The sequence below is a fragment of the Lepidochelys kempii genome, chromosome 2 (genome assembly GCF_965140285.1).
Source record: "Lepidochelys kempii isolate rLepKem1 chromosome 2, rLepKem1.hap1, whole genome shotgun sequence".
NCBI lineage: Eukaryota > Metazoa > Chordata > Testudines > Cheloniidae > Lepidochelys > Lepidochelys kempii.
In genome coordinates this window covers 68,074,467-68,131,678 of record NC_136381.1, presented here as the reverse complement: position 1 = coordinate 68,131,678, position 57,212 = coordinate 68,074,467, and the positions used below count along the sequence as shown (strand labels likewise).

The 57,212-nt window shown below is 44.1% G+C and overlaps 1 protein-coding gene across 3 annotated transcripts; it reads right to left on the bottom strand.

Moving 5' to 3' along the window:
- Positions 1 to 809: 809 nt before the first annotated feature.
- On the bottom strand, positions 810 to 29,505 carry LOC140906692 (epidermal retinol dehydrogenase 2). Of its 3 annotated transcripts, none has more exons than XM_073331108.2 (7): positions 29,212 to 29,505; positions 22,236 to 22,579; positions 10,764 to 10,895; positions 9,422 to 9,521; positions 7,732 to 7,876; positions 6,380 to 6,505; positions 810 to 1,535 (listed from the first exon to the last, which is right to left on the bottom strand). In XM_073331108.2, the coding sequence occupies exons 2-7, from the start codon at positions 22,554 to 22,556 to the stop codon at positions 1,442 to 1,444; spliced, it is 918 nt and encodes a 305-aa protein (XP_073187209.2). In that variant the 5' UTR covers positions 22,557 to 22,579; positions 29,212 to 29,505; the 3' UTR covers positions 810 to 1,441. The 3 variants fall into 3 exon arrangements, with proteins under 3 accessions (XP_073187209.2, XP_073187212.2, XP_073187211.2); XM_073331111.2 differs by having other exon boundaries at positions 29,304 to 29,505; XM_073331110.2 differs by lacking the exon at positions 29,212 to 29,505 and adding an exon at positions 28,899 to 29,182.
- Positions 29,506 to 57,212: the final 27,707 nt, after the last annotated feature.

Here is a 57,212-nt window from a genome sequence, read left to right as displayed (position 1 = left end):
GGCTCCGGGGAGTGGCCAGGGATGAGGGGCTTAGGGTATAGGCTGCCCCAGGGCTGCGGTTGGGAGAGAGAGAGAGCACTCTCCTCAGCCCTCTCTCACTGCAGCAGCCTGGGGCCGGGTTGCCTCTTCCTGGTTGCGACAGCTCCGGCGGGGCCCGGCTGGGCTAGGCCAGGGGAAGGGCGCCTCTCCCCACCTGCGCAGCCCTCGATAGCTTGCTGCGCAGCCTGGCAGCTTAAGAGGGAACTTAGGTGTGCAGCATAGATACAGTGTAAGAGAGAAATGAGGAGTGGCAGAGCTACTATAACGAATGGGATTAGTATAAATGATGCAAAGCCCATTCAGAGGAACAAATTATAAGTTATTTAAACTTTTAAATTATTACATGGTTGATAGTTTGTCCTTGTTGATTTTTACAGGTGTAGAAAGATTCCATCCAATTTAACTTCCTCCACCACCATGCTCTGCAAGAATTTCTAACAGAGAAACTCATGTTAAACTATTTATTGCCAGTGGTTTGTGTTTAGTTGCCAGTCATCTCATCTGAAAGGATTTCTGAAGGCTCTTTCACTGCCACTTTTATTCAGCGTGTCTCTGTATCTCTTGTTTCAAGACAGCGTTAAGATTTACAATATTTTAGACATAACTTTAAATTTTTACTTTATGTTTGATAAATGACTCTGTCCTATTAAAAATACGGGCATTTATTTAAAAGTTAATTGTAATCAGACAAGCATGTACAATTGTTATCAGCCCATTTCTGGAAGGGACACATTTATAATCACTGGCTATTAGAATTTTTTCCACAGACATTAAATAGTAAATTGTTTATTACCCTTCAGATGTATTTGATTAGTGAATCAACACCACAGCTATGGAAAATATTTTCAGCGTGTACAACTGCCATTTTACTTAATTTTCTGAATGTGAATTTTAGCGCTCGTAAAAGATGCCAAACAGCTCAGGAAATTGATAGTTAAATACTTCCAATCATCAACCTAACAGTGAAGGCAAAGACAAAGATAAGCTTTCTCAGACAACCCTAACAATATTGTTCTGGAGGGGACTATCTTGAAGGCATGCAAAGTCAACTCAGCTTCCCAGCCCATTACACCCTGTTTCTTAACTGAGAATACCCATATAGGTGCCAACTGTGATTAGTTTGTGTCCCATACTCATTCAATAAGGATAAGAGACTATGAACAGAACTCATTTAGATAAATGAGCTCTGTACAGGCATTACATCGAGAACAGATATTCAGGAAATGAAGGAGAGACAGCTCGTGTTGGAAACTGTTGATTAAAACTGTTAACTAACAAAAGTATGAGGCACAGTTATACAGAAGGCAAGTTCTGTGCCGCTGAAATAGCAGGCCATTTTTTAAACTCTAAACTGGTCCATTAATTTAGACCTGCTAGTATTGGATATTTTCATTCTTTATTTTCAGTCCTTCTTCACTCGACCTCTGAAGTGGTCCATGAACTGGAAGGCCCCGATGTAGTCTCCAATGAGTATTCCCATTTTCACAGGCAAAAGACTAAAGGAAAAAACACAGAGTATTTACATAGTCTTATAAATCACAAAAATGATCCATGTGGCTAAGCCCAAGAACACAAAGCCTTACAGCTTCTAAAGTACAGTACTAACAGTCTTCAGAATATATTTATGGGGTAGCAAGTATTCCCAGTGTACAGAGAGAAACTGAGGCAGCGTTTCCCCAATATCAGAGCAAGGATTAGAACTCAGGAACCCAAGTCACGAAATGGGACATTCCTTTAGAACATACTGCCATATGATAATGTACATAAAGAAACTGAAATGAAAGACACTCCTCAATCTAAGTGGGCCCAATTTCTCAATTTATTTTGGAAACTGTCAGTTTTAGGAATAAATTATTTTTGAACTCAAGACCTCAGAAGCCAAATTTCTCCATGTTAGTATAACCCATCTGTACAACAGAACTTGCAGTTTTGTAGAGGTATTTAACTCACTCAAGTGGTGGCAGCAGCTACAAAAATTATATATATGTAATTGAAGTAGTACAGGATTTCTGTGGAAATAGTTTTTCACTCCTCCCTAAATGTGTCTCACGCATGTTCACCTAGATGATCAGCATCTCTGGAGTGTTTAAGATGGGACTACGAATAGATGTCTAATAGAAAGGCAAGGGCAAATGAAGAGGGATATCAGGGGAGATGGATGGAGAAAAGAAGGTAGGAGGAAAAAATTTTAGGCTGCCCTCCTCCCGCCTCCGAAGCTATCTTTTCATCAGCTGTTTATGCACTTCCTGTTACTTAAAGAATCTCTACTATCAAAATCGAACTGGGAATGGTTACATTTAAAAGAAAAAATAGAAACACTGATTTTAAAGTAGGTATTGGACCTCTAACTGCTGCTGGGAGCGCAACCAGCCTTCAAATAGTCCAGGAACTTTAAAAAAATGCCTAAACAACAAATATATTTTGAAACCACTAAGGAAAAAGGTCTTCATAGCCTACTGTTTTATCCTAGTTTTTCTTTTTCTTTTTTTTTCTTTTTAAGTAGTGGAATAATAATGCATCAAGCTTCCAATAAAATTAATATGCTCCAATAGAAATAAGCCACAATAGAGCATGCATTAAATAGGCTATTGGTATGCTCAGCCATTCAAAACAGCACACACTACCTTTGGCCTTCAACATACTGTGACAGGGTCAGGCCAGATGGCTACAGGAGAGTAACAGAAGGCAGATATATTAGCCCCAGGTTAAGTAGGTCCCTTTTCGCTGGGTAGGGTAACAGGGAAGGTTGCAGAACAATCAGGAACCTTCTGGAGACAATTAAGACAGACAGGCTGATTAGAACACCTGCAGCCAATCAAGAAACTGTTAGAATCAAATAAGGCAGGCTAATCAGGGCATCTGGGTTTAAAAAGGAGCTCACTTCAGTTTGTGGTGTGTGTGTGTGTGTGAGGAGCTGGGAAGCAAGAGGCACTAGGAGCCGAGAGTGAGAACGTGGACTGTTGGAGGACTGAGGAGTACCAGCACTATCAGACACCAGGAGGAAGGTCCTATGGTGAGAATAAAGAAGGTGTTGGGAGGAGGCCATGGGGAAGTAACCTAGGGAGTTGTAGCTGTCGCACAGCTGTTCCAGGAGGCACTCTAGACAGCTGCATTCCACAGCGCCCTGGGCTGGAACCCGGAGTAGAGGGAGGGCCCGGGTTCCCCCCAAACCTCCCAACTCCTGGTCAGACACAGGAGGAGTTGACCTAGACTGTGCATTCAGAAAAACGGCCAAGCTAGGGCTGTCGTGAAGCTCCAAGGCGAACAAATCTGCCAATAAGCACAAGACCCACCAAGGTAGAGCAGGAACTTTGTCACAATACCCAGGGTGTGCAAGCACTTCAGGGCAGAAGCAGCATTTTTGTGTGTTTATGCAATGCAACAGTGATCTTCACTGGGGCTTCTGGATGCTAGCATGATATAATTCACATGACTGGAGTACTGTCATGGATGGATATAAACTGTTCAGGAAGGACAGGCAGGGCAGAAAAGATGGGAGAGTTGCATTGTATGCAAGAGAGCAGTCTGACTGCTCAGAGCTCCAGTATGAAACTGCAGGAAAAACCTGAGAGTTTCTGGATTAAGTTTAGAAGTGTGAGCAACAAAGGTGATGTCGTGGTGGGAGTCTGCTATAGACCACCGGACCAAGGGAATGGAGGTGGACGAGGCTTTCTTTCGGTAACTAACAGAAGTTACTAGATCGCAGGCCCTGGTTCTCAAGGGAGACTTCAAATCACCCTGATATCTGCTGGGAGAGCAATACAGCGGTGCACAGACAATCCAGGGTGTTTTTGGAAAGGGTAGGGGACAATTTCCTGGTGCAAGTGCTGGAGGAACCAACTAGGGGACGAGCTCTTCTTGACCTGCTGCTCACAAACTGGGAAGAATTAGTAGGGGAAGCACAAGTGATTGGGAACCTGGGAGGTAGTGACCATGAGATGGTCGAGTTCAGGATCCTGATACAAGGAAGAAAGGAGAGCAGCAGAATACGGACCCTGGACTTTGGAAAAGCAGACTTTGACTCCCTCCGGGAACTGATGGACAGGATCCCCTGGGAGAATAACATGAGGGGGAAAGGAGTCCAGGAGAGCTGGCTGTATTTTAAAGAATCCTTATTGAGGTTACAGGGACAAGTCATCCCAATGTGTAGAAAGAATAGTAAATATGGCAGGCGACCAGCTTGGCTTAACAGTGAAATCCTTGCTGATCTTAAATACAAAAAAGAAGCTTAGAAGATGTGGAAGATTGAACAAATGACCAGGGAGGAGCATAAAAATATTGCTCAGGCATGCAGGAGTGAAATCAGGAAGGCCAAATCACACTTGGAGTTGCAGCTAGCAAGAAATGTTAAGAGTAACAAGAAGGGTTTTTTCAGGTATGTTAGCAACAAGAAGAAAGATAAGGAAAGTGTGGACCCTTACTGAATGAGGGAGGCAACCTAGTGACAGAGGATGTGGAAAAAGCTAATGTACTCAGTGCTTTTTTTTGCCTCTGTCTTCAGGAACAAGGTCAGCTCCCAGACTACTGCACTGGGCAGCACAGCATGGGGAGGAGGTGACCAGCCCTCTGTGGAGAAAGAAGTGGTTCGGGACTATTTAGAAAATCTGGATGAGCACAAGTCCATGGGGCTGTATGTGCTGCATCCGAGAGTGCTAAATGAGTTGGCGGATGTGATTGCAGAGCCATTGGCCATTATCTTTGAAAATTCATGGTGATCGGGGGAGGTCCTGGACAACTGGAAAAAGGCTAATGTAGTGCCCATCTTTCAAAAAGGGAAGGAAGGAGGAGGATCCTGGGAACTACAGGCCAGTCAACCTCACCTCAGTTCCTGGAAAAATCATGGAGCATGTCCTCAAAGAATCAATTCTGAAGCACTTAGTGGAGAGGAAAGTGATCAGGAACAGTCAGCATGGATTCACCTGACTAATCTAATTGCCTTCTATGATGAGATAACTGGCTCTGTGAATGAGGGGAAAGTAATGGATGTGTTATTCCTTGACTTTAGCAAAGCTTTTGACACGGTCTCCCATAGTATTCTTGACAGCAAGTTAAAGAAGTATGGGCTGGATGAATGGACTATAAGGTGGACAGAAAGCTGGCTAGATTGTCGGGCTCAACGGGTAGTGATCAATGGCTCCATGTCTAGTTGGCAGCCGGTATCTAGCGGAGTGCCCCAAGGGTCGGTCCTGGGGCTGGTTTTGTTCAATATCTTCATAAATGATCTGGAGGATGGTGTGGATTGCACCCTTAGCAAGTTTGCAGATGACACTAAACTGGGAAGAGAGGTAGATATGCTGGAGGGTAAGGATAGGATACAGAGGGACCTAGACAAATTAGAGGATTGGGCCAAAAGAAATTTGATGAGGTTCAACAAGGACAAGTGCAGAGTCCTGCACTTAGGATGGAAGAACCCAATGCACCGCTACAGACTAGGGACCGAATGGCTAGGCAGCAGTTCTGCAGAAAAGGACTTAGGGGTTACAGTGGACGAGAAGCTGGATATGAGTCAGTGTGCCCTTGTTGTTAAGAAGGACAATGGCATTTTGGGCTGTATAAGTAGGGGCATTTCTGGTACAGTAGTCCCTTTCTTTTCAAGGTTCTTCACAAATCCTTCTGAGATTCAGGTGGCTCCTCCCCACCTGTCTGCTATCCCTAACTTTAGAAGTTATGTGCTACAGCCATCTTTGTTGACGGATTCTAGTTTCTGTGCTGTTACAGGGGTTGTTCTGTGTCCCCATTTGTGCCTGCACTGCTTTATTTAACACATCCACTGTAACAGTACTCTTGGCTCCCTTTAGCTTAAGGAGAGAGATTTAGAATCAAACGATGGGCCAAGATTTAAAAAAAAAAAAAAAAAAAGCCTACAGATAAGCTCCTAAATCCATATTTGGCCACCTAACTCGGTGGCCAGATTTTCAAGAATGCTGAGCATCCAGCAACTGCTACTGACCTGCATAAGTGCTCAATAGTATTACAAGGGCAGACCTCTACACAGCCAAGAAGAAAACTCTCTGTTGCAGTTTTGTTCAGTCAACACTAACAGTTTCCCTTTACAGATTATTTAAATATGTATAGCTATGGGAAAGTGTTCCTTACTAGGAACCTTCAGAGTCTGGTATAAGACATGTAGACATGCAAAGTATCCAAGACCACCACCTGAGGAAGCCTTCCTGTAGCAACAACTTATCTAAAACTTAAAAGCAACTTGAAACTCACGAAGGTAAATATCTAAGTAGGCTTAGACTTGACAGCCCAAGTAATCATTTGATATTGTAGCATGTAGAGTCCGTAATCACGCAACTAAACATAATGCATTTGACAGAAGAAATCCCATCCCTACCTTTTCATATAACAAAAAAAGTACAGGCTTCGTGGCATCATCAGAATCTCTTGCTCCCGTTGAATAGCACTCACAATCTTCTCAGCTGCATAGTCCAAATCTAGAATAGGAAGTAGACGTGGCCACCTGGAAAAAGACAACATATGGTTACTAATATGATATTGTCAAAACTTTCCCCTCTGTTTCATCTGGATAACTTCAAATTTAGAACAAGTCAGCTTCAAGTTTAAAGTTGTGCTCCTTACAAAAGGAGGATACCCCATTTTACAAAAGGTTTTGCCTTGTAGGGTATGTCTACACTACCCGCAGGATCGGCAGGCAGCGATCGATCCAGCGGGGATTGATTTATTGAGTCTAGTCTAGATGCAATAAATCGACCCCCGAGCGCTCTCCCGTTGACTTCTGTACTCCAGCTCGGCGAGAGGCACAGGCAGAGTCGACGGGGAAGTGGCAGCAGTCTGAATTATAGTGAAGACACCGCGGTGAGTCGATCTAAGTACGTCGACTTCAGCTACATTATTCACATAGCTGAAGTTGCGTAACTTAGATCGATCCCCCCGCCAGTGTAGACCAGGCCTAACTTAGAAGCTAACATTACAAAATGAAGTTCTGTTCATGGAATTATATAACACCTGACAAATCAGCTCGAAAGTGGTGAACAGCCACTGTCTTGTTTTCACTTGGTATTGGTGCCTGTGAGCTCAATTCTTGCTATCTTCAAATCAAGCAAAGTTTTTATTTAGATAAGCTTATTCTGCTTCTACATTTTCTGTGTTTAACATCCCATGAAAGATTGTACTGACAATGACGAGCTACACTTCTGAAGCTGTCATGAGGAAGTGGAGATTTAGCAGCCAAATAGGAGACAGTTGAGGCTTTTGGCATCTAGGGAGAAGGCATGACATTGTGAGAAAAGAAACACATAGTCTGTGCTCTCTCAAATGAGCAGCAAAGTAGTTAAATGTGTTGACAATTAAAGTGACACCATCACTAGGTTGTAGAGTTAATAATCTGAGTAGCAGTTCACATTTTTTTTCAGAGTTACTGTTTCAGGCTATTTGCAGAATCAAGAAGAGAACACTTCATTGGATTACACTAGATTGAAATTTGGAAAATTCATATTCTTACCATAGGGGCTAGAAATGTAATTAAAGAGTCTTAGATTCTGCAGTCTGGCAATCATTGGGCTTTGTCTATGAGCCCTAAAAATGGCACAAGGGAGAAAAACCTACCTTATAATAGTTTCAGATTATGTCATTTCTACTAATTACCTTTCATAAATCATGTATTTAAATCAAACATTTTTGACGTGCCATATACTAATTACACACAGAACCCACAAATTCACTCACTTGGCTTTACAACCATCAAACATTCCTGTGTTGATGAAGTAAGGACACACAATAGTGGTTTTAATGCCAGTCTTCCCCAGAGCCAGCATTTCTAAACCAACTGCTTCTGCAAAGCCCACTGCTGCAAATTTACTTGCACAATAATCTGTAAGTGAAGAAAGATGAAGAGTTATTTATTGCAGTTAATTATTTTATTAAGAGAAGAATCTCACAACTCTTGCAAACAACATAACTACCTGGTTTTAGTCCAGTGTCTCATGCTGAGCAAACCAAGCACAACTTCTAGTCTGAGAAGAAAGTCTGGCAAAATTATGCTCTAACAAGAGTAGTCTGGGTACTGTTAGAATAATTGCGCCTACAAATTTATCTGAATTGTGAGCTCAACTGCAAAAAGTGAGTGTAAGTTTACGGATTATCACAATAACCTATAACAAATGCTGATGTGAATAGGTATGAAAGGGAGACAGACTAAATTAGTTCATACAAAAAGGCTGAATTATATAATTCAAGGACAGTATTAAGATTATGCTTGGTCAACAAAAAAAGTGTGGGACCAGACATTAATGAACCCAAATCAGTGTGTCAAAAATTAGGCTTACTTGGTGAACAAAATAATGAAGGGGATGAGCTACACTGCTGTTGCTCTCTTTTGGGGTCCTTAAAAGAAAAGACTCCCCACCACCAATCAAAAGCTGTCTGACAGACAGGAAAGGGACAAACTTTACCATCATAGCTGCTACCTCAACTGTCTCCTAGGACAAAGAATCCACCGTGACCGCACTGGGCCTTTGTCATTCTAATCCTGAGACATGTCCTGACCAGACTGGGCCAGAGAGAGAGAGGGATTCAGATGACTCTGTCACCTCCACTGGCTCTGGGTAAACCCCAACTATCATCTGATATGTGAGACTCCTCCCTCCCACACCATGTGTCTTTTCCCTTCCTCACCATATTTCTTTTCTTTCACCTTCTGTGGCTAAGAGTGGCTAAGCCTGCCACACCTACATGTTCTGCAACACTACTGTAAGCCTGTTATCAGAAAGGCAGCTAAAACTAAATGTCCTAAATGTCCAGATGATGGTACAAGTTTGCCAGATCTTAGGGTGGCTAGTAAGACAATGTGCCATGCGTGTATTTTTCCAGCAGTAATGCTTCAAGTAAAAGTCAACATCAAAGACACAGAAGCTGCACTTTATTTTAGCTGTTCTTTTCTCTCCCATTGTGTGTCCTGCTTCATCTTCTAAACAAGAGGATCAGACTTCGTAACAGGAGCAGCTCTAACCATTTCAATTAGCCTCTCTTCCCCCCCAGAAAGGTACAGTACTTATCTTTAATACTATCTAAAATACTCTCAAATGAGGGGGGAGGAGGAAGGGGTGGATATTCCTTCTACAAACGCTGCAGCTAAAGCCACATGATGTTATAATAAAAGCCCTACTTAACACTTTATATTTCAAATGCTGTAACTGTTCTCTTCTTCCCCTCCCCACCCCCCCACCAGTCCTTTAATAAAAGGTGAAAAGAATTTTTAATGGTGCTGAGAACCTAGATCCCATTGAGGTCAGTGGGAGCCATTAAGCGTACAGGTGTTTTGAAAGTCAGACCATTTTATTTAGATGGCTTGTAGCTGAAGTACATAACCAAGAACATACCTTTAGATTCCATTTAGAGTGATCTTGAATACACTAACCTGCTAGCCCATTGACTCCAATCAGTCCTGCTGAGCTTGCAATACTAACCAAGTGTCCATGGTTAGAGGCCATCATGGCTGGAAGGAAGGCTTTGTAAGTCTATGAAACACATTGAAACCCACACTTACAGTTAAACATTACTTAAAGTGATTTAATTGTGCAATTAGTTAGAACATTACTATTGAAAAAGTGCCACCTATTAAGGAGACCTTTTAAGTCTTAATGCTTTCCCCTCATTCTACAGAGGCTAATAAGATAGTTCCTGTCCTAACTAATATGTATTTCCACTTCGTCTACTAACTGAATCCGCCAAGGTGGATCTCTTAAGGATGCTCCAATAAGTTTCCATAGTTTTCTTGATGTTGTAGTCATCCACTAGGGGGAGTCAGAAATCAGATTGCAATCTCGCTGGCAGAAATCAGCTAAAGTCCTGGGAAGCTGTAAATTCCCCACACCCAGGAGCTCAGTACTGCAACATTTTCCGAATAGGCTTCCATCTTAAAAATAGCAGCTGAGAAGGGAAAACTGAACTCCTAATCTTTCTGCTATCACTTGCTGATTTCAGCTACCCATTCTGTGTCATTTCCATGTTTTCCAGCAAACGGAAACAGAGCAGCATGTTTTAATCCACCATTCCTTCTTTATTTATTATAATTCACTTTCAGTTCTTTATTACAATATCGGTTCGTCTCCTTCATAGCGAAATGCAAATCAAATGACTAATTTAAGATAAAAGTCTTCAAATCAATCATGCCAGCGTATGTCAGTTTGACATTTAAGACACCAAGTAAGAGTGCTTTAGAGGATCCACTGTAATATTGCAAGTTCCCAGTGGCAAACAGGTGACAGAATGCAATCAGAACAAGTTCTGACCCAACCCATGGAAGCACATGAACCAGGCTCTTTTCTGCTAATGGTTGATGAAATAGCCAGTTTATGGCAGCTTTGGCAGCCCTGCTCTGAGTCAGTTCATATCAAGGGCTATAGCACCAGACTGCCCACAATAACAGTACTTTTCAGCTTTACATTTCCCAGAAGTCTCTCTTAATATCAGAGAACCAATACTAAGGGGGTCACATACTTTATTGCTTCTTTAGGCAGAAGTGATTGCCCACACAAGGGGATAAACATATCCCTTAACTCTCTCCCACAAGCTTTCTGTGGGCCACCCTCTATTTCTGGAATTCACAAACAAATGTCATTGAGTTGCGTGTAGGGCCTCACAAGCTCACCCAGTTAAACAGCAATTATATAAGCGATTTCCCCCCTCATTTCCAAAACAGACTTAAGTGCCAACATTCTTTCACAGTTCCCTATAAAAAAAGAATATCTGTATATTACCCAGAAGTGTGCCATGGTGTTCACCTCCATGGTTTTCTCCACAAGTGAATCTGGGCAATCAATGAACTTCTTTCCAGTTACAATACCAGCATTGTTGATTAGGATACTAACATCACCAACTTCTTTTTTAACCTAAAGGAAGGCAACCAAATCAAGATGTTATTCCAGGCCAAAAGAAAGAGTATGTTTAGTTATTCGTTTATATTACAGGAAGTTGCAACATTGCTAATTTTATAATGCTAGACAGTGAGAAAGTAGTTCATAAGACCAAAGTCTTTTCACTCTACAACTTTTTCCTTTAGTCAAGTGTTAGAACTCTGCAGACAACAACTTTACAGGTCTGTAATTTAAATGTGACCTGCTAAGGGGAATTATTGGGCTTTATTTAATAAAAAGCCACCCACACTTTATATACCATAAAGGTGGCAGGAAGAACATGATGCCAGGAGAGTTAGTGTAAATGGTCATCACAAAAAGCCAATGAGTTTTGGAGGAAGAGGGGAAGTTTTCAGTCAGACTTCACTGAAGCTAAACAAAATTTGAATATTTTGAATAAAGGAAACCTTTGTCATATTCAATACCTTCAATTAAGGTGTTATGAGCTCACAAACAGACATATTCAACCTCCCCAGAGACAATGAGGCCCTGATAAGCCTCTTAAGGTATGTCAACACAGCAAAGAAAAAGCCATGGCTGACCCGTGACAACAGACTTGGGCTCGCAGGGCTTGGGCTTCCCAAGTCCGGAAATCTACACAGCAGTGAAACAGCCCTGCAGCCTGAGCCTGAGCTGGCTGGCACGGGCCAACTATGAGGTTTTTTTTGTTGTGTAGACCTACCCTTAGGTCTTGCAGATAGTGGGGCATAAGGACTCCCCAACAAACCTTTTAAGGATTGTGTAGGAGGAGATAGGAGAATCCTCTGTGGCTTCTCCAAAGATCACAAGATTTTTCTTGGTCTTCTAAAGATGTTTGTGTAACTAACATTCTTGAAAGGTAATGAGATAGTTATGGCAGTTTCCTGCAATATCTTGGTCAAATCCTTACTGAATTAAGGCCTTGTCAACACTACAAGTTTTGTCAGCAAAAGCTGCCTTTTGCTTACAAAACAGGGGAAGTGTACGCACTACAGAGCTCCTTTTTGCGGTAAAACTCTGCTATTTTGCCGACAAAACTATCTCAACGAGAGGCATAAAGCTTTTTGAGGCAAAAATGAAAGTGACAAAGCGTCAGTGTAGGCACTGCTGCACGTTACCTTGACATAACTGGCTTCCTCCAGTATCCCATAATGCCTGCCATGACCGCTCTGCTCACTGTTTTGATCTCTGCTGCCCTGCAGGCATGAGCTCCTCAACTTTCAAGCTCCAGGAAGTATGGCACAGCTGAGTGTGCTGCTCCATTCAAATCGTTAAAGGTGGAGTGCTCCTGTTCTGCCCTGCACTAGGCACACAGCTGCAGGCCGACTGCTGCTGCAGGGAGCAGGCCCTGGTTGACTGCTGTACTGCTTTGACATTCCTCAGCATGGAGAGCTCACAGAGCTGCTCAGGATGTGGCTCCTGGCAGCTGAAGAGGCTGTGGGAGAACTCGGAGTGAATCACAGAACTATAGGCAGGCAGGCAGAGAGGGGGAAAAGAGAAACTGCTGTGCCAGGCAAAGCTGGGGGCTGATGTGTGTGGGGGTGTCCCCCACCCCCTACCACAGGATAGGTTGGTCAGCCTGCTGTCTGAACTTAAACAGCCAGCATGCTGATACACACTCTCCCGCAACATACACAGGTTTCTGTCTCTCCCCTGCTCACGCCACTCTCCTCTCCCTCCCCCACACTTTAGTTGAAAAAGCAGCTGACAGTCTACTAGGATGCCCATGGAATGACGGGATTGAGAAACCTGCATCATGTGATGCTGTACCTGCCCCATGAGGCATTGTAAACCCTTCCCAAAGCACCCCAGTTTCACAGTGGGATAGCTACCCACAGTGAAGTGCTCTCTGTGTTATTGCAAGAGCTGCTAGAGTGGATGCACTCTGCTGACACAAGGAGCATAGTGTGGACATGCAATAACGGTTTAATTAAAGCGGCACAACTTTTGCCGACAAAACTTTGTACTGTAGACAAGACCTAAGTTTAAGTATTTTAGGAGTTCACTGTATTAAAAAATGCAAATGTTTACGTATTATTGTGGGATTGTATAGAACTTCTTTAGGAGGAAGACAGGATTAATACAATCTTTGGGAAGTACTGTGAGCTTCAAAAGACTGCCTTGAACAATGTAGGGGTGACAATATGTGTGAAGTAGAATTCTTTGGAGAAGAAGGTTGCAAATTCCCACTTCTGTACTCAGCCTTTGAAACTTCCTGGAGGGCCCTGATCACCTATTACATGAAAAAAACAATGAGGAATCCTTGTGGCACCTTAGAGACCAACACATCTATTTGGGCATAAGCTTTCATGGGCTAGAACCCACTTCATCAGATGCATGGAGTGGAAAATACAGGAGCAGGTATAAATACATGAAAAGATGGGAGTTGCCTTACCAAGTGGGAGGTCAGTCTAACTAGACAATTCAATTAACAGTAGGATACCAAGGGAGGAAAAATAACTTGTAGTGGTAATGAGAGTGGCCCATTTCAAACAGTTGACAAGAAGGTGTGAGGAACAGTAGCAGAAGTTAGTATCCTACTGCTAATTGAATGGTCTCGTTAGACGGACCTCCCACTTGATAACGCAACTCCCATCTTTTCATGTATTTATACCTGCTCCTGTATTTTTCACTCTGTGCATCTGATGAAGTGGGTTCTAGCCCACAAAATCTTATGCCCAAATAAATGTTGTTTATTGTTGTCCTTGTTGTTTTTGCTTATACAGATTAACACGGCTTCCCCTCTGAAACCTGTTAGATGAAGACCGCTAAAAAACAAAAAAAAACAAACAGACCCCTAACAAAAAGGAGTAAATGACACTCTTTGGAGTTCTCCTTCTGAGCAAAAGGATTGATGAACTGAGCCCTACAAGAAAACTCCTGGGTGGGGTTTGAAGGACTGGTCACCAGCCAGAGCCCTTGTTGGAGTCAGGAGTGATTTCTGGGTAAGCTTACTAGCATGCATACATGTTCTTTTATTGTTTTGAATAGGCTTTCTCTGAAATGTTTAAGAATAAAGATGCTTGCTTAGAAAGAGCTGTGTGGAAGCCTAACTGTGGCAGTTACCTTGTTTACCATCTCAGAGGAGAAAAGTCAAGTACGCTGGCTTAAGCAGCCTGGCTTTATTGGGGTGGTGAGGAAGGAAGGGGTCACAGTAGAGGCAGGGAGCTGTGCAATCTGGAAATACCCTGGTCAGGAAGGAGAGAGACATGGGTTTCTGCCCAAGAAAGGTGATGGCTGACGAACCAAGAACCTAGTATGGTGCTCTTGCTAGACCATGAGGGGGAATATAGATGTCACCGCCCTGAACTGTGACAGGTAATACAGTCAAATTACTGATGTGGCTGCAACTGTAACTTCATTTTGACTACAAGTTAAAGAGACTCATTCTGTGTTGTGCACTTTCTATTATCCTTATATACACACTTGATAAAATAACGTAGTCACCTGACTGTTGACAGTTTAAGTGCTAAAATACAAGCTGTAAATCACACAAGCTACGCATGCTCAGTTTAGACAGCTTATTTGTACATTAGCAATGTCATGTGTAATTTTTGTGGATCCCTTATTTATAAGTCTAGTGTATTTGCTTTATAATTTTTTTCTTTTATCCTTTCATGTGCTAGAAGTTGCTGCAGGGTAATTGTGTACCTTCAATAAAGAATGTAAAAGGAGGTAAGCATTCTATTTATAAAATAGAATTTAACTTAGTTGATTCTCTGCACAAAAATTAAGAAATTGTTTTAATTTTAGCAAGTCCAATGCTTGATAACTACCATTATAATACTAACTTATGAGAAACTGGCATAATATTTGCCAGGGAGTATGGAGGAGGTGGTAGCTGGTTTTTTTTGTTTGTTTTTTTTTATATAGAAGAAATTGTCAAAGTGTAGTTCTGTATTTATTAGTCACTTCCAGATTGAGCGTGCTCATCTTACAAGTGGAAGATGCCTGTTTAGTTGCCTGTAAACGCAACCTGGCAACTAAAAATACAAATATGAATGTTTTCTACAAAGGGACAGGATAAAGAAAGTTGAATAAAAGGTCTTAGAACAGTTCTTAAAATAAGTAGTACATAGTTTATATCAGTGCTCAGATAATGTAATCTTGAAGTTAAAGCTTATGTTACTGGAGATAGTCAAAAGGAGTACAAAGTACGTTATAGATAGAGATGGGATTACACCCACACATGTACAGTGTCCTTTTCAGGCAATACCCCTCCCAAACTGCTTCCTTGAGAAGAAGTCTGCCAAATTTGGCAGTTCCCTTGGATCCATGGGAGGACAGGGCTATCCACATGGAGATCTTGTATCCCTGTAATAAATCACTGAAATCACTGCAATTGGCTCTATAGATTATGTTAATCAACTCCTATGTAGCACCACTATTTGGCCCAGAATCCTCCTTCAGGAATGGGCAGTGGCCAACACACTTCAGTCCCCCTGAGTCCATTCCAGCTGAGCACCATCCAACACACCAGGCTCTCACATGCTTAGTCATTATTTATACAGCAGCATAGATATGCATGATGCTTTACAAAGCCCAGTCAATGACAAGATTTTAAGATTCTGTTGAAATTGAATAGCCTGATCGTTGGCAGACACTTCAGACAGGCTGCATTTAAAACAAACTATTTTGAACTTATTCAGCCACCTATGGCAAGCTAGTTTGGATTGCTCATGTACAATATTGACCATGAAATTCCATGTGTAATAAATTGCAGATATACAAAGTTGCTTTTTTACAATGGCAGAATCAAGATATCTAAGTTTTAGTTCTGCGTCTGACACTTATTACGTGTAATCCTTTGTAGCAAAGAGGTTCTGCAGCATTGGTGGGGCTAATTTAGCTACATAGCAAAAGTGTATATCCTGCTATATGTACAGTGAGTCTTCTGCATATACTCTGGTCTCAGTCTTTGCTCACGTTACAAGAGCCACTAGAGTCCATGAGAAATGGTGTTCCTATGTTGTCTAGTCAAGTAGTTCCTGATCACATATTTTCAGTTTTCCCTTGAGACTCACAACTATGGTGGGTTTTTTTTAAAACTAGAACCTTTCATGTTAAGAGAATGTAAAGATTACACGGTTATGCATTTAAGAATTCAGGCGGCATATGCAACATCTAGTAAGGGAGTGGAATGGAGAGAAAGATTTACCATGCAAGTCCTCTCCATTATCTTACATTCCTGAGGCTATTAAGGAGATTGAGAAACAGACCTGGTAAACAGATTAGGAAAAAAAAACAAAAGGAGGAGCTGGAAAAGGTTATAAAGCAAAGAGACTCACAAAAGGGACTAGACAGAGGGGACGTTTGAGGAAATGTGTAAATAAAATGGACAAGACAATGCCTCTCTCCACTCTGACCACTTTGCTTTTTGTTTTCTCCCCCACCTGTGTCATTTAGGACTGTAAACTCTTTGAAGCATGCACCACTTCTTCCTCTATTTGCACAATCACTACTATACTGCATACTACTACTATAATACTAAAAACAATTAACAATGGCAGGTGTGTTGAGAATTTCGCAGAGAAGTGTATGTAAGTTTTTGCTATGGCAGCGTGGTGTGGGAGGGAGGAGAAAGAACCTAATTGCTTCTGTATTACAAAATTTTCCTCAGGTATTTGTAGGCAAGGTTAATAATTAGAAGTAACTTGTTAAATGTAGAGTAGGCTTTACTATATTTATCCAATTCCCACCAATCTGAGGATTTGGCCTATTAGTAAGGGTGGGAAAAAGTGCATATACGCACACAGGTGCGGCTGTGATTGCCTCTCTTTTGTTTTTTGCTGTAATAAGACCATTGTCCCAGCCTGAAATCCAGCAGAAGAATCCTGGCACCTAAAAGATGGTATGGGAAGACCTTTTTTGCTAGCTTCTGAATTAATTTGCTTAAACCTGTAGTTTGCTTACACTGGTTTTCAAACTGGTATTGTAACTATTCTAGTTAGGGATCATAAGGTCTGAGGGCTTTCTCTGCAACCACGTTAGGACAGCAGGAGCCATGAGCTAAAAAGCAGAAAAAGTCACATCCTCACATTCCCGCTAAGTTACATTAAAACAATGAAATATCAGGCTGTTAAGAAGGCGTTCCTGTCCTAACAGTACCTACCATCACCAGATAAAGAAACAGATCTTAAGATGTTTAAAAAGATAACTTTGTCTGATTGTATTCTGTCTGGCAAGGAATCACCTATCAAGAGTTGTGATGGTGAAATCTATACTTCTTGAACCAAACTTACCCCACCACCTTAGTAGATTTAAATCTTGCAAAATTAGTTATGCAACAGACAAACAATGAAAGAACTGGACAGAAACCATACAGAGACATGCTGGACAGCAGGAAGTGCTAGAGGGCAGGCACACCCTTTGACACAGCATACAACACTTTGTAGCAGTATAACTACGTCGACCATACCAGTATGGTTAAAGTAGTACAACTTGTATTTTTAGGCAACCCTGTAGAACAGGAAGGTTAGATACTGGGTAACGGGGCAGCAGTTTGAGAAGTCTCTAACATCAAACAATGGCTTCTTTCAAACTGGTCAGACTAAAGCCAACCTGAGCTGAGAAGGAACCAGAATTTACCAATGTACCTTGCCAAACAGCCACAATAATACGTCAGCAGCCCTCCATCAGCTCCCCCCAACCCACTCCCAGCACCTCCCACCCACCAGCAGCCCCACCGATCAGCACTCCCCCCCGATTAGCTGTTTCGTTGGGTGCAGGAGGCTCTGGGAGGGAGTGGGGAGGAACAAGGGCATGACAGGCTCAGGGGAGAGGGCGGGAAGGGGTGGAGTGGAGGCAGGGCCCGTGACAGAGCCAGGGGCACTGTTCCCTCTAAGCTGTGCACGTGCACACAGATCCTAAACACCGCACGCACAAAAATTTGCACAGAAGAAATTTTTTTGCACACAGGGCCTTTAAAAAATTAGAGGGAACACTGGCCAGGGGTTGAGCAGTGAGCACCCAATGGCACACTGGAAAGTTGGTGCCTATAGCTCCAGCCCCAGAGTTGGTGCTTATACAAGGAGCCGCATATTAACGTCTGAAGAGCCGCATGTGGCTTCGGAGCCACAGGTTGGCCACCCTGGACTAAAGGATATTTTAAGGCAAGTAGCAGCTTCCCCACAAAGGAGGTGTCAGTCCCATTTAGTAGGTCACTATTATGTTTTTAACCACACCAAAAGGGCAGGGGTCAGAGTCACAGGTTATGACCCCAACTACTACTTGTGCGAATAGACCAAGTTCTTGGAAAGAGGGTGCTGTGTGTTTGGCCCTGCGCTTGGTTTCTGATTATTTGGTGATCTCTTCCCTGCCCAAGAAGAGTGTCAGATAACAGTCAGAAAGCAAAGAAAAATTGGCAAATTGACCACCTTGTTTACAGATGGCTCTTCTCACGAAAGCTTATGCTCAAATAAATTTGTTAGTCTCTAAGGTGTCACAAGTCCTCCTTTTCTTTTTGAGGATAGACTAACACGGCTGCTACTCTGAAACCTTTAAAAAGTTAACGTCAGTTTGTTTAACCCAGCTGACACAAGCCATCCTTGGTTTGCTTTTTTGTTCTTTTGTGGAGTAGGATGAAGAAAGCCTTGGTCCTTTCTCTCAGGTATAAAAATGGCCACTCCATTTCAGACTCATCCTTTCTGGGTGTGTGGCAAGTAGATGGGGGGAAGCAAAGAGATGAGGTGAGCTGACTTTGCAGGACCTGTTGGTTTCTGGGACGGCTAGACCAAGTAAGGTAATATGTCAACAGCGAATGGTGAAGGACTTATTGATTACAGATCTTACACTGATCAGCATGAGGCTGTGGTCCAGGGTGTTTGTACCACACTTCATCTGACCAGTTAATTGTTTTTCTGGATGCATGCTTCCATTTCCTCAGTTATTCCTTCCTATTTATGCCTTGTATTGGGGAGGAATGCAGAGAAGTGGTTCTAACTGGCAATGGCAGAAGTCTAGTGGAGTGACAGATTCACAGGAAGCAGCAAGGCTCCTTAATGCCTCAGAGAATTCAGTTAAAGAGCTTTTCATTAAAAAAAAATTTTTTTTTAAATGGTGTCAGATGCCTACAGTACAACAAGTCTGAGACACCCATTACACAGCAACAGCACAGCGTTCCCTGTAAGCTGCGCGACCGCCTGTTCAGCCTAGTTGGCTGGACTTGGAACCCTATTTTTTAAAATAAGCACAGGCATGAGACTGTTGGAAGAAGGTTGGTCTTAAAGTAGCCTGTCAACAGATGTAATTCTGGTACCCAGCAATGAAATACGGACCTCGCTCTGCTTCCTCTTGGGTTGGGAGGGCCAGAACAGTAGGAGATAATGCAGGTGGAGGGGGTTGTTTTCTGAGTCAGAGTTTCAAACCTGATTCTTAGCAGCAGGGGATGGCCCTACTCTACTTTCTACTGGGTGGGCCCTGCTCCCCTGTTGGGTACTTCATTGGTGGAGAGAGGACTGTTTAAAGCTATAGCTGCTTTAATAGTCAGCCTTCCCTTTGTGTGATTTCTGCAAGGAGAGATCATAAAAGGCCCTGAAGTTTCAGTCTTTATACTGCCACAGCTGTTTTTTTTCTGGTTCCCAAGGTAGGGGTGGATTGTATCCTTTGTGCTGTTGCTCATAGGAGAGAAGCCTTTCTAGTGTTCTTCATTAGCAGTCCTCAAGCTGAAGCAGAACTGAATCTTGGCAGTTTCACCGCCTCCTACTGCAGGGGTTCTCAAACTTCATTGCACTGCAACCCCCTTCTGACAACAAAAATTACTACATGACCCCAGGAGGGGGGACCGAAGCTTGAGTCCGCCTGATTCTCACTGCCCCGGGTGGGGGAGCCGGAGCCAAAGCCCGAGCCTCACTACCCTGGGTGGGGAAGGGATCAAAGCTGAAGCCCAAGGGCTTCAACCTCAGCCGGGGGCCTGTAACCTGAGCCCTGCTGCCCAGGGCTGAATCTCTCAGGCTTCAGGTCGGACCCCAGATGGTGGGGCTCGGACTTCAGCCCCGAGCCCCAGCAAGTCTCAGTTAGCCGTGGCAACCTCATTAAAATGGGGTAGCGACCCACTTTGGGGTCCCGACCCACAGTTTGAGAACTGCTGTCCTAGAGGGTTCCCATCTGCAGAAACGGATGAAATAGGCAGCAGATTTAAGACAAATAAAAGGAAGTATTTGTTCACACAAAGAGGCGTCAACCTGGAGAACTTGTTGCCAGGGGATATTGTGAAGGCCAAAAGTGTAACTGGGTTTTAAAAAAAAGTGAATACGTTCATGGAGGATCTCTTCACCAATGACTTTTACCCAAGATGGTCAGGGATGCAACCCCATGCTCTGGATGTCCCTAAGTCTTTGACTGCCAGATGCTGGGACAGGATGACAGGGAATGGATCATTCGATAATTGCCCTGATCTATTCATTCCCTCTGAAGCACCTGACATTGGCCACTGTCAGAAGACAGGATACTGGACCTTTGGTCTGACCCAGTGTGGTCATTCTTATGTTCTTAAGTCAGGCTGTCACCTCCCTCTCCATGCTACCTGTGTACAATGGGGACAATGAGATCAAAGGAGTCTTCCTGTTCTTAGTTCTGGTGCCACAGTAGCCCCCAGCATCCAGGAGGATCAGTTACAGGAAGAACCCTGCTTAGTCCCTGAAGCCCTAGGGTGAAGGATATTTAGCTACTCTGCAGGCACAGCCGAAGTGCAATTCAGCCAACATGTAGGAGCTACGAGATAAAGAAGCATGCTCATTGCAAACAGGCTCTTCTGAAAGTAATACTGGTGGCCGCAAAGGAGCCTCTACTTATCATATGGAGGCTTCCAACTGGTAGAGGCTTATAACTTAGCCAAGTTCGGACAGATTTTCACCAACCACAAAAAAAAACAAAAAAACTCAACATGTAGCCAACCTTCTTGCCAAACTGAGTCCCGCAGGTGCTAGAGCTTCTCAAATCAACTTTTTTAAAAAGTTTAACATGGATAAAACAATTAGTTCCCTCTTCGTTCCCAGAAAGAGCTGAACTATTTTAGCTGAAACTTTCAAAAAATTTAGCCTGAAGCAGACTCAGAATTTTCAGCCCAGAAGGCAGGTTTAGCAGCATTTTAAGCAGCAGAAAACAGGTTCTTATAATGGAAAGGATGTTAAGCAATCTTAACTCTCGGCATTGGTACCAACTCTACATGTAATTGCTGACAGTGTACTTGCTTTGTAGGAACTAATTCTCTTTAGGAGGGAAAGACTGCAATATTTAAGCCTCTGATATATTTGATCAAAGCATATCTATGAAGTCCTTGAAAATCTCAAAAAAAAAAAAAAAAGGAGTACTTGTGGCACCTTACAGACTAACCAATTTATTTGAGCATAAGCTTTCGTGAGCTACAGCTCACTTCATCGGATGCATACTGTGGAAAATACAGAAGATGCTTTTATACATACAACCATGAAAAAAATGGGTGTTCACCACTACAAAAGGTTCTCTCCCCCCACCCCACTCTCCTGCTGGTAACAGCTTATCTAAAGTGATCACTCTCCTTACAATGGATGGGCTATCACCAGCAGGAGAGTGAATTTGTGGAGGGGGGGGGGTGGAGGGTGAGAAAACCTGGATTTGTGCTGGAAATGGCCCAACCTGATGATCACTTTAGATAAGCTATTACTAGCAGGACAGTGGGGTGGGAGGAGGTATTGTTTCATATTCTCTGTGTGTATATAAAGTCTGCTGCAGTTTCCACGGTATGCATCCGATGAAATGAGCTATAGCTCACGAAAGCTCATGCTCAAATAAATTGGTTAGTCTCTAAGGTGCCACAAGTACTCCTTTTCTCCTTACAATGTGTATGATAATCAAGGTGGGCCATTTCCAGCACAAATCCAGGGTTTAATCTCACACGTTATTCTAAATTTGTATAAATTGTTAGTCCATTTCAAAAGATATTGCTACTTCTAAGGCTCATTCTTTGCAGTAGTTCAAGCATTAATTGTTGCTTTAACTTAAGTCAGTATATTAATTACACTTCATGTTCAGTAAGTGAACTAGTTGGTGAAGAGCTAATCTATTTGAGTTAGGGTCCACTTTGTAGTAGATAATTTTATTAAAAAGGACAATGCTTAAGTGTTTCTCCCACTTTTGGCAGAAGCAGAGGGGCTTGAACAAGCTGATGCTAGAAACTGAAGTGTGTAAAGATAGGTAATGTAGACAGCACTGGATTAATATGGAATGAGTGATTGAGCTCTGGATCCATGACCTCTGTTCAACAACATCTAGGTAAGAGATCAGTGCTTTATGATAAGATAGTATTTTATGGGCTAAAAAAACAAACAAACCACCAAACATGAACATGTAATATTTTACCTGATCTGCCACTCTGTAGATCTCTTGCCTTTTGCTGCAGTCACACAAGTATGCATGCACTCTCACGGCTCCATTTTCTCGAGCTAGTTTACTTGTTTCCTTGTTACCTTCTTGATTAATGTCCCAGAGAACAAGGGTGACTCCAAGGCGGGCAAATTTTAATGCTAGAAGTCTTCCAATTCCACTTCCGGCTCCTGTTATAAGTACTATTTCACCAGCAACATTCTTCTTTCGCACAGGAACAACCAACAACACTAGAGATTCCAACAGGAAATAGATTGAGAGCACCAGGACTTTGAGTGTTTCCAGGAAGAAGTTCATCTTGGAGACTATTTTTCAGATACCTGCCAATGATGAATATTTACCATTTAGAACAAACCAACAGTGAAACTTCAAATATTGTAGAGTTTAAAAAAATATTGCTAAATATATCCCCTCTATGAATAATATAACAGTGGAAACTATTAAAGAATAATAGGTAGGGCCCTACCAAATTCATGATCCATTCTGGTCAATTTAATGGCCATAGGATTTGAAAATTGGCAAATTTCATATTTTCAGATCTTTAAATCTGAAATTTCACAGTGTTGTAACTGTGGGGGTCCCGACCCAACACAGAGCACGTGGGGGTTGCAAACCTGTTGTGGGGGGGGGTCGGGGGATTGCTATCCTCACTTCTGTGTTGCCTTTGAAGCTGGGCTCTGAAGGCAGCAGCTGCAGAAGGTTCCCGGAGGTGGGTCTGATCTCCCTCTATCCTGACCAGGCTGGGGAGGGACAGGACTTCCTTTTTCTCTGCACAGCTGCTCTTGCTACCTTTCCTGGTTACAGAAAGTTCTGCATCCCGCACCCACTTCCTGCCCTGAAAGATCTGCAGCTGCGGGGCGGAGGTCACAGTGCAGTGTGTGTGTGCCCCGTCCTCCCAGATGCAATTATTAGCTTGTTTCAATTAAAATAAAGAAAGAAAGGTCACGTGAACTTGACAGGATTAATTGATTGACACTTTACAGCAGCAAATAACACTCATGGCTCAACTGCCTGATTGGTAGATATGGGCATTTGAGACAGTTTTGTAGGGTAGCGATCTCAATTGGCAGCCTCAAACTTGAGAGCCACTGCCTTAAAGTTAACAAAAGCAAATGGAAAAAAAAAAAAAAAAAGTAGTAGTTCTGGTTTCTAATGTCATCAATGGAGCATTCAGCAACTGTGTCTTTCTTCATTCCCTGTCACTGTGCTGAAACACCTGTCCATGTTTAGACACGGCTCTCTCTGCATCCACAGAGTTCACTGGAATTGTCAGACAGTGCCAAGCTAGCCTTGCGAGGTGGGGGATTCTGCCTTCCACTGAGTTCCAAACTACAGTCCACTTCTTTCGCAATATTTTTGTAAGCAGTGTTGGATCATATTACAGAAGTTCTGTATTAAAATCACAAATAAGTTTGATTCCCCAAAGTTTAAATTCCAGGGTATTACTAATTAAGAGGTCTCTTGGTTTTTGGTACTGTTTCTCTCCCTCTATGTATGAAACTTGCAAGCTGCTAATTGTGTTAGTACATTCTAAGACAGAGTCTGTTCTCAAAGCAATTCACAGAGAGAGAGAGACTCAAAGCAATACTCTAACAACAGAAACAGCACCCAGAGACTCCCCACCCTTTTGTTGTATTAACAATTGTGATTAAAATAGAGATAGAGGATGTATGTGGATGGATGCTTGGTGTGGATAATAACTGAATGATCAGGGAGGTGCCAGCCTAAGAATCCAGTGCCCATCGGCTGAAGAAGGCGTCAAGTGGAAATAACCAGATGACCCCCCCGGAGGGCAGACTGGAATCCACCCAACAGCCTCAAGGATGGGAGAACCAAAGAACAAGATAACATCTTGGAGCCGCCTAGGAATGTGCTATCTGCTGATTGATTCAGCAACAGCATGATGAAGCAATTCCCATAGACTGGCATAGGAAGAAATTCCTATAAAAATAGACTCTAAAAAGTGAGAACTTTGGGGTCTGATTCTGCAAACCAACTTCCAGGAGCATCAGATGAGCATCTGACAAGGCCCTGCTCCCTCCTCATGTCCAGGCCACCTGGCCAGTGGCTTGGCATGAGCAACTCTAAGGCTGGTAACTATGATAACAACCTTGCAGAACCTGTGTGTGTGGGTGTGTATGTGTGTTTGTATGAATGAATGTGTGAATAAATATGAGATTGAATGGAATGTTATAGCTATAACTAACTGCTTACTATGACTCTTTCTGTATTTACAATAAATGTGGTATTTTGCCTTTTTCCCTTTAATAAGATCCTGCTGGTTTTTATTTTATTGGTATAACAGCAGGAATCTCCAGCCTATAATACTTGTCAAAGCCAGGAATTGTAGTAAGCAAGGTTAAATCCATCAACAGGTGCATTTGTGCAGGGTGTGACGAAGCGGGACTGTTCTTAATGTTTCCTCTGAATATTGAGGGGGTGCCTCAGTTTCCCCTATGCAGTTCTTAAGTATCTAGGTGGTGGGATAAGGGTGTATGATCGTTGCAGAGCCCTAGAGGGAAGGTTGTGTCCAGACCCCTGCACACAGAGAATGGCCAACACACTGTTTCCTGGCAACTGATGGCCTGGGCCCTTCCTCCCTGCAAGGTGAGAGCTATAGGGTTGGAGAACAAAGGAATCAGGTGACCTCCTGGCCTGGGAAAGGGACAAAGACTAGAGGAGGAGGGGCTGGAGAGAGTTTTAGTTTGGGACTGGCTGGGGACATGGAGTGAAGTGCAGACGGTGTTGTCTGGCTCACTGCTCCCCAAAATGGACCCAGCTGTGGGATCCTGTTCTCTGTACCTACAAGCTCTGTTTTAGACCATGTTCCTGTCGTCTAATAAACCTTCTGTTTTACTGCCTGGCTGAGAGTCACGTCTGACTGCGAAGTTGGGGTGCAGGACTCTCTGGCTTCCCCAGGACCCCGCCTGGGCGGACTCGCCGTGGGAAGCGCACGGAGGGGCAGAGGATGCTGAATGCGCCGAGTTCAGACCCAGGAAGATGGAAGTTGTGTGAGCTGTGTGTCCTGAAGACAGTCTGTTCACAGAAAGGAGACTCCCCCAGAGTCCTGACTGGCTTCGTAGGGAGCAGTTCCAGAGCATTGCCCGGGGACTCCGTGACACAGGGTCAAATATATGCTCAGCTTTTAGGAACCCTGCTGCAGGTTGTTGAAACTTTTGAGCCATTTTTGCTGCATTGCTTGACTCTTCCCCATAGCAGTAGTATTGTCTGAGCTTCTTTGCCACGCAAGAAAATACCTGCTGAGCACTGACATTTAACTCAGCATTGTCCAAGTGATTTTCGTTTGGCTGCACTTCAGCCCAGAACAGTACATCCATTCGTTTGCTGTATGTTTGGTGGATTGCGACATGTTGACTTTTGAACCAAGTGATTAAGTTCACCAGTGCTGTGGCATTCTTGGCAATGAACTGAACTTTCTCATTCAGCTGAGCATTGTTTAGAAGGGTTGAAAGTTCTGTTAAAACCTGCATTTTCATTGTCAGCTCTTCTGAGAGGAACTCAGAGTAGTACTTCAGGTGAACTGCGTGGCATTGTACAGCCCTAAACCCGGAATTCCAGAGAGTAATTAGTGGCTCTGGGGGAATTGCAATAGTTTGTTCCCTGATTTCAGTCATGTTTGCAATGTGCTGCCTGTATTGAAGTTTGCAGCTAGGGCAGTGTTTTAAAGATCTCTTTAACGTAGCTGACCAGTTTATCAACTTTACTGAACTTGCATCTCCACAGTTCATTGACAAGAGAAATTATATGTGCATTACATGTAATATGGACAGCATTTGGCATTACACCTTGGAGAACAGATTTGAGATATTTTATCTTGCAAGTTGCATTGTGACTTATGAAAGCAGATACTTTGTCAAAGTTTGCACCATATTTTGAAATGATTTTAATTATCGTTTGAGAAACTGTAGTGTAGTTAACAGCCTCCAAGTAAATGCAATTGGTGAGAACTGTTCTTAACTTTCCTGTCTGTACATCTTTGGCCCTATCAGAAATAAAATCAAACAGAACATGCAGTACTTAGTTGTCTTGTATCATCCAAAATCATTGCGAAAGACTCACATGAGTTAATTTGAGACTTCATCTACTCAAATGTGTAGCAAAAACCTGTGAAAGGTAGTCCTGTCGTAGCTTAGTCATAGTTGGTAAGCAACCGGCATTTTGTACATTCCACTAAATGAACTCATGCAGCTTTGGGTGATCAAGTTTTTTCAACAGTATATTAGCACTTGCAAATGCATCCACAAGTGCCATTCTAGCTAAATGACGGGTCTCAGAACTCTGTCATCTTCTTAAAAAGAGATGAAATTGTTTTTTGTATTTGTAACTTTTTGTTTATTAGCCATGCACTATCCACAGCCCTCTTTCTGCTTCAATAGGTTTCCGAGTCTATGTGGCGCTGAACCCTTGCTCGATGTGCGTGATCCAACAAAACATTGCAACTTCTACAACTTTATCATCTCTGCTGGCTTTTTGCAGATGAGCTACAATGTAAAAACTGTTTGTACCCTTTACAATGTATAACCAAACAAAACCCTTCCTTAAAATTAAAAGGTCTACTTATGTGTTAACCAAAAATGCAGTACAAATACTGTTTTACCTTCCTCAGGTGAAGGTTCAGCGTACTGGGGTCCAGAGTTCAACTTTCAGTACTAAGAATAAGTTTTTAAATTTGGGACACTCCTCATTTGTGCGGCAAGTGCATATAATTTACCTTAGTTCCAGACTGCATGTATATTAGAAACTAGGTAGAGGTTCCTTTGAGAAATTGGACCATGACGTTGGTGTACCCAAAATACAAAGCTTTCCAGAGTCCTACATAACCCCCCCGCCCCCCCCCCGCCCAAAAAAAATAAAGTACTTCATTTATTGTACACTGCTATGTATACAGACAATAGTGGTACACAAATAGCGACTGATAAAACTACTTGGATTCTTGATTCTTTGAGCAAAGTTCAGTAAAATTTAGCGAGTTGGTGCTCTCAGATTACTACTACTGCCATATTTTCATGAAGGCACAAGCAGTTACTTTCCTTGGAAGGCATTAGATGGCTACTGAAACAGAGCAAGTCATTTCAGAAAGCCTTTTAACCAAGACATTAAGTCTCACTTTTTCCAGACCCATTCAGAACTTTCATGTGGAAATATGGATTGCCAAAAAGAACACGGCAGAAATTAGGGAAACAAGTTTAAGCTTCTGACTGGGTATTATGAGCCAGGAAATGAGTAACATAATTACATTTAGTTTACTTTTAAAATAAAAACAATGTGAGAAGACTTGGAATGTTGCAAAATTGTGTACCATAAATATTTCGTTCATTGAACATGAAAGAGAAAACCTCTGTTGTTGTTTCTCAATTACTCATTTTTCTGTTCCATTAACTCCACTGAACACAAATTGTATTTTTTACACAAAACTTTTGATAAGCATAGCTTTCAATTCTCCAAGAATCAGATGGATGATCTTCGCTTTTATAATGTGGTAGAAAGATAGCAGGGTGGTGTTTTTATGGTTTTTTTAAAGAATGTGGTATTTAAATTTTGTAACCTTAATGGAGGTTTCTGATGTCACATCATTTACAGAAGCAAACATATATTTTGGCTTGTATGGAATAGATATATACAAGAACCTAAGAAGAGTGATTTCTACCATAGTCACATAGGTTTTTTGATGTTCACTAGACTAATTTAGCAGTTTGAAATAGGTATCTCATAACTACAGCCAACATTTCCTCCAGCACAAATGTTTACATTAACTGCAAGGTTCCTACATTTGCCACCTTTGAAATCAGGTTCATCATTTAGTTCCCCAAATACACATAGCATCAGCACATAAGAGCTGTGAACACTAAATTTAGGTGAGTCCCAGCCAGTTAATTAGATTATGCATACACCAGAGAATTAGAGAGTTGGTAGCTGAAGGAGCTGGACAGAAGTACATTACGCATAAACTGGTTCAACTGCATCCAAGATGGCTATGCCAATATTGGTTAAAAAGCACAGCACCTTTTGCCCCACTTGTAGAACACCAGTGCGTCTTCCTCAATCCCAACTGCATTGTACTCTAAGTACCTAATCCAGGGTTCTTAGCACTAGCTCCAGAAAAAGTGGATTTTGAGATATTTTGGAATGCTGTCCTGGGCCACGGTAGAGAGGACTACTGGAACCAGGTGAGCTAGTTCCCGTTCTACCTGACACTTAAATAGTTCAGGCGCAACAGGTCTTTAGACCCGCTAAATGCAATCCTGACATTGCATGCATGCAATTGCTGGGAGATTTTCTGCCCAGCTGTAAGGCACTGTACAAGCACTGCAGGAGTTAGACAGCTGCAAAGAACTGGGAATTTCTCCAGGGGTGATAAGACTGTAGAAACGAAGATCTCCTACCTTTACTGGTATCAAGTAGTTAAAATGTAGCCACCAGAATCCTCTCCCACGGAACCCTTCCCGGCCTCTCATCCCCCACCTTACCCCTCTCTTTCAAAAACACAAGCTGCCAACCTCAAGGCTTGTTTTGCCAGACCAACGCCTCCAACTCTGCAGTGCAAGAAACGCCGGCTAACCCCTCAACAAAGAGCCCACGGTTAGAACTCGCGCTCCCCGGGCAACTCATCACACACACCTTGGGGGGCAGCCGCCTCTCAGCCCGTCTAGACACACAACTCAGGGCCGCTAATCCGCATTAAAAAGCGACTCGTCGCCAAGATCCCTCCCCGGCGGGTGCCCCGCACTCCGGGCAGCCCCAGCCTCTTCTCCCGGCCTGGGCCAGCGCCCTCCCGCCAGCACAGCACAGCAGCCGCGGGGAGCGACACGAGCGAAGGCGCCGCCTGGCGCTAGCGGCAAAGCGGCGCGAGCCCCCGGACACCCACGCGCTGGGACCCCGGAGAGGCGCCTCGCTCCCCCTGCAGCGCCCGCAGAGCCGCGGCCCCGCTCACCGCGCTGGCAGCTCCCCACTCGGCCTCAAGTGCTAACGCAGATGCCGCAGGCAGCCGGGCCGCGGAACCCCCTCCCTTCCGGCAGCGCTTACGCGGGACGTTCCCCAGGAGCCGGGCTGGGAGCTCACACAGAGGAACTGGGTGGCGACGGGAGGGTTGTAAGGCTGGAAATGGGGCGGGTCCATCGATCGTTATTATTTAGCCATGCCTTCAGCTGGGCCTGGAGCTCGTCACATACAGGGGGGTAGGATCCTGCCCTCCCTTGAGGAGCTTGCATCCTAGGGCGGATTGCACCAGTAGGGCACCCTGCAAATGTCTGGCCGGGGTAGTGTAGTACATTGCTCCCGGTAGGAATGTGCTGCGGCTAGCAGTTACCGATCCGTCACGGGTTGTAAGAACCGGCTATTGTGTAAAACGGCTCCCTGCTGCAGCCAGTGCCGACATTTGGAAATGTGCGAGCGCAGCACGGACTAGGATCAGTGTGACAATGGCTCTGGCGCAGCGGTGACCCGGGCGGCGGCGAGACGGCGCTGATGACGAGTTTAATGAATGAATGTTTTCAGCCCCGCTGCCCAGGCTGACTTCCCGAGGATGACCAGAGATCAGCCTCTTTTTGATATAAGCACCGTGTACAATTGAAAAAGTTGAGTTTTAGACAGTTTCTTGAGTCTATAGCTACATCACTGCTCCGGGTTCGCCTTGTTTGGACCTTTGTGGGAGGAAATTTCCACCAACCGGAGGACCTGTAAGGGGAGCAGTGAGGCCCTCCCGCCATGCTGCAGAGGGAGACACCATTGACATTATGAACAGGAGTATGGGTGGCCCAGAGCTGCTACTCTGAAACCTGTCACTGACGTTATTTTTTATAAATCAAAATGGCACCTTCCTACCTTTCTGTCATTAACTTGCCACACATGCTTCCAGACTACAGTGTAGGGTGGGAGCTTCCAGGTATTAGCGATCCAGTGAACCCCACACATTTAAAAATCATGTGTAGGAGTTGGTAGAGACTTGCCCATCTTCCTATTCCCTTCTCCATGTTTTTCCCCCAGAGTAAGGGAGGGTGGGGGGAAGAGGAGAAAGGAAGAAGAAGAGGCTTGACAAAATGGATGCTGTAGCTCTCATCTAATCCGTTGTCTGGAGGGCATCACACACCAAATATCACAAGAGTGTTGGCAACACTGGGCAGCACCATGTTCAGGGTATGACTAGGGACTCACTCCAGGGACGGATGTAAGTGATTGGAGTTCCAATATGCTGAGAGAGAGGGAGTGCCAACTGGAAATTAAGCTAAGAAGCACTGCTAAAGGGATAGCTCAGTGGTTTGAGCATTGGCCTGCTAAACCCAGGGTTGTAAATTCAATCCTTGAGGGGGCCATTTAGGGATTTGTGGCATAAATTGAGGATTGGTCCTGCTTTGAGCAGGGGGTTGGACTAGATGACCTCCTGAGGTCCCTTCCAATCCTGATATTCTATGATTCTAAAGGGACTGTGAAGAGTTCATAAAAGGTCCTCAGGATGAATTAGAAGTAGTAGTAGATGGACACCAGGATGAACTGGCTGAGCAGTGGCTTTCTTCTCACTAAACTACCCAAATTTAGAGCTCCAGATATGTCACAGTTCAGGGCAACTTCTCCTGTATTTCCCCTCAGTGGTCCAGCAAGAACACTCAATCTTAGGCTTCTGGCTCCCCTGCAGTTGCCTCTCCTGGCAGGGAGACCTGTGTCTCATTCCCTTCTGATCAGGGTATGTCCCAGATGGAAGAGTTCCCTGCTTTCATTGTGTTACTCATAGCAAAGACAGTCTGCTAAACAGGCTTGCTTGCTTTCTCATCAGTCTGATAAGAGTGCTACAGGTATAAGATACCACACAGTTCTTTCTAAGCAGGCCTATTTTATTCTTAAGGTAGAAATCATTACAGAGAAAACATATTAAAAATAAAAGAACCTACATGCTAACAAGCTCCTGACTCTGGCTCTGATCCCTGGCTCTGGTTTCTGACTCCAGCTCTGACCTTTGGTTCTGGTTCTTGACTCCTGCTCCTGGCCCTCTCCCACTCTGTTTCTAACCACTAAGATGTACTGCCAGCATCTGGGCTTCTGACACTTGCTGGACCATACATGGGGAATACAGGTTTCAGAGTAGCAGCCGTGTTTGTCTGTATACGCAAAAAGAAAAGGAGTACTTGTGGCACCTTAGAGACTAACATATTTATTTGAGCATTTGAGCTTTCATGAGCTACAGCTCACTTCATTGGATGCATTCAGTGGAAAATACAGTGGGGAGATGTATATACACAGAGAACATGAAACAATGGGTGTTGCCATACACACTGTAACAAGAGTGATCACTTATGATGAGCTATTACCAGCGGGGGGGGAGGGGGGGATGACCTTTTGTAGTGATAATCAAGGTGGGCCATTTCCAGCAGTTGACAAGAACGTCTGAGGAACAGTGGGGGGTGGGTGGGGGGAATAAACATGGGGAAATAGTTTACTTTGTGTAATGACCCATCCACTCCCAGTCTCTATTCAAGCCTAAGTTAATTGTATCCAGTTTGCAATTTAATTCCAATTCAGCAGTCTCTCATTGGAGTCTTGTTTTGAAGTTTTTTTGTTGAAGAATTGCCACTTTTAGGTCTGTAATCGAGTGACCAAAGAGAATGAAGTGTTCTCCAACTGGTTTTTGAATGCTATAATTCTTGACGTCTGATTTGTGTCCATTTATTCTTTTACGTAGAGACTGTCCAGTTTGACCAATGTACATGGCAGAGGGGCATTGCTGGCACATGATGGCATATATCACATTGGTGGATGTGCAGGTGAACGAGCCTCTGATAGTGTGGCTTATGTGATTAGGCCCTATGATGGTGTCCCCTGAATAGATATGTGGACACAGTTGGCAACGGGCTTTGTTGCAAGGATAGGTTCCTGGGTTAGTGGTTCTGTTGTGTGGTGTGTGGTTTCTGGTGAGTATTTGCTTCAGGTTGGGGGGCTGTCTGTAAGCAAGGACTGGCCTGTCTCCCAATATCTGTGAGAGTGATGGGTCGTCCTTCAGCTAGGTTGTAAATCCTTGATGATGTGTTGGAGAGGTTTTAGTTGGGGGCTGAAGGTGATGGCTAGTGGCGTTCTGTTATTTTCTTTGTTGGGCCTGTCCTGTAGTAGGTGACTTCTGGGTACTCTTCTGGCTCTGTCAATCTGTTTCTTCACTTCAGCAGATGGGTATTGTAGTTGTAAGAATGCTTGATAGAGATCTTGTAGGTGTTTGTCTCTGTCTGAGAGGTTGGAGCAAATGCGGTTGTATCGTAGAGCTTGGCTGTAGACAATGGATTGTGTGGTGTGGTCTAGATGAAAGCTGGAGGTATGTAGGTAGGAATAGCGGTCGGTAGGTTTCCAGTATAGGGTGGTGTTTATGTGACCATCGCTTATTAGCACCGTAGTGTCCAGGAAGTGGATCTCTTGTGTGGACTGGTCCAGGCTGAGGTTGATGGTGGGATGGAAATTGTTGAAATCATGGTGGAGTTCCTCAAGGGCTTCTTTTCTATGGGTCCAGATGATGAAGATGTCATCAATATAGTGCAAGTAGAGTAGGGGCATTAGGGGACGAGAGCTGAGGAAGCGTTGTTCTAAGTCAGCCATAAAAATGTTGGCATACTGTGGGGCCATGCGGGTACCCATAGCAGTGCCGCTGATTTGAAGGTATACATTGTCCCCAAAGGTGAAATAGTTATGGGTGAGGACAAAGTCACAAAGTTCAGCCACCAGGTTTGCCGTGACATTATTGGGGATACTGTTCCTGACGGCCTGTAGTCCATCTTTGTGTGGAATGTTGGTGTAGAGGGCTTCTACATCCATAGTGGCCAGGGTGGTGTTTACAATGGATTGTAGTTTCCTCAGGAAGTCAGTGGTGTATACCTTCAGTCCACACGATCCAAGGGCTGTTTAAATTTCCTCTGCTGTCTTCCACATCACAGCCGCCTTTCAATAAAATGGGTCAGAGACTTCAATAGCCATCATATGTCCTGGGGATATGATGACAACAATACTGCAGGTGAACAACTTCTTGAATGGGCCTTGAATCAAGACAAGCGCCTCCTGTTTGATTCTAAGCAGCTAGGAGTCTTCCATTCTGCACGATCGAGAAAAGACTATATGCCAGACTTGTGCTTTGTGTTCTGTGACCAGAGTGCATGGCCCCTAATGGCAGAACTAACTGCCCTCAACACTTTTTTGCATAGCCAACACTGTTCTGTCATCTTACATGTTAGTCTGCAAGTCTCCCTAATTGCATCACTACCAAAGATGCACTGGAACTATACGAAGACTGACTGGAACGATTACATGGAAACCATAGGAAAAAGTGTTTCATAGAATACCTGCCAACATAACCAGTCATGAGAAGTTTCATAGATTCATAGATATTTAGGTCAGAAGGGACCATTATGATCATCTAGTCTGACCTCCTGCACAACGCAGGCCACAGAATTTCACCCACCACTCCTACAAAAAACCTCTCACCTATGTCTGAGTTATTGAAGTCCTGAAATCATGGTTTAAAGACTTCAAGGAGCAGAGAATCCTCCAGCAAGTGACCCATGCCCCATGCTCCAGAAGAAGGTGAAAAACCTCCAGGGCCTCTTCCAATCTGCCCTGGAGGAAAATTCCTTCCCGACCCCAAATATGGCGATCAGCTAAACCCTGAGCATATGGGCAAGATTCACCAGCCAGATACTACAGAAAATTCTTTCCTGGGTAACTCAGATCCCATCCCATCTAATATCCCATCACAGGCCATTGGGCCTATTTACCATGAATAGTTAATTACCAAAACCATGTTATCCCATCATACCATCTCCTCCATAAACTTATCGAGTTTAATCTTAAAGCCAGATAGATCTTTTCCCCCCACTGCTTCCCTTGGAAGGTTATTCCAAAACTTCACTCCTCTGGTGGTTAGAAACCTTCGTCTAATTTCAAGTCTAAACTTCCTGGTGGCCAGTTTATATCCACAAAAAGAAAAGGAGTACTTGTGGCACCTTAGAGACTAACCAATTTATTTGAGCATAAGCTTTTCGCAATGAAGTGAGCTGTAGCTCACAAAAGCTTATGCTCAAATAAATTGGTTAGTCTTTAAGGTGCCACAAGTACTCCTTTTCTTTTTGCGAATACAGACTAACACGGCTGTTACTCTGAAACCAGTTTATATTCATTTGTTCTTGTGTCCACATTGGTACTGAGCTTAAATAATTCCTCTCCCTCTCAGGTATTTATCCCTCTGATATATTAGATTGAGTTCCCCCCAAATTAGTCTTTATTCACCAACTCTGTACAGTCTGCTGTGTCAAAAGCACTGCAACAATATCTCTCCTCTTGCTTGCAGAAATCTCCAACTGGAATCCATACAGACTTTTACTCCTCATCTGCTGGACTGTGGAACTATTCAATTAGCTAGTTAGCTAACTAATTAACCCACCAATCAGTATTAAGTATATATATGAAAAGCCCTGTTACAAGAAAAATACAAAACTGCGTCTAGCAAAATATAGATGACCCTTTCCCCATCATTAGAGTTAAATATTTATATATATTAAAAAGAGTTGGTGAACTATATCAGTGAAAACAATATAACTAAGACAATTTGGATAAAATCAAACAACATTCAAGGTATACAATTAAAATGAAAGAAGTTAGAGGAAATTGGGAGGGAAAATTTTCTATAACATTGCCAGTGCTTCTTTGCATTAGAAAATTACCAGCCTCCTTAATGTGGCAGCGAAAAGGAACATCCCCAGCAGCCAGGGCCATCCTTAGGAATACGCAGCATAAGTGGCTGTGTAGGGTAACCAAAAATTTGGGGCACCCCTGGGTCTTAGTGCCTTTTCCTATCCCTGATCTGACCCTTCCTGCAGGCTCCCACAGCTAGCTGCTGCAGCCTGGTGAGTCTTCCTCTGGAGGGGATCTAGTACTTAAAAGTGAAAAAGCCTTCCAGCCTGCCAGGCCTATTAGCACAACACTGAAACTGTTAAAGAGCCATTCAAGTGGTAATGAAGCCATTTAACAGGCATTTGCTAACCCTCAGCTATATAAGGTGAGTTTCTGAATTTACTGATGAAAACAGTTGTGCATTACTGTAATATTTACTCAGAACATGTTAGCTTACAGGACCTTAGTTTAAAATTTGCTTTAAAAATAATTCATTAGTGTGTTGCTGAACATTGTGAAATCACATCTCTAAAAAATCCTTGCATAGCTTTTTAGATGCACAATCTGAGTATTCATCTTTAGTCTTAAATGCTTGGATCTTCAGACATATAGTTCTTTAAATAAATCTTTCAAAAGACCACCCTTATCTAAAATACACATGTGAGCCTGGGCTGCCATGGGGCATAGGGCACCAGTTTAATAATATTCCATAGGGCCCCATAAATCCTAAGGACGGCCCTGCCTGCAGCTACAGGAACACCTATATTCCCTGCTGGTTGGCAGACAGTGAGACCCTCCTAAAGGCGTTCAGGACAACAGGTGACCTTGCTGCTGCAACCACTCTCCTGGAATCACTGAACTCCATTAGCTGAGAGTAATGGTGTAACAGGGCCCCCTTGGTCCTGTGTCTGTCTCGGTCTACAAACCACACAGAGACCCTTAAAAAGAAAAGGAGGACTTGTGGCACCTTAGAGACTAACAAATTTATTTGAGCATAAGCTTTCATGAGCTACAGCTCACTTCATCGGATGCATGCTGTGGATGAGTCCCACCACCTTCACAGCATACCTAGCGCCTTTACAAGCAGGGGGAGAGCAATCTCTCTCTCCCTCTCACTGCCTGCTTTCCCCCCTTTTCAATTCCTTCTTGTGCCTATTTGTGGGCTTTGGCTAATGGCTTAATTAGCCTTTCTGCCCTGTCCCACCCACAAATTAGGCACTGCTCTGCTTAGTCAGCTCCAATCCTCAATCGTGGCAGTAGGCGCTGCTAACCCTCCCCAAAGCAGAGTACCCCATGTTACAGCTAATGCCATCACCATCACAACGCACAGTCAATCTGTGGAACTCCTTGCCAGGGGATGTTGTGAAGGCAAAGACTATAACAGGGTTAAAAAAAGAACTAGATAAATTCATGGAGGATAGGTCCATCAATGACTATTAGCCAGGATGGGCAGGGATGGTGTCCCTAGCCTCTGTTTTCCAGAGTCTGGGAATGGGTGACAGGGAATGGAACTCTTGATGATTATCTGTTCTGTTCATTCCCTCTGGGGAACCTGACATTGGCCACTATCGAAAAATACTGGACTAGATAGACCTTTGGTCTGACACAGTATGGCCGTTCTTATGTTCATATAAATGCTCCTGAATTCCAAGGCTCAGACAGATTGTTATCAAAAAAGGAAAGTGAAGGAAGAGCTTTATCGATCCATATCCGACTGCTCAGCAACATCAAATCTATCAAAGCCATTCACTAGAGAAGAAGTGGACAAGGCCATAACACTTACCAAATTAGGCAAAGCTGCAGGCCCAGGTGGCATCTTCCCAGAATTTCTGAAAAACATAGGTCAGCATAGCCATGACTAGCTGACACATTTCGTTACTAACCCGCATGCCTTTGGCCAAATGCCCAAGATATGGTAACTGGCAAAGGTTGCCACCATTCTGAAACTAGGGGAAGGAACTGACTATCGAAAAAAGTACCAGCTGATATAATTACTATGCATAATGTACGTATTCCTGGAAAAGATGCTACTCCAGAAACTTACACCCATCTTTAAGGACTACATCCCTGAAGATAAGTCTGGGTTTCACAGAATCATAGAAAGGTAGGTCTGGAAGGGACCTTGAGAAGTCATCAAGTCCAGCCCCCTGCTCTGAGGCAGGACCAAGTAAACTTAGACCATCCCTGATAGGTTTTCGTCTAACCTGTTCTTGGAAACCTCCAGTGATGGGGATTCCACAGTTTTCCTTGGAAGTCTATTCCAGGGCTTAATTACCCTTGTAGTTAGAAAGTTTTTCCTCATATCTAGCCTAAATCTCCCTTGTTGCAGATTAAGCCAAGTACGTCCTGTCAAACTCCAGTGGACATGGAGAACAATTGATTGGGAAGAAACACTGTTACCCGCACACTGTAGGGCTCTCACCCTTCCCCAGTTCCTAGGGCTCAAGGTGTAACCCAGTTAATTTAGGCATCTACCCATACTCAATTCCTAGGACTCAGGGCATAATCTTCTGAGGGTTTACAGGACCTTTTACCAGTGAAAGAGTCTTATACAGTAATATCCTTAACCTCTATTTATTAACAATCACCAAGAAGAATACACACATTAAACATACAATGCTATGCTCATCAATCCTGATCATGCAGGTGGACTTTCCCTGTTTGCCAGGCAAGGTCACAGTCTCATTTGGGTTCTGGTTGCTGCATGTCATGGTGATGCCTAGGATTCTAGTAGCTCTGATCTTGAGCTGTCTTGGAGGTAAGGAGTTCTTCTTCTTTTTCTTCTCCTTCTTCTTTCTTTCCTTCCTTCCTTTCCAGCTGGTCTCCTTCTTGAACCTCAGTTTATATAGTGAAACTTCAGTCCTGCTTACCTATACCTTAACCAATAATTTTACCAAAATATTGTAAAATAATTCTTTGAGTAATCCCAACATATTGCAAATCAATTCTTTACCCAGTCATACTCCACCACCTTAGTTGACTTAAGTCTTGCAAAATTAGTTATGCAACAGACAAACAATCAAAGAACAATACAGAAATCATACAGATAAACAATAGATCAGTAGGGACCATAAAGGCAAAGCAATACAGAGGTAGAGATTTCACAACTACAACTAAGTGATTCCTTGCCAGACAGAATGCTGTCAAACAAAGTATTCTTTAAACATCTTAAGATCTGTTTCTGTATCTTGTGGTGGTGGGTACTATTAGGACAGGAACGCCTTCCTAACAACCTGATATTTCATTGTTTTAATGGAATTTAGATAGAATGTGAGGATGTGACTTTCTGCTTCTTGGCTCATGGCTCCTGCTGTCCTAATGTGGCTGCAGAGAAAGGTCTCAGAACTTACAACACCCGCAATTAGGTAATTGCACTGATGACGTACATTGAAGGTTGAAAATAGTGCATTGCAGACCAACACTGCATCTACTGACAATCATGCTCACCAAATGCAAAGATGGGTTTTGTGTACATCTAATGGAACAGACCAGCAGATCTCTTCTGTGGACACCCGGGCCCCACAAGGATCCATCATGGCACCATTACTGGTTGTGGTGATTCTGCCCAAACCCTCAAACAGCTGTCTCTGCGTTCCACCTGAGCAACCAACATGCAAAGAAGCACCTGCATGTCACCATCTGCAATGCCCGCCTCAGGCACGTGGATTTCCTCTGGCCAGGAGGGATTTTATAGCACTGTATACAGAAAGGTGGTTACCCTTCCCTTTATATTTATGACAAACCCCCCCGCCCCCCAAATCACAGATAGGGTTAAACACTGGCTGTGATTTCTTCCTGGACTCTAGGAGAAAACAGAGTTAATAAGACACATGAACCTCTAAATATACTACCAAGTATATAAAGACTAACAATATTTTCCACATCTCAATGACGATTTTAACCAGTTGATTCTGGGAAACTCTCACAGGAGAGTGCATCGGCCACTTTGTTAGAAGCTCCTGAAATGTGTTGTATGTCAAAATCAAAATCTTGGAGAGCTAAACTCCACTGAATAAGTTTTTTGTTATTTCCCTTGGTGGTATGAAGCCACTATAGTGCAGCAAGGTTGGTTTACAGGTGGAAACGCCGTCCCCAAATGTATGGGCGTAGCTTTTCCAGAGCGTAGACAATGGTGTAACGTTCCATTTCACTGATTGACCAGTGGCTTTCCCTCTCAGACAGCTTCTTGCTGAGAAACACAAGAGGATGGAACTCTTGATTCGGTCCTTCCTGCATTAAGATTTCTCCTACACCATGCTCGGATGCATCTGTGGTTACCAGAAACGGTTTGTCAAAGTCTGGGGCCCTTAGCACAGAGTCAGACATGAGTGTCGCTTTAAGCTGGTTAAAGGTCTTCTGACACTCTTCGGTCCACTGAACAGCATTTGGCTGTTTCTTTTTGGTTAGATCTGTCAGTGGGGCGGTGATTTGGCTGTATTGTGGTACAAATCTCCTGTAATATCTGGCCAAGCCTAAGAAGGATTGGACCTGTTTCTTTGACTTTGAGACAGGCCACTTTTGGACAGCATTTACTTTGGCCTGTAGGGGGTTGATAGTTCCTTGACCCACCTGGTGTCTGAGGTAAGTTACTCTGTTTAGGCCTATTTGAAACTTTTTAGCCTTAACAGTTAGTCCTGCCTCCCTTATGTGCTTGAAGACTTTTTGTAGATGTTCCAGGTGTTCTGCCCAGGAATCCGAAAATATGGCCACATCGTCAAGGTAGGTGGCTGCATATTCTCCTAATCTCCTAAACTACTAACTGTCTCTGAGGATGCCAGTCTTCCTGGTGTCCATCAGAAAGAGTTTCCTTGTATAAATTCCTCTTTCTACAACAAACCTGGATCGATTAGAAGAGTTGAGAGGTGGTGGGTTGCTCTGTGCCACCGTCCAAGCTCTTTGGAGGCTTTCATCTGCTTCCTGTTTGGTCTGGAACTGTTCCTGTGGTGCTGGAGACATCAGTTCCTCACTGGATGGTGGACCTGGGCTTGGTCCCTCTGGAAGCAATGCAGATGATGGGGCAGTTTCCGTTGACTGTGAACTGGTGCACTATGTTGGGGTTCAAGCTCCGGCTGTGCCTCTTGTGTAGGGTTATCTGCTGCTGCCGGGGCAGGTTCGATGGGGCCCTCTGGTGTTGGGGTTGCAAGTACTGGATTCAGTGCTGGCAGTGGTTCTGGTGCTGGTTGTTCTGCCGATTCCGGTTCTGGGATTGGCTCTGTCTGGGTCTCTGTGACTGGATCCACTACTGTTGTTGCAGACGTTGGCATGGGGTCTGGTTTCATCACCTCTGACCGGGTCCTGGTAGAAGTTTCTGGAACAGAGCTAGATGTGACAGCTTGCTTAGCCTGGCTGCAGGTGACCATTCCCACCCTCTTGGCTAGCTTCACATGATTGGCCAAGTCTTCCCCTAACAGTAGGGGGATGGGATAATCATCATAGACTGCAAAAGTCCACGTTCCTGACCAGCCCTTGTACTGGACTGGCAACTTGGCTGCAGGCAAGTCAAAAGAGTTTGACTTGAAGGGTTGAATCGTCACTTGGACCTCTGGGTCGATTAAATTGGGGTCCACTAAGGAAGCATGGATAGCCGACACTTGTGCTCTGGTGTCCCTCCACGCTGTGACATTGTTCCTGCCCACACTCACAGTTTCCCTCTGCTCTGAGGGTATCTGGGAGGCATCTGAGCCTGAGGCCCTCTGGTGTGATTCCGGTGCAATGATCTGTAGTCTGTTGGGGTTCTTGGGGCAGTTGGCCTTTACATGCCCCGGCTCGTTACATTTAAAACATCGCCCAGCTGACTGGTCACTGGGGCGAGGTCGGTTGCTGGAGAATGGTGTGGCGGGACGATAAGGTGTCTGGAGTGTTCCTTGGGGTGTAGTTGAGGCCTTGGGCTGCCCCCTGGTAGTAGGGTGTGGTCTGAGGGTGTCCCTTCTGGTATCTGCTCCAGCTGCGACCAGGGTTGTTTCTCTCTCCTCCCTCCACCCATTTTGTTCCGGTTTGCCCCGCCTTTCTGGTGGTCTGGGACTGCTTGTATTGGTCAGCATAAGAAGCAAGACTTCCTGCTGAGTCCATTTTCTTATCCCATAAACACTGTTTTATATCATCCTTGGACATATTCAGGAATTGCTCCTGTATCATCAAATCCTGCATTCCTCCAAAGTTAGTTACAGCCTATCCGTTGAGCCATTTATCAAACAGATCTGTCATCTGGTTTACATAAGCCACATTACTTAGTCCAGGCCCTCTCTTAAGGGTTCGAAATTATAGCTGTTGCCTCTGCTTCTGCTCCCTTCTGGCTCTTCTTCACAAGTTGCAGCAACAGATGCTTTTGCTTCCAAGAGTTATTTGCAGGTTAAAGCAAGCAATCATATATGCACAAATAAGTTACCATCTATGATTCCTAAAAAATGGTGAAGATGTATTAATCTGTCCATTCAAAATGTCTTTCAGGGCAGACCCAGGTTGACCTTGGAGATCTCTGCTTTGGTTTAGTGTCTCTGGTGCTGTGAGAGTTCAAATAGCAAAGAGAGAACCATTTCTTCTTGTAAGCATCTTTATATGACCTCTCCCCATCCCCAGTTCAAATTGATGGGATGAGGGCTCCTGCACTTTGCCTCATCCACCCATGAAGAAGTTACTAACAAAGCTTTTTGTCCCAAATGGCCCATTAAGCCTTGATCGTCTTCTTAATGGGTGGGAGGAACCACTCTTCCCATCTGAGTCTACAAGTATGAGCAGGAAAATTAACAACAGTGCTCACCGATTGCGTTTACTTGGATGCTGTTAACTACACTACAGTTTCTCAAGTGATAATTGAAGTCATTTCAAAATATGGTGCGAACTTTGACGAAGTATCTGCTTTCATAAGCAACAATGCAACTTACATGACAAAATCTTTCAAATCTATTTTCCAAAGTGTAATGCCAAATGCTGTCCATATTACATGTAATGCACATATAATTTCTTTTGTCAGGGAGCTGTACAGATGCAAGTTTGGTAAAGTTGATAAGCTGGTCTGCTACATTAAAAAGATCTTTAAAACAGTGGTCTAGTTGCAAACTTCGATACAGGCATGTAGTGAGGCGGCTACCCGGAGGAGTTGCCGAGCCTGCCCTGTGCCAGCTTTCTGGAGGAGGGGCTGCGCCTGCCCTGCACCAGCAATCCCGAGGAACCCATGGTGTTGGACCCCCCTGAGGACACCACTCTGACCCAGGTACCTCAAGAGGGGGAGTCTGGAAGTAGCCCGGGGACAGCCAGCCCTAGTCTGGCCGTGACACTGCTGGAACCCACATCAGTGTGTTGCGGCCAGGATCCCCACTGATGCAGCAGCAGGTCTTCTGCTCCTGCTAGGGCCCCGGGCTGGGACACAATGGAGTGGAAGGGCCTGCGTCCCCCCTGCCACCCAACTCGTGGGTGGCAGTCTCCCCGTCTTCCAGGCCTTCAGACCCAGGGCCTGAGCTCACTGTTGATAAACAGTTGTTGCTCAGCCCCTGCCTGAGCACCTGACTCACCACCGCCCTGCCCTGACCCAGGGCCTGGGATCACTGTGTATATACTGTTCTTGCTCAGCCCCTGACTCACCATTGCCCTGCCCTAACCCAGGGCCTGGGCTCACTGTGTATATACTGTTCTTGCTCAACCCTTGCCTGGGGCCCTAAGCCCCTGAACTACCATTGCCCCGCCCTGATCACTAACTATGTTGTTTCCACCCTCACAAAGGCTGCGGAGGAAGACTCCTGTGGCCGGACTAATTCTCTGCTAGACCTCTTCCTGAACTTAGTGAGACGGTTGGGGTCCCCACCACCTCAGAGAGAGGTGAGCCCCGGCTTACATCTCTACACGGCAGCACATTGCAAACACGACTGAAATGACTGAAATTGGAGAACAAAAAACTGCATTTCCCCACAGCCAATAATTACTCTCTGGAATTCCTGGTCTAGGGCTTTACAGTACCATGCAGCTCAGCTGAAATACTACTCTGAGTTCGTCTCAGAAGAGCTGACACTGAAAACACATTTTAATAGAAATTTCAACGCTTCTAAACAATGCTCAGCTGAATGAGAAAGTTCAGATCGTTGCCAAGAATGCCACAGCACTGATGGACTTAATCACTTGGTTCAAATCTCGACATGTCACAATCCACAGAAAGTACAACAAAGGAATGGATGTACGGTTCTGGGCTGAAGTGCAGCCAAATGAAAATCACTCAGACAATGCTGAGTTAAATGTCAGTGCTCAGCAGATGTTTTCTTGCATGGCAAAGAAGCTCAGACAATACTACTGCTACGGGGAAGAGTCAAGCGATGCAGCAAAAATGGCTCAAAAGTTTCAACAACCTGTAGCAGGGTTCCTAAAAGCTGTGCATATTTTTGACCCTGCACAAATGCACCTGTTGATGGATTTAACCTTGCTTAATACAATTCCTGGCTTTGACAAGTATTGTAGGCTGGAGATTCCTGCTTACAAAAATATTGCAAAAGAAGTGGATTGTAGTTTGCCTGTGCTACAGTTTGGAACTCAGTGGAAGGCAGAATCCCCCACCTCGCAAGGCTAGCTTGGTACTGTCTGACAATTCCAGTGAACTCTGTGGATGCAGAGAGAGCCGTGTCTAAACATGGACAGGTGTTTCAGCACAGTGACAGGGAATGAAGAAAGACACAGTTGCTGAATGCTCCATGGTGACATTCAATTGATGACATTAGAAACCAGAACTTCCTTTTTTTTTTTCCATTTGCTTTTGTTAACTTAAGGCAGTGGCTCTCAAGTTTGAGGCTGCCAATTGAGATCGCTACCCTACAAAACTGTCTCAAATGCTCATATCTACCAACCAGGCAGTTGAGCCATGAGTGTTATTTGCTGCTGTAAATTGTCAGTGAATAAATCCTGTCAAGTTCACATGACCTTTCTTTATTTTAATTGAAACAAGCTAATAATTGCATTTGGAAGGGGGGGGGTGAAGGGTTGGGTCACAGAAACCCCTTTGGGACTGCCACCTGATGTGCTGGGACTACCTCTGAGCCCGTTTTCCCTGGCAGCTTGGGACTTCAGTGCCCTGCCTGATTGTGCCAGAGATGCTAGCCAGGTCTGAACTATATCCCCCACAAGCTGCAGGCTTAACTGAAAACAGCTTAAGAAGTGATCCTGTCTTCAGCACTCAGATATCCAGCTCTCAATGGGGTCCAAACCCCAAATAAATCTGTTTTACTCATAATTTTTTTGCCCTCTGTAACACTCAGAGAGATATGCACAGCTGTTTGCCCCCCCAGGTAGTAATACTTCTTCTGGGTTAATTAATAAGTAAAAAGTGATTTTATTAAATACAAAAAGTAGGATTTAAGTGGTTCCAAGTAATAACAGACAGAACAAAGTAAATTACCAAACAAAATAAAATAAAACACCCAAATCTCAGCCTAATACAGTAGGAAAACTGAATACAGATAAAATCTCAGCCTCAGAGATGTTTTAATAAGCTTCTTTCATAGACTGGATGCCTTCCTAGTCTGGGCCCAATCCTTTCCCCTGGTGCAGTCCTTGTTCTAGCTCAGGTGGTAGCTAGGGGATTTCTCATGACTGTAGCCCCCTTTGTTCTGTTCCACCCTGTCATAAATATAAAGGGAAGTGTAATCACCTTTCTGTATACAGTGCTATAAAATCCCTCCTGGCCAGAGGCAAAATCCTTTCACCTGTAAAGGGTTAAGAAGCTAAGGTAACCTCGCCGGCACCTGACCCAAAATGGCCAATGAGGGGACAAGATTCGTTCAAATCGCGGGGAGGGGGAAACAAAGGGTTTGGTCTGTCTGTGTCATGCTTTTGCCAGGAACAGATCAGGAATGCAAGCCTTACAACTCCTGTAAAGTTAGTAAGTAATCTAGCTAGAAAATGCATTAGATTTTCTTTTGTTTAATTGCTTGTAAAATAAGCTGTGCTGGAGGGAATATGTATTCCTGTTTTTGTGTCTTTTTGTAACTTAAGGTTTTGCCTAGAGGGAGTCTCTATGTTTTGAGTCTAATTACCTGTAAGGTATATACCATCTTGATTTTACAGAGGTGATTCTTTTACCTTTTCTTTCATTAAAATTCTTCTTTTAAGAACCTAATTGATTTTTCATTGTTCTTAAGATCCAAGGGTTTGGGTCTGTGTTCACCTGTATCAATTGGTGAGGATTATTATCAAGCCTTCTCCAGGAAAGGGGGTGTAGGGCCTAGGGGGGATATTTTGGGGGAAGACTTCTCCAAGTGGTCTATTTCCCTGTTCTTCGTTTAAAACGCTTGGTGGTGGCAGCATACTGTTCAAGGACAATGCAAAGTTTTGTACCTTGGGGAAGTTTTTAACCTAAGCTGGTAAGAATAAGCTTAGGGGGTCTTTCATGCAGGTCCCCACATCTGTACCCTAGAGTTCAGAGTGGGGAAGGAACCTTGACACCCCCGCTTATATAGCTTTTGCACAAGGCGGGAATCTTTTGTCCCTCTCTTGGTTCCCACCCCTCCTTCTCAATGGAAAAGCACCAGATTAAAGATGGATTCCAGTTCAGGTGACATGATCACATGTCACTGTAAGACTTCATTACCCACTTGCCAGCACACAGGTATACAGGAAGACTTACAAGTAAACAGAGCCATTTACAACCAATTGCCCTGGTTAATGGGAGCCATCAAGATTCCAAGCCACCATTAATGGCCCACACTTTGCATAATTACAATAGGACCTCAGAGTTATATTTCATACGGTAATTCTAGTTTCAGATACAAGAATGATATATTTATACAAATAGGATGAACACACTCAGTAGATTATAAGCTTTGCAATGATACCTTACAAGAGACCTTTTGCATGAAGCATATTCCAGTTACGTTATCTTCACACTCATTAGCATATTTTCAGAACATCATATGGAGTGCAATGCCACAGGGGACGCACCCCAAACAATGACCCCGCTCCCTGCAGCTGTAGATCTCTCGGGACAGGAAGTGAGTTGGAGTGTGGATGTTTCTGCAGCCAGGAGAGGTCCCCAAGAGCGGCTGTGTAGGGGAAGAGGATGTCCTGTCCCTCCCCAGCGTGGGTGGGGTGGCAGGTAGAAGCCCCTGCTGGGGTGCTCCCAGCAGTACAGGGGAGATCAGACCCACCTCTGGGAATCCCCTGCGTCTCCAGGAAGCTCCAGGGCTGCTGCCCAGCCCCAAAGCTTCCTGCAGCAGAAGTAGGTAACCGCAGGTGAGTCTGATCCACAGGTATTCACAAAACCCCTGCTTAGCTGCCACCTAACCCTGTGGGTGGGCACCTAAACTCACTTGGTGCCTATGTTTTGCAGCAAAAGTTTCTGCCTCTGAGCATGGGCACTGCTGCCTTACTCTAGGTGACTGAATGCCTGTCTCCCACCTAAGCCCCAGTGCGATTCACAAACTGAAGAAAAATAGGTGTTCCTGCACCTAACTCAGGGCCTGATCTGACAGGCATGCTCAGAGGCCACCTAACTCTGCACAAAACAGCAGTAGGCCATCCTTCCTAGTCTTTGGCCCAGTGTTTTGAGCACTCACACAGGATGTGGGAGATCACTAGTTCAAGTCCCCACCCCCTCCTCTGTCTTCCGACAAGAAGGGATGTGAACTCGTGAGTGCTCCAGTTACTGGGCAGTGGGATATTGTGAGGTGAGGCTTCCTCGAGCTCTTCTGTTGAAACTGTTCCAGTTTGGATAAACAAACAGTAATGGGGCCGAAGAGCAAGCAACAATGACTCTACAGCTTGGTGGTTGGCACACACATATGGGTTGTAGGAGACCCAGGATCTGGTCCCCCTGCTCCAATGACTAATCATTTAGCCACAGTGGAACAGCTTCAATAGGAGAGATTGAAGTTTCCCTACATCAGAATATCCCATAGGCTGGTGGTTAAAGCATTCATTGGAGAGGTGGCAGATCCCTGTTTAAATCACTTCTCCTCAGGAGGAGGAGGAGGAGAACTGGACTGGTGATCTTTCACACGGTGGGTGAACACCCTAACCACTGGGCTAAAGGTTTGGGTGGCCATCATCACAAAAAGCACCTTAGGCGCCTAACTCCAGGAGAGGGTTCACAGCTGAGTCCCAAGCACAGAGAGGAGACCCCCTGCAGCCTGGATTTAGGCACTGAACTCCCTGAGAGGAGCAGGGCTTATTGCATACCCCTCTCCTTAGCCTCTCCTGGTGGCTAGGCTAGGTGGCTCTCCACTCAGCATGCTAACTTTTGTAAGTCCTGTTCTTAGGCACCAATCTCCCTCCGTTTATTACATATGTAAGGGGACTGTTGCCCCCTTACTAACAGTCAGTGGGGGGTGTTTTGGTTGGCTAGCTCCCAGTACTAAAAGGGAAAGGGTCTATGGGAAATCAGGACCCTGAGATTGATAGTCCCCAGGAACAATGGGGAGAGGCCAATGCTCCAGGTCAGCCTGAATGACAGGGCAGGCAGGCTAATCAGGGAGTCAGGAGGCCAGGGCGGTCCCGTCCTCCACATGAGCTGGATTTGCCTGGGTCAGACAGAGTGGGGCCAAGCTAAGGAGAAAGCAGGGGTGCAAGCTGAGCTGGGGAGCAGAGCTGTACCAGATCCAGAGAGAGCAGACCCCGTGCTGGGAGCAGAGCTGCAGCCCCAAAGCCAGAGGCACAGCCCAGAGAGAGCAGACTTGCCCTGGGAGGAGAGCTGCAGCAACCAGAGCCAGAGGGGCCAGAAAAGCAGCCCAGGAAGCAGGTCAGTGCTGAGAGCAGAGTCACAGAAGCAGCCTGCAGAGCAGACCTGTCCTGGGAGCAGAGCTGCAGCAACCAGAGGCAGAGGGGCCAAAGAAGCAGCCCAGGGAGCTGGAGGCAGAGCAGCAGCAGCAGTGCAGAGACAGAGTGGTGGAGCTTGAGCTGGGGCTGGAGCTGAGTGCGGTGAGCAGCTGGAGAGACTGAGGGGGACCCTGGGCAGCGGGCCCAGCACAGGGAGACACCTCAGCCAAGAGGCTCTGCAGGCCAGGCTTGGATCATAACCCCGACAGGGTGGGGCGACACTGGGAAGAAGGGTCCTACCACTTAGAGCCTGAGAGCGTGAGGCCACCACCAGAGCGAGTGTCCAACCCACAGCATCCCTGCGGCACAGCCAGGGCCTGAGAAGGGGGCCTGGGACTTACAAGGAACAGACTGTGAACTGCCCTGATGTTCCAGAGACACTGTTTGTGATGTTCCCTGCCACAGAGCGGGTTGATGTGTTTCCTTTAACCTTTCCCATTTTTCCTTATTCTTTTTAAAATTAATTGTTGATTAAATAACTTGCATTTGCTTTAAATTGTATGTAATAGTCCGTGGGTCAGAGAAGTGCCCTGTGCAGAGAGAGTAACCTGGAGTGGGGACACCCTAGCCCCTGTCCTAGGTGACCACAGCAGGGTTGGGGGGTCGAGCCCCCCAGGAATCCTAGGCCCAGCCTTGTGGGGTTACAAGGACTCTGCCAGACAGGAGAGTGGAAGGGGAGTCCTCAAGGACAGGGAGGCCACTGGGAAAAAGAAGTGGGAGCGAGGACTCTGATCCTTTCACTAGCCCACTTCACCGGGGTAGTGCAGAAGTCAGGAAAGTTCCCACAATAGCGGGACTATTCCCCCGCTTACATATAGGAAGCTTGAATGCTGATTTTAGGCACCTAAAAGTTAGGCATTGCGCCTCTCAGAATCACAACACATAAGTCCCTTTGTGAATGTAGCCTGGAGTGCTTATGTATGTACAATAGGTATAAGGTAACGCAGATTGTGAGCAAATAGAAGGACAAAGTATAATTTTAGTGTATTTTCCCCTCTCAATCTAAGAAAATTTCAGTAGGTATATTAGGACTCCAATATAATTTATTTATTGCCAAATGTTAGTGGCATATTAATAGAGATGATAAGTAATTTTAGCTGAAAGTATTTCTTAAAAGGTGCCTTTTACTCTTATTAGTACATGATGTGCTTTTTAGATAGCTTGTTTTAAAACAGTGTTAAGAGTTTCAATATTTTACACGCACATATTTTCATAAGATATCCCTGATAGTCCTGCTACAAATTGTCCCTTTTTTATAAACAAAATTACATAAATAAGTAAACATACACACATTAATTTGTGCACTTAACTATGCTTCTTTGGAAGATCTATATCTATAGACATTAGCTATTGAAATCTCTTGTCCCTAGACACAAACAGTAAATCTGATCAGGGTAAATTTAGCAACTATGGAGAATTCTCTCAGTTCATAAGATTTTACATTTACTCTAACAAAATGCTCTTCAGAGTTATTTCTTGTGCAAATAATCAAACAGTACTGGATGCTAAAGCCTTGCTTTAAAAAGGCACTTCGGGCCAGATTTTTAATTATATTTCGGCAACTGCAGATACAGATAGGTGCCTATCAGGATTTTCAAGAGCAGTTGAACACCCAACTCCCACTGGGCGTTCTTTGGTGCCTGCACACCTTTAAAAAATGAGGCCTTTAGGGACTTGTGTTGATTTTAGTGAACTTACTCATATGCTTGAAGTCACACCTGTGCTTAAATACCTTGCTGAATCTGGACCTAAATGCTAACTACATTAATTATCCACAGAACTAGCACAGCGAAGACTACCGTAATGTAAACTTCTTCACACTGCTCTGCCAATGTATTTTAATACTATTCTAGAGGGACTACCTTTAGGAATGTGAACTTAGGTCAACTTCTGTATCTATTAAATCCTTGCTCCCTTAGCAGAGAGTATCCAATAATCTGCCAATTAAGAACAGTTTGTGGTGTGGATATTTGTTCACCAGACTCATTCACTAGACTCCTTAGGCTCTGCCCTGAGCAAAGATGCAACATACTTCTACCACATGTCCCTAACTGGCTCTATTGGCAAGAGGAGTGGGGCAGGAAGCCATGGTTCTGCCCTTTCCCTGCCCACTTGATTACTTAAAGAAGCTGCTGCAATACAGCATATGTGTTATGCTCAGGAACTGGAGTGAAAAGTCTGGTAGCCCAGACAGGGCCTTGAAGAAGGGAGTTGGGGAGAGCAGGTACCAGGGTGCATTAATCTCCATTTCCCCTTTAGAGCTGTATTAGGGCTCATCTAAATCTAGCCCTAACAAATTATGAAAGACTATGAGGGGAACCTGTTTTGTATCATGAAACACTAAGTACCTTACAGAAGGCCAGTTATCTACTAAATTAATAAACCTGAAGTAATAATCTATTAGATCCATAAATTGTCATGTGTGGATTTCATTTTCCTGGTGTATCACCTCTTCAGTGTAGCTTGGTTTCAACTCCTTCTCTTTTGACCTCTGAAATAATCCATGTTGCTGAAGTAATCTATAAGGAGGAATAACACATATAGGTACAAAACTGAGGAGAAAGACACAACATTTCTAGATAGTCTTGAAAGTTAAAAGACCCTTCTACCCCTTCCCCAATTCTGACTAACGATAATACACTAATACGTATAATACATCTCCAAATCTTTGTGAATATTCATCTTCTAAACTCATTTCATGTTCTCATTTTACAGATGAGGAAACAGATTGAGTTTAACAGAAAGATTAAATCACTTGACAAAGAGCACAGACCGTTTCTGTCAAAACTGGGTTTAGAGCCAGTGAGTTCCTGTCTCCAAGCCCGAAGTGGATTTCTTCAGATAATGCTGCCTTAATTTTTATTCTTCATGAGCTGTGATTAATACTTTTAAACCACTGGTAAGAAAAAAAGCAAGAAAGAATAGATGCATTTCCTTTTATGTTAAAGCAGGGTTTCACTTAAGGGATCACGATCCTCTGTCACATTTAAATCCAATATATCCTTATGTGTATTTTCACAAGGAATGTTTGTGTTTCTTTGCAGTTGAAACTGCTAAAACCTGATTGAGTTGTCTCCATGGCAGCAGAGTAGGCCGAGAGGACAAATGGGAACCCAAGTCTTCAGTTTCAGCTGGTGTTGCTTTCTTAGGTTAAGAACTTTAGATGGTCCGAGAATCACCTTGCTGAACTCATGGTTTTCCTTTCTGGTGAAGGTCAACTAAGTACCCAATCCAGTCCTTGTGGAGATTGCCAACACCTCCCTTTGGTGGGACCAGTTGCCAGCTTCTCTAAGGAAATACTTGTTAGGTTTCTGCTAAAAATCTGTCTCTTGGTGCAGACAGTCCCAGCCGTATAGACCTATTTCAAACTCCCTTTTTGACAGACTTTATGGTGAGGCAACTCCAGAAATATTTGGAGGCTTCATATTTCCTTGATCCCAGCCAAACTGGTTTCAGGCCTCATTATGGTAGACAAACTATATTATCTGTTTTGGAGATTATTTCCCACTAGCAATGAACAAAGATTAAGTGTCCATAGTGATCGGCTACAGCAGTAAGAATAATGATGTTTGGGGACATCTGCAGTAGATGGATATACTCCAGAGTGTCATGGCTCTTAAGTTCTAAGAGAACCTCAGGGAGAGTGCTGGGCAATTGTTTGTCCTGTCTAAGAAGGCAGTCCACATCTTAAATGTGTGAGAGACAATCTTTAGGGAATCCCAGCCAAGCTGAAGTTGGAATCTCTTCTCCCCCAGGAATAGGAAATGGGATGATGAAATAAAATCTTCAAGCTCTTGTTTGTCATTTAGGCAAGAATCTTATAATTTACATGTGGATGGAACTTCCCTCTCTTCCAGTGTCTAGCTAAAAAGGGTATGTCTGCACTGAAGAGTTAGCCCAAGGTAGTGTAGCATGGGTGGAGTGTCCCCTCTGCACAGTCCTTCCTATGCAACTGTGTCCAAAATGGTGCTGTACTAGCCCATGTGCTGGGATGGATTTCTGGTGGGCTATCCCATGGTTTGCAGTGCATTACCATGGGTGGCTCCACGAATTCATTCGCAGAGAGGGCTGGCCTTACACTGAGGTGAACTGAGGTGGCTGCCTCAGGTGCCAGACTGGGTGGGGTGGGGTGGGGAGCGCCACTAGGACCCAGAGTGTAGAAAATTGTGTCTGCTGGTATACGTATTTTCTCTGCTCTAGATGCACAGAGATGGTGGAGTGCTGTGGTGGAGGAAGGGATATAACAGGCACAAGAGATATAACAGGCAGGCAGGAGAAAAGGTGAGAGGGAATAACAGAAAGCAGCAGGAGCTGCAGGGAGAGAGAGGAGGAGGAGCTGCTTATGTACCTCTCTAGCACCCCCAGGAGCCTGGACTGATTAACACCAGCTTCTCAGGGAGCTTCCTGTTTCCTGCTGCTGTTTCCTTAACCCACTTGAGGAGAACAGGCAGTCAACTGAAGTAGTAGGAGCCAGTTAGGCCCTTCAGACGCTGATATTTTCCCTCACTCAGGCCCTGCTACATGCCTACTTATTTGTCCCCTTCAACTGAGTGTTGAGAGCCACTATAGCTGGCACAAAACAGCAGTCATGAGTAAAAGAAGAAAACGCCCCTCTGGGGCAGCATTCAGAAAAAGAAAGAAAAGCTTCCTTTGCTTTCTATCTAAGCAGGAAGGAGCTCTCCTGAGATACATAGACACAAATGTTAACGGTGAGCCTTCTGGCCCCAGTGAGGATGTGAGTGGTGAGGAGATGCCTGCTCTTCCAGTTAGTCAGAGTGCAGGTGACCTGGCAGCTACGACACCATCCATATCTCCATCTCAAAGGGATGTAACCATGCACATTCCTGAAGAAAAATGTAGATCAGAGAAGAGTGTGGTGGAGGCGCAAGAAACAGCTGCTGCTGAGTTTAGTTCCTTCAGTCTAGATTATCCAGGACTCTGGACACACTTGAGCAGTAGCCTGAGGGACTTCCTTATACTGCATGGGCCACAGCAAGTGAAAAACTCCATGTTCCCCAAAGACAATGAAAATAGAAGTTTCCATCCAACATATTACTGGCGTGAAATCCCCAGTGGTGGCAAAGTGGAGAGGCCATGGCTTATGTACTCAAAAACCCAGAATGCTGCGTACTGTTTTTGTTGCAAACTCTTCCAATCTAATGTTCCAGCCACATTGGGTTCTACAGGAACAAAGGACTGGAAAAATCTGGCTAGAAATCTGGCATGCCATGAGAAGGCAGCAAATCACCAGAGAGCATTCCATTAGGTGGAAAGAGCTTGAGATGAGACTAAGGTTAAAGGCCACCAGAGATGATCAGCATCAAGAGAAGATTGCATCAGAGTCTCTTTACTGGCAAAATGTTCTGAAAAGGCTCATTGCCATTGTGAGAATGCTTGCTACCCAGAACCTAGCACTGCATGGCACTTCAGATCAGCGGTATGTGCCAAACAATGGAAACTTCCTTAAAATTGTGGAGCTGATGGCTGAGTTTGATGCTGTACTCCAGGAGCATCTAAGAAGAGTCACCACCCAAGAAATGTACACACCCCACTACCTTGGAAAAACAATTCAAAATGAGATCATGCAGTTACTGGCAACAAAAGTCAAACAGAAGATTGTGGCAGATCTGAAGTCAGCAAGATATTACTCTGTTATTCTGGACTGCACACCTGACATCAGCCATACGGAGCAAATGACTTTAATGGTGCGTTCTGTAACAACAACAGAACCCAGTGAAAATGTCCCTGCAATGGTGACTGTCAGAGAGCATTTTCTAGACTTTAGTGACATTGATGATACTACAGGAGCTGGTATAACAAATGTGCTCCTTAAAAAGCTGGAAGATACGGGAATTGCGATAGCTGACATGAGAGGTCAGGGTTACGATAATGGTGCCAACATGAGAGGAAAGAACAGAGGAGTGCAGACATGGATCCGAGAGTTAAACCCTTGAGCTTTTTTTGTCCCATGCAGTTCTCATTCATTCAACTTGGTGGTCACTGATACAGCATCAGCTTCTAGTGAGGCTGCTGAATTTTTTAATATAATTCAAAGCATCTATCTATTTTTCTCTGCATCCACTCATTGATGGCAAAGTTTGAAGCAACATCTGGGAACATCCTCTCTGACACTGAAACCACTGAGTGCCACACAATGGGAAAGTCGAGTGGAGGTGATAAAGCCTATCAAACACCAAACTGGGAAGATAGATGATGCCATAGTTGCCATTATGGAGGATAATGCTATGACAGGAACTGTTCGTGAGAGAACAGTGGCAGTGGGAAATGGAATCACCAGAAACATACGTAACTTCGAATTTCTGCGTGGCTTAGTATTGTGGCATGACATACTGTTTGAAATAAATGTTGTAAGCGAGAGACTCCAAGGTGTTGACCTTGATATATCTGGAGCAATGGAACAACTGGACAAAGCAAAGTCATACCTACAGTCTTACCGGTCAGATGAGGGATTTCAAAATGTTCTGAAGAGTGCACAGAAGTTGGCAGAGGAACTTTACACTGAAGCTATTTTCCCATCCATTCAGGAATACAAGAGTCACCCAAGAAGAAAACATTTTGATTACGAGGCACAGGATAATCCCATAAGAGACCCCAAACAACAATTCAAAGTTGAATTCTTTAACCAGGTGCTAGATTGTGCGTTACAGTCAGTTGAAGGATGTTTCATGCAGCTCAAGGAACAAAGTAGTATATTTGGGATGTTGTATGATATTCCCAAACTCCTCACTATTCCTGAAGAAGACCTACACCAGCAATGCAGGAACTAGAGACAGTGTTGACACATGATGACATGCGCGATATTGATGCGAGTGAGTTAGGTGATGAACTGAAAGCCATTTCAAGATACATTTCAGCAGGATCAACTCCAAAGGCTGTTCTGGAATATATGTGCACAAATAAGATGACCACCCTCTTCCCAAATGCTTTTGTTGCTCTGCGTGTACTTCTAACACTTCTTGTAACAGTTGCCAGTGGAGAATGCAGATTCTCCAAGCTGAAGTAAATAAAAACACATCTACGCTCCACAATGACACAGGAGAGGCTGGTCAGCCTTGCAACCATCTCAATAGATGGCCCAGACTGTGGACCTTCAGCAGGAAGCAGTTCAAATCTTTGCAACCAAGAAGGCACGGAAAGCACCACTTTGATTATTCAAACAGATAAAAATGCCAGTGTTTACTATGCAGACAAGAAAAGTTACATTTGCTGTACAGGTGTTTGAAAGTTAAGTGTTACTTAAAATTTTTGAACAAGGCATTTTAAGTTGTTAGTTCTCCTTTATTGGGGTAGGTAGCAGAGCAGTACCATGAGAGGAGTAGAACAGGAAGAAGGCAGCATTGAGACCTTTCAGAGTTTTGTCCCAAGCGAGAGGGCCTGGGGGTGACATTTGAGCTTCCCACCTCAGGTGCCAAAATGTTGTGGGCCGGCCCTGTTCGCAGAGACTCTTGCTCTCTCTGCCCTAGCATGGAAGCAGCTTGCCTAGCATACTGTCTGTGACAGTGACATGAGAACAATAATTTAAGTTATTAACTTCCAAGTGCAGTTCCTCATTATTAATGCAGGCAGTTCTGAAGGCAAAAAGTAAACTGCATTTGGCAGCAAGACTTTTTAATGAGAATGTAATTAAGCAATTCAGTCTGCAAACCACAAAATGATTTGTAGTGCACCCGACTGATTTCTCTGTCTGTTTCTGCCCTGTGCATTAAACATAAAAATGTCATTTTGGATACATTTCCTAAATTATGGATCTTACTGATATCACACCCCAACTTTAGCAGAAGGCTGGTGTTGGCTTCTGGCCAACTGGCAGCAAGGAAAGAGGATCACTGTTCAAATGATGTGGAAGCACAGCAGAAATGGAGCAGACAAATGCAGGCTAGAAATACTGAGCTACTGTAGGTGGTTTCCAGGGTAGACTAGGGGAGGAGGTATATAAGAAGATGCAGCTCAGTTGGATTTGTGAGACAGTATTGGAGGACTAACAGCACACAGGCTTGATTAGCCTGTATTATCACTGCAAAGTAGGCAGGTTGCCAGTCTGGGCTTAAGTGAAACTTGAGCTCAAGCCTATGCCCTCAGCCACACCTCCTAGCCTGGATTTAAAGCACCCTGTGTGGATAGAAGAGGGGCGGAGAGTAACACACAGGCTAGAGCCCAGGCTAACCCTGCTGTGAAGACATACCCTTAATTGTCAGCCTTTGGGGTAATGCCCTATTTCCAGTGCACAGTGGTCTATTCTGTGCTGTTAATCAAGTTACAGAGATTGGAGGGGTGGGTGGGAAAGAGGGTAAATTTAAAGGGTAGGAATAGCTATAAACAATAGCTATAATATAATAGCTGAAAGACATAGAAAGCTGAAGAGTCCAAGAATCAAATTTCCTGATCCCCCCAAAGGTGTCCAGTATAGTTTTCACCACAAATTGGAAACTGTACATTTGTCTGTCTTATGACTCAGCTATACTGCTATCTATATGTGAATAATTTTTTGTTCCTTCAAGACAAAGTCTCTTGTAAGCCCTAAAGTGAACTGAAAGGTATTAGCTATACTCAGAGAATGTACAGCATATGTCCACAACATTTGGAAGAATTGAGGATTATGTTTGTTTTCCCTCAGAATGAATGTTGCACCCTAGAAATGATATGAATTGCATGGAAGAAGAAGAAAAAGGATTATTGGAAGGTATGACATTGAAATATTAAATTAAATTGCTTACAAGGGGGAAATTCCAGTTATTAGTCTGGGTGAATATAGAAATACAATTGCTGAAATGAATAAAACATAAAAAGACCCTGATAAAAGGATAAAGAAATTTGTTATACACTGTTGCCATCTACTGGATATAGATGGACATAGCGGAGAAACTGAAGGCAAAAATGAGAGCCCATTGGCAAATATCAGAGGGGAATCCGTGTTAGTCTGTATCCACGAAAACAATGAGGAGTCTGGTGGCACCTTAAAGACTAACAGATTTATTTGGGCATGAGCTTTTGTGGGTAAAAAAACCCCACTTCTTCAGATGCATGGAGTGAATATTACAGATGTAGGCATAAATATACTGACATGTGAAGAGAAGGGAGTTACCTTACAAGTGGAGAACCAGTGTTAACAAGGCCAGTTCAGTCAGGGTGGATGTGGTCCATTCTGAATAATTGATGAGGAGGTGTCAATACCAAGAGAGGGAAAATTGCTTTTGTAGTGAGGCAGCCGCTCCTAGTCCCTATTCAAGCCCAAATTAATGGTATTAAATTTGCAAATGAATTGTAGCTCTGCAGTTTCTCTTTGAAGTCTGTTTTTGAAGTTTTTTTTGTTTAAGGATGGCTACTTTTAAATCTGTTATTGAATGTCCAGGGTGATTGAGGTGTTTTCCTACTGGCTTTTGTATGTTACCATTCCTGATGTCTGATTTGTGTCCATTTATTCTTTTACATAGAGACTGTCTGGTTTGGCCAATGTACCTGGCAGAGGGGCATTGCTGGCACATGATGGCATAT

Coding starts and splice junctions, on each gene's coding strand:
- LOC140906692 (XM_073331108.2), bottom strand. CDS start 22,556: ATGAACTTCTTCCTGGAAACACTCAAAGTCCTGGTGCTCTCAATCTAT. Junction 10,896..22,235: donor TCTACAGAGTGGCAGATCAG/GTAAAATATTAC, acceptor GCCTTCCTTTAG/GTTAAAAAAGAAGTTGGTGA. Junction 1,536..6,379: donor TTTTTTTGTTATATGAAAAG/GTAGGGATGGGA, acceptor TTTTTCCTTTAG/TCTTTTGCCTGTGAAAATGG.